The following is a 72,089-nucleotide window of genomic DNA, read 5'->3' on the forward strand; positions in this document are numbered from 1 at the left end:
CTATTGAATGGCAGAGCAGGCCCGAGGGGCCATATGGCCTACTCTTGCTCCTATTTCTTATGTTCTTATGAGGAGACCGGTTGAGCGATACATATATGACATTGCTTTGAGCATCATCTCCATCATCCGTGCCAGCTCCTGCTATTGCCTTACTGCCGGGCACTCCCTCAGCATATCCAGAAGTGTATGTGGCAGCATGCCATTAGGCAGCAATGAGTTTGCTGAAGCCCTGTGTTATAGCTGTCTCAGTCTGCTTCCCCGGCATGGTAAATTTAGACAAGACTATTGAAAATTGAAGTCCAAGGTCTCCAGAGGTCCAGTCAGAGTACTTATTATGGAATCTATGAGCTAAGGACCTCAGCTAAGGTGGAGGGCGGTATCATCTGCAGAGTGCCCTGGAGTGGCCATGGCCTTCATGGTGGCTTACAGCTCAATCAAGAGCTTATGCAGGACTTTTTCGATATGAGGGTCTGTACCCCTTTTCTGGATGCACCAAACTTTTCAGACTGCCTGGCACACACTCGAATGATTGCAAGAATTGCTGATCCTCAGCTGGCAGACTGCAGACCCTATGAGGTCCAAAGCTGAAAGAGCCCTCAAACTGGTTCATTAGCCAGCAGGTGAGATTCCTCCATTGCCAGCTCAAACTCGCTCCCAGTCACTTGTGATCAGTAATTCAGCAAGTGCTCCCTATCGCAACTCGCTAACTAACTGACCCCCACAAAGTGGATGTATTTGTGTTGCTGCTTGCCACTGTTGGAGTGACAGAGTGTTGCGAGGTGTTCAGTTCAAGCCAGCTATTGGGCTCTGCTACCTCCTCTTCCTGGCCATAAATAGGATCAGAAGAACTTATTTTAGAATCCTGGTAGTCAAGACACTCTTTGAAACACAGCTTACATGGCAAGATATTCTAGTATGTTATGTTGCACTGTATGCCTATGTGTGAGGGAGAATAAAAAGAACAGGATGGTACTAAGTGCAAGTTTGAGGAAGATCTGCCCTCCCCCACTACTATTGGCGGTGTGGCTCTCATCACCAAATCACACCTGGGTCTGTCCCCCTACTCCTCTGACACTTTCTCCTCCTTTGACTCTCGCCTTGTTCCACCCCTCACCTCGTTCCACCCCTCTCACCTCTCATTTAAAATTGTCATTCTCTACCGCCCACCCAAGTACGATAAAAATGTTATCACCGAGATATTCTCACTGCTTTCCTCCCTCAGCCTCTGCACCGAGCAACTTCTCATAATCAGTGATTTCAACCTCCATCTCAATTCATCATGCACTCTCTCCTCTGAGTTCACTACCCTCCTATCCCCTCTTAATCTCTCCCTCCATGTGAACTCCCCAACCCATATTCACAGCCACCCCCTTGACCTTGCCATCTCTCGTGGCCTCGCTACTCCCACCATGTCAATCGAAGATAAGGCCATCTCTGATCACTTCCTTGTATCACTTTCCACCCACATCCCCCTCCCAATCCTACTTCCTTCTGTGTCCACCCCTGGAAAAAACTCTCTCCCATAAATAGGATCAGAAGAACTTACAACTGCACTTATGAAATCCCAACTGTCCAGCCTTTGGCCCTCCATTTACTACGACATTTCTGCAGCTACCGATCTGCTCAACCACACCCTCACCAGCACCTTTGATACCCTAGTCCCTATTAAAACCATTACTCTCTCTCACCCTGGCCGTTCCCCCTGGTATGGCCCACATCTTCGCTTCCTCAAGTCCAAGGGATGCAGACTTGAACGGATATGGCAGACTACTGGTTTAGCCATTCACTGCCAGATCTGGCTGGACCACATAAAGCATTATTGGGTCCTGCACTTGTCTGCCTAAACTACTCACTATTCCAGGATCATTATGGAATGCAAAGATAACCCCCGGCTTCTATTCTCTACTGCTAACCGTCTTCTTAAACCCCTCTCCCCGTCTCTTCCACACTCACATCCAACATCAAGTGCGAGGAGCTCATGGACTTGTCTCTAAGATTGAGACCATCTGATCAGCTGCCTCTGCCACTTCCCTTCCTTCCCCTAGCCCACCGGGTCAAATTTCCTCTAAAGTTCATCCCTGTGCTAGCCCTAAACTCGCATCTTTCTCTCCAGTCTCCCCTCTTGACCTCTCCACGCGACTCAGTTCCTGCTCCCTCAACCCTATTCCCACTAAACTGCTGACCACCCAACTTCCTTTTCTGGCTCCCATGTTAGCTGACATTGGTAACGGTTTGGTCTCCTCGGGTACTGTCCCCCATTCCTTCAAATCTGCTGTCATCACCCCTCTCCTCAAAAAAACTCTTGACCCCTCCGTCCTTGCAAACTACCGCCCCATCTCCAACTCCCTTTCCTCTCCAAAGTCCTTGAATGTGTTGTCGCCTCCCAAATCCGTGCCCATCTTTCCCGGAACTCCATGTTTGAATCCCTCCAATTCGGTTTCCGCCCCTGCCACAGTACCGAAACGGCTCTCATGACATCCTTTGTGACTGTGACTGTGGTAAACTATCCCTCCTCCTCCTTCTCGATCTGTCTGCAGCCTCTGACACGGTTGACCTCCTTTTCCAATGCCTCTCCACCCTCATCCATGCCCTTGTTACCTCTAGACTTGACTATTCCAATGCACTCCTGGCTGGCCTCCCACATTCTACCCTACGTAAACTTGAGGTGATCCAAAACTTGGCTACCCGTGTCCTAGCTCGCACCAAGTCCTGTTCACCCATTTCCCCTGTGCTCCCGGTTAAACAACGCCTTGATTTAAAAATTCTCATCCTTGTTTTCAACTCCCTCCATGGCCTCGCCCCTTCAGACCCACAACCCCCCAAGATATCTGCACTCCTCAAATTCTGCCCTCTTGAGCATCCCTGATTATAATTGCTCAACCTTCAGTGATTGTGCCTTCAGCTGCCTAGGCCCTAAGCTCTGGAATTCCCTCCCTAAACCTCTCCACCTCTCTTTCCTCCTTTAAGACGCTCCTTAAAACCTACCTCTTTGACCATCTGCCCATATTTCTTATGTGGCTCGGTGTCAATTTTTTCATCTTATAACACTCCTGTGAAACACCTTGGGACGTTTTACTACGTTAAAGGCGCTATATAAATACAAGTTGTTGTTGAATCAGGAATGCCGCCTTCTTGTAAACAGTCAAAGGTCATAAATGTACTGAATGACTTCTGTTCTGCACACACAGCTACTGTTATGTGTGTCCTGTAAATACATAAAAATAAGAGACATTCTGAAATGAGAAAGAGAATGTGCGTCACCCAGGTGCCCAGCCTACCAGTCCATGAACATACTCCATGCAGGTAGCCTGTTGGACTGCATGTTCCATGTTCATAACTTGCAAGATTTATGGGCAAGAAATTTGCATGGTAGTAATAGAGTGCCCTATATTTGGAAAGTAGATGAACATTTGCCGAAAGCTGTGCACAATTTCTTGGTGTTGCTGCACCAAGTTTACATTGACGTGCTGTTGGCATGCATTGTAAGGCAATATTGTAAAATTAATCAATGTGAACACACTAACTTGGCAACTTTTCAGATTTCTTCCTCATCTGATTGGGACACACACAACTCCACATCATATTCAAATTCATTTTAATGAAAATTTTACTCCAAAATTCCCAAAACAAAGATGTATATGCAATTATACAAATAAATCAAGAATTACATACATGAACAGTGTGCATTTGTTCATGCTCCAATACAAATTATGTATTTTACATGGAAATAGGCAAAAATACTATAATTTGATCACATTCCATGAACACAATTATGGTTACAAAGCATTTAGGAAAACAGGGGTCATGTTTTATTCAAACTCTGTCCAGGAGGTTAGTTACAACTCCTCAGTCATAAAAATGTAACCGCAAAAAATCATTTATCCATGGTGATCTTTTTGTCATGAATAAAACTCAAGGGCACAATAACACATATTTACTCTTCATTTGTTGATACTTTTGTCATTACTACAGCAATATTCTAACATTGCTGCCGTCAACAATGTTTACATGCACTCCTCACATACAGTTTATTTGTATTTAAACATTAAAAGAACATGTTTGGCCCACAGCAGGAATACAAAAATAATAAGTGCTTGATTCCACATTAATGTAACCATGACGCTGGCTAAGTACAAGATCTGTAGAAAAAGCTGATCTGGACACACCTTCGGAGGCATCTGTCTGCTTTTCTGAGAATCAGAAAGGAAAGCATCCTGTCCATCCTCAGGTTATGGTCTCCTCTGCAGCAAAACACAACACAACAATAGAAAATGTCGTTTTGCAGTTCCTCCGCAAAATGATAAACTGCAAGTTGTAAATTCCTCAAAAAAAAGAAACCCAACATTATTCATTTGTTCCTGACCACTCTTACATTAACTAGCAGCCACTTTGTAGTGAGTTGAGACAGATTCAGTTTTTGGCTGGTGAAATTTGATATTGTAATATGAGCTAAAACCAAAAATTACAGTCCAGATGTGGAAGACTTCATAACATAAGACTTTGTGCTATGAGAAGAGTTCTGAAGTTGATTAAGTGGAATAGGAAAATATAACACATGAAGAGAAATGGCAATTTTTAACCCCTGGATTAGCAACAGACCCAGGTTGGTTATTTTAGCAGAAAAGGAAATCCACAAGAATGGGTCTCACTGGTTCTGACAATTATTTATTAGAGTGAATGTATGTATACACCACTTCCTCCATCCTCATGCTTCTTTAAGTAGCTGTTTACCTACTTCAGATAACTCACATCAAGCTAGAAAAATATCTGACAGTTCTCCTAAAAACTGCAAATGGAAAAAAAGCAATCCAGATTCGCAGGAGTGACATTGCGAGAAACCTGTTATCCTTGTAACGGTGAAGGAATAATTATCCAGAACGTGTTTTTTTTGCTAAGGGGGCAGGGAAAAGAAAGAGACACAACTTAAAACATTAAACAGAAAAAGAACTGAAGTATTTTTTAAAAACTTGAACAGAAACAATACATCTAGAGAGTAGTGTTCACAATATAATGAGGTTTAAGATAATGATTGATAGATATACATAGTACATAGACCAAAGCAATAGTTTGGGGAAAAAGCCAACTATGAGAGAATGAGGATGGAGTTAAGGACGGTAAACTGGAGAAAAATATTAACAGACAATGAAGTAGAACAACAGTGGGCATTTTTTAAAGGGGACATCAATAGAGTTCAGGAGAAATATATACCTCTAAAAATAAGAACACACTAGCCAAGAATGACTTGCCATGGATAAATAAAGAGATGAGGTTAAAACTGAATCTGAAGGAAAAGGCATACACAAACTAGATAAACAATAAAATAGAGGATGGCTAAATGGATGATGACAAGGAGAGGGGTTAAAAAGACAATTAGGAAATATGAAATGAAAATAGCAAAGAATATAAAAAGAAATATAAAGTATTATATAGGTGCATTAGTAACTCAAGGAGAATTAAGATAGGATTGTGCCACTAAGGTATACGAACATACAAAATGACAGACAGGAAGAGACCAGTTGGCCCATCAAGCCTACCCCACTCGTGATGCCTGGAGCATCATGACTAGACCCCTCATAGGTATGTAATCTCCTGAGAGGCAAACCCCCCCCCAGAAAAACTCAGGGCCAATAAGGGAAAAAATCTGGACAATTTCTCTCCGACCCCCTCAGGCGATTGAAAGCAGTCCAGGAGATCACATTGACCATGCATACACACTAACTGTTAATCCACTTATATTTTATGAGGAAGGTAAATTCACAGGACATGATACTGAAATGGCAGGAATACTGAATAGATACTTTGTCTCAGTTTTCACTGAAGAGGTTACCAAGGAAGACATTACAACAGTAGAAGAACTCAAGGAGAAATATTACAACAGTTAAGATAGAAAGAAAGAAGATACTAGACAAACCAGCCAAACTTGAGGACAAAACCCCAGGTCCAAATAGATTGCATCAGAGGATACTCAGAGAAACTGGGGAGGAGATAGCAAAGGCATTTGTATTCATACATAAACATTCAAGAGAAACAGGAATAGTGCCAGGGGATTGGCAAACAGCAAATGCAATTCTTATCTTCAAAAACAGAGATAGAACTAACCTAGAGAACTATTGACCAATTAGCTTAATGCAAGTGGTAGGAAAGATACTGGAATCTTTACTGAAAGATCAAATAAAACATTTAGAGATGGAGAATATAATAAAAATAGCATGGATTTCTAAAAGAAAGGTCATGTTTATCAAACCTTATTGAATTCTTTGAAGAAATAGCAGAAAGTGCAGACAATGGCAATGCAGTGGATGTGATATACATGGACTTTCATAAGGCCTTCGATAAGGTGCCACATAAGAGACTCGGGACAAAGGCTAGGGGCTTGTGAAGTCAGGGTCCAGGTAGGAGAATGGATTGAAAGATGGCATCAAAACAGAAAACAGAGGTAGGGGTTAAGGGAAGTTTCTCAGATTGGCAGCAAGTGAGAAGTGGTATCCCACAAGAATCCATGCTGGGACCACTGTTGTTCACCATATACATAAATGATTTGGACTCAGAAATTGGTAGTATGGTGTGGCAATTTGCAGATGATACCAAATTGGGGATATAGCTAATAATGTGGAGGACTGCACCAAAATACAGGAAGACAAACAAGCTTGCAGAATGGGCAGATAAATAGCAAATGAATAGCAAAGGTGCTTCATTTGGGTAGGAGGAATAAGGAGGCCACTTATTCCTTGGAAGGTAAGAAACTAAATGGGGTTCCACATGGGGTGGTTGAAGTGGATAACATAGTTGTATATAAGAGCAGGCTTAATACATACTTGAGGGAGAAGGAAATAGAGGGATATGGGGACAGGCTGGGAAGAGGCAATTAGAGTGGGAGGAGGCTCTTGTGGAGTATAAACACCAGCATAGACCACTTGAGCCGAATGGCCTTTGCTGTAGTCTCTATGCAAAAATGTCAAACCACTCAGCCATACACATTCACTTAGATTTTATACATACAGTTGTGCAATCTAATGCAGTTTAAAACAAAACAACATTTAACATAAGAACATAAGAAATAGGAGCAGGAGTAGGCCAATCGACCCCTCGAGCCTGCTCCGCCATTCAATAAGATCATGGCTGATCTGATCCTAACCGCCAATCCACTATCACAGAACCATCTCCTGAATCTAACAGAATTAGACACACGAAATAGGAGCAGGATCAGGCTACACGGCCCCTGGGCCCGCTCCGCTACCCACAGGGCCATGACCGATCCGAACCTAGACTCATGTCCAAATTCCTGCCCGCTCCCCGTAACCTTTAATTCCCTTTACTTCTAGGAAACTGTCTATTTCTCTTTTAAATTTATGTAATGATGTAGCTTCTACAGCTTTTTGGGGCAGCATATTCCATGGACCTACCACCCTCTGAGTGAAGTAGTTCCTCCTCATCTCAGTTTTGAAAGAGCAGCCCCTTATTCTAAGACTATGCCCCCTAGTTCTAGTTTCACCCATCATCGGGAACATCTTCCCCGCATCCACCCGATCCAACCCCTTCACAATCTTATATGTTTCAATAAGATCGCCTCTCATTCTTCTGAACTCCAATGAGTAGAGTCCCAATCTACTCAACCTCTCCTCATATGTCCATCCCCTCATCCCCTGGATTAACCAAGTGAACCTTCTTTGTACTGACTCGAGAGCAAGTATGTCCTTTCTTAAGTATGGACACCAAAACTGTACGCAGTATTCCAGGTGCGGTCTCACCAATACCTTGTACAACTGAAGCAATACCTCCCTATTTTTATATTCTATCCCCCTAGCAATTTAAGGTATCAGCCCCCACCTTCCCTGCGCAAAAATGTCTGAAATCAATTCCATCTCTTCATAAAATTTGAGTAACAAAATAAACAGCTTTGTGCTTTTTTTAGAAACACATCCTGTAGTCAGGCCAAAATAATTCCACTGGGCTGAGGCAGGTGCGGAGATGGGTGATGTTATGGAGGTGGAAGTAGGCGGTCTTTGTGATAGAGGATATGGGGTCGGAAGCTCAGCTCAGGGACAAATAGGACGCCAAGGTTGCGAACACATGCATAATCAAGGGAAACATTTAGGTTTTTCATTTCTACAATACTTAATTATCCCTCAAACAGCACTTAACATTTGAGACATATACAAATTGTGCTTTATAACAAACTAATCACAATTAAGATTCTAAGTGACAAGTTCCAAACATAGTTTCATCAATTGACTTACTTTTTTTTTAACTAATTATAAAGAACATAATTTAAGTTTCCTACTCCAAAATAACTTTTGTGTATGTATGTTTGAGGCACAGGCCTGCATCTTCTAGGAGAAGAATAAGTAAATATTTGAAGCAGTGGAAGATACAGATCTATGGGATGGCGCAGGGCATTGGGATTAGTTCTGGATTTCTCCAGCAAAAAGCCGGCACAGACAGGCAGAGTCAAATGATCTCCTGGGCTGTAAACTTCCATAGTGTGAATAAAGACCCTCGCTATACAGCTGGAATGCTCGCCAATTTCTGAAATGAACCAGAAATTTAAAAATGTTGTTAATGTAGAGAAATGTTCTAAGGTGCTTGACAGAGAAAATGGATGTCAAGTCAAAGGAGGAGATATTATGGAGGGTGGCCAAAAGCTTGGTCAAAGAGATGGGTTTTATAGGTGGTCTTAAATGAGATGGGGGGGGGGGATGGAAAGGCAGAAAGGTTTAGGGAAGGAAATCTGGAGTATGGGGCCTAAATAAATAAAGGCACAGCTGCCAGTGGTGGGGTGAAGGGAGGGGAGATGCACAAGAGCCCAAAGTCAGAAGAACAGTGAGTTTGAGGGTTGTAGATTACAGAAATAGGGAGGGGCGAGCCCATGAAGGGTTTTAAACATGAGGATGAGAAACATGAACCATGCTACAAAGAAAGACAAGCCTCCATTGTGTGTTATTCCTGTTTAATCCTAGTTTCAGGCTTAGTCTCAGTCACACTGGGTCTGTGGATCAAACTTGACCAGAAACTTTTTAACACAGCAGAATGTCCTGGCAGAAGTAGGTAACTCACCATGTCAGGTATCATGGTATAAACCAATGAGCCACAACTTTGTGACAATTCGTCATATCCCCAATTTTGCAAGTTACTTCCTTATTCTTCAGTTCCCCACGCTATATTCCATTCTTGGATCAAGAGGGTGTGCAGTTGACCTCTTTCTCCAGGACTTCACTGCTTTCAGAATGATAGAGGTAAAAAAGTGAAAGTGGTGCTGGATGACATAGCTCTGATGCTCCTCCCTCCTTGAAGGTAAGAATTTTTCTAAATGGCTCCTGCGGTATTTCTGAGATTGTGAACTCAACTTCCCTCAACATCTGTCCTACTTAGATGCATGTTTTCACCAGCCCCTTCTATCTTCCCCTTTCTGACTCTGACGATCAGTCCTCAGGAAGGGCCATAGCTTCATGTCCCCCATGAATGAGGCTCCACACCGTGAATCTGATTTCTTGTCCTGTCTGAGCTTTTTAATCTTCTTGGACCCTTCCCTCTGACCTTTGCCTTCTCCTGATCGTTTCATTGAGAACTGCCACCGCAATATCAGACATCTGATCTTTGCTATATCCCTTACTCATTTTAACCTAGCTCTCTCTGAACTTGTAGCTCTTCATTCCAGCGCGACATCATCAAATCTGATGAGGGGCCTATGCTGCATGGTGGAAAAAGCTCTACTGGCTGAGGACAGATGTCAAAAATATGGCCCCTCCTCTTCCTATCCCCCCCTGGGCCATGACCCCTCTACTGAACATCAAACTATAATTTCCCAGACTATCACTGATCTCATCTATTCTGAAGAACTCACCCCCACCCCCACCAATGCCTTCAATCTAAATTTTTAACTCCATATAGCCAGCTTGTACCCCTTCCCTGAAGATCCCCAAGCAGAATTGTGCCATCAGATCCATTGATTCAGCTTGCTCCTGTCCCAATAAGCTATTCTCCATTTATCATAATCCTTATCCAGTCTCTACCCACCTACATCCATGCATTTTAATGTTCTCCATCTTTGATGATTTAGGTTCTTTAGCCATAACCATTATTTTATTTTACTGTGGTCGTTCACTCCCTGTAGAGCTTCATTCCACAGTGTCATCTGCAGTCCCTCTGCTTCTGCCTCAACCATTTGCACATCTGCCACCCCTTCCTTCACTTAGCTGAACTTATTCACACCCTGAATATTATCCCTTTACTCCACTCACTTCCTTCAGATAACCAGTATCATTGTGAGAACATGCACTCTCAGCTGTGCCTATCTTTTTGTCGGAGAGCTTTTTGTTTCAATCCTAATCAGGCTTCCTCCCAGGCTTCCTCCAGCACACTGATGAGCGTGTTGACGTTGTTTTCTGCTTTTATTTTAATCTGAAGAATTTCATTAAGTTTAAAATTTCCATCGCTTACCTTTTTGTGGAACATCTCTGACTCTTCCTTTCCTGGACTTCTCTTTCTCAATCTAAAATGATAGAAATTAGAGTTCAGAACAACAACTGATACTTATTACAACGTAAAGAAATGTCCCAAGGCTGAGCCCGAAAGAGAGGTGATTGAAAGCTTGGTCAAAGATGGTCTGTGGAAGTTTTTAAAGGAAAGGAGGCAGAGAAATTTAGGGCGGGAGTTCCAGAAAGAGGCTGAAGGCCCTGCCAGTAATGGTAGGCAAAAGGATCTACAGAAGGTCAGAGTTAGAGTGATGGAACCTTTTAGAGGGGAGGTAGTGTGGGGCAAAGGCCTGAACAAATTGTCGATGAGGTTAAGGATTTCTGGGTGTTGGAGATCCAATGTAGGTCAGTCAAGATGGGGGTGATGGGTGAGTGAGACAGATACATGCTGCAGGGTTTTGAACAAATTGAGATGATGAATGGAAGGTCAGCAAGAGCACTAGAGTAGTTGAGGCTGTAGGTGACAAAATCAGATAAGGGTTTCAACAGTGAGGGGCTGTGATATGGACAGAAGTGGGAAATGTTGCACATGTAGATGTTAGTAGTCTTGGTGATAGGTAGGATGTGGGGTTTAAAACTCAGATTAGGATTGAATAGGATGCTGAGATTGTGAATATGTGTCCGTTTGAGTCAAAAAAAAGTGACTCAACCGTGGCTAACGAGGGAAATTAGGGATAGCATAAGATCCAAGGAGAGGACATATAAATTGGCCAGAAAAAGCAGTAATCCAGAGGATTGGGAGCAGTTTAGGATTCAACAAAGGAGGACAAAGGGATTAATTAAGAAAGGGAAAATAGAATATGAGAGTAAGCGTGCCGGGAACATAAAAACTGACTGTAAAAGCTTTTATAGATATATGAAGAGAAAAAGATTGGTGAAGTCAAGCGTAGGTCCCTTGCAGTCAGAATCAGGGGAATTTATAATCGGAAACAAAGAAATGGCAGACCAATTAAATACATATTTTGGTTCTGTCTTCACAAAGGAGGACACAAATAACCTCCCAGAAATGTCGGGGAACATAGGGTCTGATGAAAGGGAGGAACTGAAAGAAATCAGTATTTTTAGGGAAATGGTGTTAGGGAAATTGATGGGATTGAAGGCCGATAAATCCCCAGGGCCTGATAATCTACATCCTAGGGTACTTAAGGAAGTGGCCCTAGAAATAGTAGATGCATTGCTGATCATCTTCCAACATTCGATGGAATCTGGAACAGTACCCATGGATTGAAGGGTAGCAAATGTTACCCCACTATTCAAAAAAGGTGGTAGAGAGGAAATGGGGAATTACAGACCGGTAAGCCTGACATCGGCAGTGGGGAAAATGCTAGAGTCCATTATAAAAGATGTAATAGCAGAGCACTTGGAAAACAGTGACAGGATCGGACAAAGTCAACATGGATTTACAAAAGGTAAATCGTGCTTGACTGATCTACTGGAATTTTTTGAGGATGTAACTAGTAAAATAGATAAGGGAGAACCAGTGGATGTGGTGTATTTGGACTTTCAGAAGGCTCATGGGATTGGGGGCAAGGTATTGACTTGGATAGAGAACTGGTTGGCAGATAGAAAGCAAAGAGTTGGAATAAACGGGTCTTTTTCCGAGTGGCAGGCAGTGACTCGTGGGGTACCGCAGGGACCAGTCCTTGGACCCCAGCTATTCACAATATATATTAATGATCTAGACAAGGGAACTAGATGTAATATCTCCAAATTTGCAGACGACACAAAGCTGGGTGGGCGTGTGTGCTGTGAGGAGGATGCCGAGAAACTACAGGATGATTTGGACAGGTTGGGTGATTGGGCAGAAGCATGGCAGATGCAATATAACGTGGATAAATGTGAGGTTATCCACTTTGGTGTCAAAAACAGGAAGGCAGATTATTATCTGAATGGCAATAGATTGGGAGAAGGGGAAGTGCAACGAGACCTGGGTGTCCTTGTGCACCAGTCGCTGAAGGTAAGCATGCAGGTGCAGCAGGCGCTTAAGAAGGCAAATGGTATGTTGGCCTTCATAGCGAGAGGGTTTGAGTACAGGAGCAAGGATGTCTTGCTGCAGTTGTAAAGGGCCTTGGTGAGACCACATCTTGAGTATTGTGTGCAGTTTTGGTTGCCTTATCTGAGGAAGGATATTCTTGCCATGGAAGGAGTTCAGCGAAGATTCACCAGGCTGATACCTGGGATGGCAGGAATGACGTATGAGGAGAGATTGGGTCGATTGGGCTTGTACTCACTGGAGTTTAGAAGAATGAGAGGGGATCTCATTGAAACTTATAAAATTCTGGCAGGACTGGACAGACTAGATGCAGGGAGGATGTTCTCGATGGTTGGGGAATCCAGAACCAGGGGTCACAGTCTAAGGATAAGGGGTAGGCCTTTTAGGACAGAAATGAGGAGGAATTTCTTCACCCAGAGGGTGGTGAACCTGTGGAATTCTCTACCACAGAAGGCAGCAGAGGCTAATTCATTAAATATATTCAAGAAGGAGTTAGATATATTTCTTAAGGCTAAAGGGATCAAGGGGTATGGGGAGAAAGCAGGGACCGGGTACTGAACTTGGATGATCAGCCATGATCGCATTGAATGGCGGAGCAGGCTCGAGTGGCCGAATGGCCTACTCCTGCTCCTATCTTCCATGTTTCTATGGCCAGGAAGGGGGATGAAATCAGTGGCAAGTGAGTACAGTTTGTAGTAGGGTTCAAAGACAGAGGCTTTGGTCTCTTCCTTGTTGAGTAAGTTTTGACTCATCAAAGACTTAATTTCAGACAAGGTGTTTTACAGCCTGGGGCCAGTCAAAGGGTTGACAGAAGTGGTGGAAAGATGGTGCTGGGCATCATCAATATACACGTGCAAGTTGACCCCGTGCCTGCAGATTATGCTGCTAAGGGGAAGCATATTAATAAGAGGAAGGGCCAAAAATAGATACCATGGAGACCCCAGAGTTGACAGTGCAAAGGAAGGAAGGGAAGGCATTGCTCAAGATGCATTGGCTGCATTTGGAAAAGTAGGAATGGAGCCATGCAAAGAGTAGTCCCATGGAGCTGAACGAGGGAGGAGAAAGAAAAGAAAGACTTGAATTTATATGGCGCTTTTCACAACCTGAGGACGTCCTGAAGTGCTTTACAGCTAATTGAGTACTTTTTGAAGTGCAGTCACTGTTGTAATGTAGGTAAATAATGTAGAGAAGTACTGGGAGGCGATAGTGTGGTCAACTGTCAAATAGTCTGGAATGCTCCAGAAAAGTTGAGGCGGATGAAGAAGGATAATCCACCACAGTTACAAATGATTTGATTTGTCACTTTGGCCAGGCTGTTTTGGTGCTGTGAGAAAATGGAAGCTGGACGAGAGGGGTTGTGAAAAGGGAGTTTTGGGAGAGGTGGGCACAGAATTGGAAGTCAACACTTCCAAGAAACGTAGAGAAGAAAAGGCGATGTGGCTGCGGTCAGAGATGGGCAGTAGCTGGAGAGACAGATGGGTTCAGGGTGAGATTTTTGATGGTGGGGGTATGATGGGCACCATACGGCTATGCATGTCTATTACTGTTCTAACCTTTCAACTGGAACTATCTGTTCTAATCGCATTTCCCTGCTATTTTCCCACATGGTTAGAAAATTCTTCTTTTTCAAATACTTATTCAATTCCATTCTAATTGATATATCATCTTTGCCTCAAAAGCTATTTGTGATAAAAAGCATTCCAGGTATTACTTGTGAAAGAAATTCTTCTAGTGATAATTCCGTGTTTATGCCCCATTACTGATTTGTCAACTGGTGGAAATTATTTTTTTTACTGGTGTCAGTTTGGCTCAGTTGGCAGCATACTTGCCCATGAGCCAAAAGTCATGGGTTTCACCCTACTCCAAGACTTGAGCACATAATCTCGGCTGATACACCCATACAGTACTGAGGGAGTGCTGCATTGTGTGCTTGTTCAGATGAACATAAAATATCTTATGACACTACTCAAAGGAGGACAGGGGATCCCTGCTGGTATCCTGGCCAACATTAATCCCTTAAACATCACCATCAAATCAGGTTTAAGTGATCATATATTTTGCTATCTGTGGGACCTTGCTACGTGCAAAGTGGCTGAGATGGTTACCTATAAAACAGTGGCTACACTTCAAAAGAAAGAAAGTCTTGCATTTATATAGTGCCTGTCAGCACCTTAGGATGTCCCAAAGCGCTTTACCGCCAATGAAGTACTTTTGAAGTGTCGTCAATGTTGTAATTAGGAAACGCGGCAGTCAATTTGCGCACAGCAAGCTCCCACAAACAGCAATGTGATAATGACCAGATAATCTGTTTAAAATTAAGTGATCTATTGATTAGAAAGCACATTGAGGTGTCCTGAGAATGTGAAATGACTATATAAATGCAAGCTATTCTTCTACAATGACCACCCTCAAAACTTTTCATCATTTTGAAAACCTCTGTTGGAAGGATTGGATCATCTGAGAACCTTCTCTATTCCAGTGAAAAACACCTTTATTTTTTTGATATTGCTTCATAATCATAAACTCTCAACCCAGTATCATTCTAGTTTATCCTCACTGTACCATTTCATGGCTCTAATATTCTTCCTATAAGGGGTGCCCAGAATTGCACCCAATACTCCAACTGTGCCCTAACCAATGTCTTGTACAAATTCAAGATCAGTTTCTTGCTTTTATATTCAATACTCGTGTCTAAAACCCAAAATGCCATTTTGTTTTTAAGGCCCTTTCTACCTGCTTTAAAGTCTATGCGCCCGTTTGGGGCGATAACTTTTGAAATCTCGGAAAAGTATCGGCAGGCGATAATCACCTTCTGGTCCCGGGAAACTGAGCGTAAGCGCTCCAAGAGGGAAGTGGAGCACTAAATCAAGCGCTAACCACTTCTCTTAGGGTGCTGAAGTGCGAGAGTGGGCCGGTAGTGGCAGAGCGCTGAACAATGTGGAGTGCAAAGATACCGGCATCAGAGGCTGCTCCCCTCGCTTAAAGGGAAGGGCCATTGATGGTGCACAACATACTTCTGCTCAGTTCTGTGTTTCCAGGCGACCTGCACGACTGCCATTACAGCCCCAAACACTCTGAGAGTGGAGGGCTTGGATACCTCGCAGCAACAAAGCATCAAAAGCTTCCAGCAGGCACCAGACTGGTGTAAAGAATAAAGTTTGGCCTACCTGAAAACCACTGCCTTTAATTAGCGCTCCCCAAGCGGCCAGCCGAGGTGACATCGCCTCCTCTTCCTGCCGTTGCCCGGCAATACAGCAGGGGGCGGGAGGCAATTTCACATCTGAGGCGGTAACGGGGCGCTGCGCACTTTATGACGTCACGAGGCGCTAGAGGGTGAGGCGGTAAGTGTTAGCGCCAGCGCTAAACCGGCAGGGAAGTTTGCAGGCATCGCTGAATTCGCCGCGCCTGGTCGCTAACCCCTTTACCGCTCCCCCCCGGCACTAACGGGAGGCGCAAAGCAGCCGAATTTCTCCTCCTGTGTATCTGCACCCTTTTACCATGCTGTTACGATCTTATCATTTAATGGGCACTTCCTTTCCACTGTTCGTTTTGCCCAAAATGTGCTACTTCACATTTCTCTGCATTGCACTGTATCTATCTGCTCATTCCACTAATTTATTGTTCTTGCTCGCAGTTTGCCTCCTCTGCTCTCCATACACAGCTATTACAAGTCAAATGACTCTCACAGCTACCCTGATTACTGTTCATCCCACCCTACTTCCTGTAAAGACCCTATCCTTTCTTCTAGCTTCACCATCTCCGTCATATCTGCTCTGATGAGAACTTTCTACACCAGAGTTTCTAAAATGTGATACCATATGTGCAACATGTGTCTCATAAAACCACATGAAACTGAGTAACAGCACGTAACTAATCAGATTAATGGGCTGGATATGGTTCACCTTGGCTCTATAGAAGTGTTCACCCATATTAAAAAGAAATTCTAATTTATACCATAACAGTGTTGTTTTTAAAGACTGACCTTGAAGATGTAGAGTTTCTAGTAGGTGCTTTTTTGGAGTGGGGGGAGGGGCGGGGGGAACGATAAGAAACAGAAATCAAGTCACACCTGGTTAGATTTGCATTCTAACAGCAAGTCCTGAACTTCCAAAGTGCTTTAGAGCCAATGAAATATTTTTGAAGCATAGTCAATGTTGTCACGCAGGAAGCGTGGCAGCAAGCTCCCACAAACAGCAATGAAATAAATGACCAGATCATCTGTTTTAGGTGTTGGTTGAGAGATAACTGTTGGCCAAGACACAACAACTTGTAATTATATAGTACAAACTTCGATCTCTACATCACCACATAAAGCCAGTTTTTATTTTTATTCTGATATGAGGTAAAGCTGAATACAATCATAGACATGGTAACCCCTTCTATTCACTAATGCTCAGTTAAACATATAGGGATAGATATTCAGAAATAAATCACTTCAAACAGAGCTCTGGCAGCAAACACATTGACTTCTGAGTTGTTAACTCTAAATATTTTAGTGCATCTTAACCTACACGGGTGGTAAAACAGTCAACAGGTGAGAGTGATGAGCAGTTAAGTACTCAAACAAGCCAGAAATGAGGCCCATGGCCCTTTATAATTCACAGCTCAGTAATAAAAGCTGCCGATCAGGCAGAAATAGAAGCAGTGTATAAAAATAGGAAGAAACCCAGATTTTCATAGAAAGAGATGAATATGGTTGTGGAAGAGCTATGGTGAAGAAGTCTGCAAAGTGGTATTAATAGACCAAATTGATGCACCAGAAGAGAGGCCCAAGAGGTTTCTGAGCAGTTGACTAAAATCTCAAGAACAGAAGACCTGGCTCAAGGACAAAAAAAAGACATAAGAAATCTGCATTCAATTCCCAAGCTAGAACAGCAACTAGTAAAGGGCCTCCAAAGTTAAGAGGAGAGACGCAAAGCTCTTAGAACATAAGAACATAAGACATAGGAGCAGGAGTAGGTCATTTGGCCCCGCGAGCCTGCTCCGCCATTCAGTAAGATTATGGCTGATCTGATCGTGGCCTCTTCAGTTTAGAATGGTTGGAGGAGTGTCAATAAGTAGTTTAGAGGCCTACAAATACTGACTCTGGTAAGCACCTTTGCAATGTATGCGTCTGTTTGCAGAATATTTATTGCACAAACGTATTGCTGAGATCGGATACTGAAAAGTAACAGTTTAAATGCAGATATCATCAGTGGCTGAAACTGGCAATAAAAAACCAATCAAATTTATTGCTGCTGCAGTTATGGGAGTGATGATACATTACTAAAGTTATAGTTTTCTACTCTCCAGAAGCTTAAAGAGAAATAGCATAGCAGTACCTCAGCAAGCACTGGTACGTCGCTGTGTCACCATTACGTGAGAACTGGCAGAGAGAATTTACGAACATACAAAAAAGGACAGGAAGAGACAGCTGGTCGATCACGCCTGTGCTATCCTAACATGGTGCAACCTACACACACCGATAAACCCCGCAACAGTCATGCAATGTCCTGGAGAGGAAAAGAAACCTGGTGCTAATTTAGAAATTAAAACAATTATTCTCCAATCCACAAAGGCAATCGAGCAAACTCCATGAGACCTTGTTGACTGGTATCATTTTTCTCAGCTAACCCATCTACCTTCTATTGTAAAGGAATAGCCATATTTCAGAAAGATACACCATCCTATCAACGGAATTTTTGACTTTATTAAAACATGAAAACTGGGTTTAAAAATCTAAAAGCCTCAAAGACACAGGCTGTAAACAGAATACAGGCTTCTGAGATAAGATGAAGGGTTGTTGACACAAAGCTGTAAACACCATACAAGCTTTTGAAATGGGAATTGATTGTTAATACTAAGACAGTAGCCCTGTTGAAACAGCAGGTTGGAGGTTCCTCTATGTCTGAACATTGGAAGAAACACAATAGCAATGCCCAAGTTAAGTGTTATAAACCAACACTTCAGAAAGCATCACATAAATTAAAAAAAGAACCATATACCTTCATAAATATCACTTCAAATGAAACAAGCAGACACAATGTCTGTGATATAACCATCGAAGTAGCTAAGGAATGCATAGAACACCCCAGTTGAAGTGTTTTTGATTTACGTATTGTAAAAGGTACAAACAGAAGACTTTGTAAATATGACATCAATAGATGCACCAAGAATCACATTGTGTTTGTGTTGAACTTGGAACACCACGGAGACAGGAGTCTGTAATATAAACAGTTAAGGTGATTTAAAAATTGAATGGAAGAACTTCGTAAGAATGGCATCAAATAGATACATCAGTCATAACCATATTTATTATAAAATGTGAACACCTAAAGGTAGAGACAGGATTCTGCAAGTTAACAGCTGAACTGACAGTAAGATTAGAAAGAAGTCAACAGAAAGAATGACTAGAGATAATTAGCTTACATCAGCAGAAAACTTCAAAGGATATACCACTGCAAAGAGGGTATAAAATATGGAACTTTCAGATAGAACATCAGAAGTCGCTGGAAGGGGCAAGCGATTCTCAACTTCAGAGGCAGGCTCTGTAAGTTTTTAACTCTTTGAGTCTCGGGGATCAAAAAGATGCTTTTATTTGATTTTGGTGGATATCCTGGATTAGAAATAATAAGAAATGTAAAAATGTAATGAAGTTAAGATTTGAGATTAAGGATCTCTGAGAATAAGAAATGTAAGCTATTTGTATTTTGAACTGTTAAAGTTGCAATTGAATCACCAGCTGTTAACTACATGTCGGTTCTTTAATAAATCTATATATTTTTAGAATTGTCTCAGAGTATTTCTGTATCAAACTCGCAAACTCAATCTCTGTACACTCTTTGGTGAGGAGTTGCAGAGTTCTGGGGGAGTATTCCGGACCCTCATAATATCCGGAAGGTTACAGTCTAGTTAAACTTATTAAAAGTGCTATCTTCAAGTCGTTCCTTTCCTTTAGGGAGAGATAGCCTGGACCTTTAGACCCAATTAAGCGTCTTACAGAATTCAGCTATCTCTAACTTTAGTTGAAGGTGAACGTCTGGGGAATACGCCTGATCCGGGGTACTGAAAAGGGCTAGGACTAATAATTATCCCTTCACTATAACACAACTAGCACTGAAAGGTGAATTTGGGAGAAGCATCTAAAGTTGCAGATATCATTACAGTTTAGTTAAAGCTCAGAAAAACAAAATTAGCCCCTGACGGGATTTTGGATAAGTGGAATACATTCTTAGAAGATGGTTGATTCAGGGTCAATTTTAAGGGGAGGTCATGATAGAAAAAATATTTCCTAAAGTAGGGGAAAAACAGGTGACATAGGAGGGAAGTTCAGATAGAATGATAGAATGAACCTTTGATTGAGCGAGTTTGAATGGCTTTTCCTCACTCTGGCTTTTCTGATGTTCTTATATCAAACCTCAGATACATGTGGATCAGAGAGCTCATAAACCAGGAGAGACGTCTTCAAAAGGAGTAATGAAGCACTAGCAGGATATGCACATTAATATTCACTTTTATAATGTCATGAATCACTCACGCTCTGAGCTACAACAACTTACATCCATATAGTGCTCCTCAGGGACAGAAGTGGTTGTAAAGTTGAGCCTAGCAATGTTGGTATTTGGCTAGTTATAAAAGGAATCAGTTGCTCAAAGTCAAAGACCACTGGCATTTTCTTCTTTTTAAGCACTGGCACATTGAAGGAATAGAAACATAGTTCATGTACATCACTGCATTGAGTAACGGCATCTGTATCTTCAGGCGGTTACAGTCTACCACACTCAACCTAGTGGGAACATCAGCAGAACATATTTTTATTGCCTGTCCAGCGGTTCCCCTGCAATCTTGGGAGGAATGAACCCACTAGACCTCCAAAACAGTCGCCTCCTTGACACAGGCAAACATAACCAACACCACTGCAATCTGCACTGCTGCCTGGGAGATCCCAGTAGCCAAAGGGAAAGACCTCTATCAGTTTAATAGCCACATGAAGAGCAGTTGGAGTTACTGAGGATTGTTCCAAATCTGTAGGCAGCATTTCATGAACCTGCCATTACCACACTGGTCAGTTTAAACCTAATATACCGCTGCTCTTTATAGGATGTGTTCATGACTGCCTCCTTTCTGTCCTTCTCTTCTGTCAGCATCCTCTGTTCTTCCCACTCCTCCTCGGATAGCATGAAACATTTTTCCATAGTTAAGTTTGGCAGGAACATTAAAACATTATGTAATTGACTTCCGGCCCTGATGTCACCTGTCTGGTTCTAGGTTGCAGTGTCTGGAAATTTCTAAGATTGTATATAGAACAGAAACCTAAAGTCTGGTTTCCAAAATGTTAATATTCTCCCTTTACTTCTGTGACTCATGAAAGCTTGACATTATGGTTTTAAGAATATTTAAGCAAAGTTCAGAACACAAGCCACGATGGCACCAAAACACAGACTGTAACCTGCACAGTTCTATTAACTTGTTGCTCCCTAATAACTGGCTAGTTTTTTTTTTAAAGTTCACTGCCGTGCTAAACCTATACTGGAGTGGAGTGGCTTGCACACCACTAAAAGTAGCTTTGTAACCAAGACAACGCTTTAAGAAGACTGTAGCGTAAATGCATCTTTAAATATTAGGCGCTAATCCCACCAATTAATAAAAAAAATCAAATGTTAGTACAAATCGGTGGCAGCAACAATGCTGAATTTTAAATGTAAAGACAGCAGTGTAACTTCAGTTATTTTAGTCTTTATGGAGTAAACCAGTGTTTCTGCTCCAATACAGAAATTGCTTTCTCTGTATCAACAAAGTCTAGTAAGCTCAGCAAATGCTGCTCTCACAGGCAAACATCTTTGTCACTTTGCCGCTCAAAATCTCAGCATCAATTAATAAGCTCAGTTAATATTTTACCCTGAGCTGCTGCTCCCCAGACCTTGCACTATTCAGCTTTGATTTGTGACCTCTCAGTCACAGTATCAATGGCGCCACCTGGTGACGTTCTACTAGAACAGCTTATTTAGGGCTCAAAGCAAAATACTGCAGATGCTGGAAATTTGAAACAAAAACAGAAGGTCAGGCAGCATCTGTGGAGAGAATAAATCTGTTAATGTTTTGGGTGTGCATCTTCATCAAAAAAAAACCATCAACATCTTAGGGGCCACCAGTGACCAGACACTTAATTGGACCAGCCAACCCGGCTACAAGAGCAGGGCAGAAGCTGCATACTCTGTGATAAATGGATCACCTCTTGACCCTTCAAGGCCTTTCCACTATCTGCAAGACGCTAGTCAGGAGTATGATGGAAAACTCATCATTCACCTGGATGGATGTAGCCGCAACGACACTCAAGGAGCTCAACACCCTCTAAGACAAAGCAGTTTGCTTTATCAGCACTCCTGCCACTGGACTAAATATTAACCACTGTTTCACTGTAGCTACCCATATCTTTGGCCACCCTCTTGACTTGTCATCTCTCACAATATATTGGCCCTCCATCGCAAAATGTCTCAAATGTAAATTCCTCATCCTAAAGGAAGAATTATAAAGATAAATATGCAGGAATAACAGGGCCATAATGGTTTTAATTATCCAAAGTTAGACTGGGGTAAAAGTCATTTTAGTGCAAAGAAGGGAAGGAGTTTTTACGTGTTCCAGATCAGTATGTTTTAAATTCAACAAGGAAGGAAGCAATGCTGGAGCTCATAATAGGAAGTGAAGTGGTGCATGGGTAGAAAAGCATCTAGGTAATAGCAACCAGAACCTAATTAGGTTTGATTTAAAACTGCAAAGGAGCGACAATGATCAAAGACAAAGGCACTTGATTAGAAAAAAAGTTTCAAAAACATAAAAGAGGAACTAATCCACATAAATTTGAAACAAATATTTGGCAAACAGACAGTGGGCAAACAATGGGAAACTTTCAAGCAGGCGAGAATTAGGGTACAAACTAGGTATCTGCCCACAAAAAGTAAAGTTGTGCAGCAAAAGGTGGAGGTCATTGGCTGAGTAGTGAAATTAAAATGAGATTTAGAGGTACAGTATATGATAAATGAGATTTAGAGGTATATGATAAATCTAGGGCTAATAATATAAAAGAAAATCACATGGAATATAGAAAATCTAAAAAAGATTCGAACAGCTGACAGAGGGTATTAAGAAAGACTGGAATAACAAAACAAAATAGCAAAAGATTTTATAAAAGCATGAAAAGTAAGAATAGTTAAAGAACGGGTAAGGTGAACGAAAAACTAAATGTCAGAGGATGAAGGAAGGGGGGAAGATACTAAATGAGCACTTTGCCTTGGTTTTCACAGAAGACTGACAGTAGGAATGAAAGGGAACAAGAGAAAGAGGTAGAGAATTAGGTGGGATATTCATAGGTGTGCAAATAGTGTTGAAAAAATTAGTGGAACTCAAAGTGGAAAAGGCACCAGGTCCGGATAGCATGCGTCCTGGTACAGTAGAGTAGTGATATGGTACTGAACTAGAAAATGGCATGCTGTAAAACTGAATTCAATAATTTGTGACCAGCACCAGAAAGATTGTCGGAAAAAACAAAAGACCTTCAGGGAATCTGCCACTCCTATCTGTTCTGGCCCACACATCACTAGTTCATACTGTGTGGTTGCCTCTTAATGCCTCCGAAGGGACTAAGGATAGCCATTAAATGCAGCCATACCAATATCACCCTCATCCCGAGAACAAATTAAAAAAACATTCTGGAACACTAAGGGATGTAGAAAGGAAATAGCAGAGGCTCTGACAATACACTTTCAAACATCTTTGTATATGTAAGCTGTGCCAGGGGACTGGAAGATTGCCAAAGTACCTCTGTTCAAGACGGGAGATAACTATTGACCAGTCAACCTAATGCTTATAGTAAATACGCTTCTGGAGGCCATATTGGATAAATTAATACTTACAAGGACATGTTAATTTTAGGACAACCAGCACAGATTTTTAAAATGAACTCAAGAAAATTCTTCGAGGAAATATTAGTGAATCTACACTGCACCTTTTCCATTTCTTTTAGATCCTTCTTGTACTTGGATGCCTAGAATTACACATGATGCTTGAACTGGGGCCTAAGGTCTTGTATAAGTTCATCATCAATGCCTTGCTTTGTTATTCCATGCCTCTCGATACAACACCAAGTTCCCTTCACCCATCACCCCAGTGCTTGCTGACCTACAGTGGCTCCCGGTCCGGCAACGCCTCAAACTTAAAATTCTCATCCTTGTGTTCAATTCCCTCCATGGCCTCACCCCTCTCTATCTCTGTAACCTCCTCCAGCCCTACAACCTCCAAAATCTCTGCACTCCTCAAATTCTGGCCTCTTGTGCATCCCCAATTTCCATCGCCCCACCATTGGCGACCATGCCTTCAGCTGCCTAGGCCTTAGGCTCTGGAATTCCCTCTGTAAACCTCTGCCGCTCTACCTGGTTTAAGACATTCCTTAAAATCTACCTCTTTGACAAAGCTTTTGGTCATTTGCCCTAATTTCCCTTATGTGTCTCGGTGTCAAATTTTGTTCGATATCCACCTCTCCTATGAAAATTAAGGAATAGTATTTTCTGCCAATCCGTCGCTACCCCATGTTGACTATCCTCTTGTGATGCCTTTTTATTGCCCTTTACGGGGTTGTTTTCTCACCAGCATCACCCCGCACCCCCACCGCATACTCCCTCTCAGCCTTTCTCATCTCCCATCATGTAGTTTTCCTATATTCTTCAAAATTGTCCTGGCTTTGGTTTTTATTGCCTGCTCCTTAAGCGTTAATTTCTTATTATAATTTCAAAGTTGATCTAGTCTTCCCCAATTCATCCATGGAACCTCAGCCTTCAATATTCTGCCTTATTTTCTCATTGGAATTTAATTGATTTGTACCCTTTCTACTTCCTGTTTAAATATGTTGAATTGAGGTCTATGGTTCTATTTGTCAATTTTTCCTTCTATTTAATCTGGGCAAGGCGCATTTGTAATTTTGCTATGATTTGCTTTTTTCCCCCCATTAAGTACCTTTGTTCTCAACTTTTATTTCTGCTCTTACAATGAATTTAATTATATTGCAGTCAGTACTTTCCAATTGTTCCCCTGACTTTAGGTTGCTTACTTGCTCCTCTTCATTAACACTCTTCGGTATCTATTCGGCTGTCTCAACGAAATCCTGTCAATATTACTCTTCTTAAAACAAATGTACAAGAATGCTGATGTTTTACAGACATTCGAACTGAGGCTAAACTAAAGCATGCAAACTGAACACTACTTTCTGATCAATTGCTTTCCCAGATGCTATGCTACAGGCTCCTGTTTGGCCAAATTGTAACTTTTAAACATAGCCTCACACAAGCAGTAACAAATTTAAACAACCCAACAAAACATTGCTGTAACCCCAGTTGACATAATGGAGCCTAGTACTGTACCTGTGGCTGATGTTTAAGAAATTCAGGTAGCTGAAAGTCACCTTTGATTACCTGGGAAAAGAAATGAGTTTCTTTTAGCATACACCAGGTTTCCTAGAATAAAGCCATCCTAAACAATGCATGCCCACCCAGCTTTGTCTAATAAATGCTGCCAACTCCTTTTCCCTTGGGGGGGGGGGAGAAAGGGAGATAATGAGAATGGTGGGCCCATGACAGAAAGCCAAGTGACAAATAAGACCAGAAAGATGACTAAATACAATGGAGCTGAAAGAATGAAGTGGAAAGGAGAATATTTTTCCAATACAGAAAATAAATAAGACTTCAGAAAAAAAAATACATCCCTTTCAACAAAACAAGACCGTGCATTTTTTTAAACATCTAATTCAATACTAAATTCATACTTAGATTTTAGTACAACAGATTTGGATTAAAGCAGTCTAAAAGAAGTTGCTGCACACTATAATGTAACATATAATTTGATTAATATTTAAATAGATCAAAGCGCTTTCATCAATGCTTTCAGAACTACAATGAGTTACAGGAGAAAACAACCACACAATAATAGTCTAGGAACACAAGAACAGGAGTCGGCCAATCAGACCTCGGAGCCTGTCCCACCATTCTATTATTCTGTACTTTGACCCACCTTTGATCTACATCCCTTGGTATTCTATATTTAGAAAATATTGCAAGTAGAGCAACTGTGCCAAATGTTCTCCTGCCTGACTGCAGAAGTATACAAAACCGTGGATGACACATTTCCATATAATTTTTCCAGTTACGTGATCACAAAATTAAATATTCACGTGGTTAAAAGGGACAAATATGTTTTATGTATTAAAATATTATCAATTTTTTTTTCTTGAGGTTTTCTCTCCCTAATCGACAAAAGGTTTTACCATGCCATTTAACTTGTACATTGGTTCAATGGCTCCAGGACAGTGACACAAAGAAAGATTTGTGGCTTCAGAACACTACTCACCAATGTTCCCTTAAATTGTGTGTGTGTGTGTGTGTGTGTGTGTGTGTGTGCGGCCCCTTTAAGGGGCTGCTCGGCCCATTCAAAATACCGCACATGCACGGTTTTTCCTATTTAAAAGCCGGTGAGCCGGCTGCGTGAGAACTTCAGAGCGCCGTGTGGATAAAATGAAAAGTCACTCATGACAATTGGTTTGTATTCCACTCAGCCAAGCTGCCATTGCTAGAAACTGCAGGCAGCTCATCTAGATGAGCCTTTGCTAACGTTCTAGAGTGTCTTATGTACAGTGACAAAATTAAAGTAATCGTCCCCACCACTTATACCACCCGCAGTTATTGCAGGTACCGGGAAATTAATGCTAGCCATTTGCCATCCTCATAGATTATCAATAACAAAGGCCGTATATTGTATTAAGCGTTCTGGCTATTTCATGCAACTCAGCTGTCAGTCAACAGTTTGCATCTTGTTAAGGTGCGATTACTTGTTTGGTAAGAGCTACTCGTTTTACCGTCCACCTCAGAACAGGAAAACTGCTTTAACACAAACGCACCTGATATAAGCAGTGGGGCTGTACCATGCTAAACCTTAGACAAAACGCTTAATTTTGTTAAACTTGTTTTCTGATTTTATGCTCATACACCATGTTGAATAGCCTACTTACATATACTATATTTCTGAACTTTTTAAACGATTGGATCATTGTCCCCATTCAATCCAATGAAAATAAGCTTAGTTCTGCAAGTCTTTCCGCATAACTTGGATCTCCGACTTGAATCTTTGGATTTATTCATTTTACTCTCATCTGAATCTCTACAATACATCAACGTTTTTTGGAAGGAAAAGTGCCCAAAACTGTACACAAATATAATTGATAGGTTAGGAGAACTGGCTATAAAATGCCTTGAAGTGCAGCCCAGTACTTAGTTAGCCTTGTTGATAACAACTCCATGATCGGTGGCTACTTTGTTCAAGTGGCCTTTCTTCATATGCAAGCTTAGTCACAGCAAGTACTGACAAGTTACTTAAGTGTATGTGATATACCTTAAATAGCTACTGAGACTGGTAGTTATAACTCAAACAGTTGGCTTTTAATAGCTTAGAACTGGACAGAACAGAACACACGTTAGCCTTCTGACCAGCTTCTCAGAAGTGAACTAGGAGGCGGAGCCAGGGGCGAAGTAACAGATCAGGACAATCAATGGCACAGCAGAGTGGTATACAGTACATCAGCATTCCTGGCCAACCAAGAAAACAGCAGGGTTACAATAGGAAACTATACACAGGTAGAATAAGGTATATACTTATAAGACTTATTTCACCACAGTATGGAAGATCATTGCTGACCGCAGTCCCCTCACCTGACATTCACACATGACTGGATAGCAATCAAGAGTGGGCAGCCTCCCTGGACCGGCAGAAGGCCAATAATGCCCCGACTCCGAGTTCTGATAGGAGTTCTCAGCTGAAACTACGGCATCAAATCTGGGACTTTTCTGTAAAACTCAGCCATACACTATGCTTAACAGCTGAGCCAGCAGGGGAGCTCCAATCCAAGTTTCAATCCAGTTGGACAGTTTCTCATAAATTCCAGAAGCCTTAGTCTTCTTATTCAAGCATAACATTTAAACACTGAGCATTTTATGGTGGGGCTTCGATAACTACCAGCTGCTCTCAATTTAATTATATTATATACTGGAAGCTGCTCTCCAACAAATTAATTTCGATTTTGAAAATGCTGCAATGAATAGCTGGAGTCTTGTCTTCAGACACCAGTCTAGCCATATTGAATAAAGCCAACCTGGGCAGTTGGCATTCTGAAAAAGAACACACTTCTTAGCCATATTTTATCACTGGACTGCCCTGCCCATCTCAAAGTGGATGTTATGACATTGGTACACTTTTAGCATCCGTTAAAATACCTGAATGATGCTAAAGGAAAGAAAAAGTAATCACTTTCCCACCATGGAAAATAATTGCCAGGAGACTCTGGCTTACTTCTGAGAGCAGGAAGACTTTATGCCCACCCATCTGAATGTGGCCCCAAAATCCTGACCAAGCATAAAATTACCTAATTTCTAAATGGTCAATGCGCAAAATATAGTCAATCCATCGTCAAAATTGTCAAACCTGTAGCATCCTATTATGGAATTTCCTTTTTTAAAAAAAAAGGTTTTTGTCAGATCATCAGTGGAGGAGAACAGAACTTAACCCTTTTGTTCACAGAAAAAATTTACATTTCAAGGCTCTACTTGGAGCTCTGACACGGCAAAAGAGCCCCAGGCGGGTAGAGGAAACGCTTCAAGGACACCCTCAAAGCCTCCTTGAAAAAGTGCAACATCCCCACCGACACCTGGGAATTACTGGCCCAAGACCGCACAAAGTGGAGGAGAAGCATCCGGGAAGGCACCTCGAGTCGCTTCACCGGGAGCAAGCGCAAACAGCGGAAGGAGCGCAGGTCAACCCAAGCACCCCACCCACCCGCCCCTTCAACCACCGTCTGCCCCACCTGTGACAGAGACTGTAGGTCCTGCATTGGACTCAGTCACCTGAGAACTCATTTTTACTGTGGAAGCAAGTCATCCTCGGTTCCAAGGGACTGCCTAAGAAGACAACATTTCAAGGAAGTGGCAGGCACTCAGCTATCATGGAGGGAATCCTCATATATACAGCCATAATTAGCCTCTATGCTTATGCATTCCATCAATTTTAAGGTGGTAAACTGCGCTTAAACCAATACACTATAATGTTGTTCCAATATTACATAGAATTGGCTGCCACGTTTCCTACATTACAACAGTGACTACACGTCAGAAAGTACTTAATTGGCTGTAAAGCACTTTGGGACATCCAGTGGTCGTGAAAGGCACTGTATAAATGCAAGTCTTTCTTTTTCGCATGGAATGTACAGCACAAACAGGCCATTCGGCCCAACTGGTACACACGAGGCTCCTCCCACCCCTCTTCATCGAACGCTATCAGCATAACCTTCCCAAAGGTTGCCGTGAAATATTCAAATAATAGGCTGGTAATGAACATTTGTGATAGATACAGACACATGCACACAGGCTGGTGCCCTTTTTGAGATAAGGCAGATCTGGAAATTCTCACCAATTCCCCCTCCCCCAACCCGGAGAGTAAATTTATTAGAATTTATTAGATGTCAGGCATCAGGATTTACATTCATGGTAGCCATTAATTAAGATAGACCGTGACTGATTCGGTATTTGCTGCACTGCCATTAAAGTGAAAAATAGAATATTGAGTCCTATTGAAATACCCTTCTAGTTTTCAGCTCCTGTTGATGCACAGATTGAATGGAAGGAAATAATCCTTTTGAAGAGAGAATAATCACAAAATGTTATGGGCCTGGGGAGCTCAGCATTAGAAACACTGGCCTCAAAACTGTTCTGTGCTGTTTAAATATTAAAATCATGTAAATGAACCACCAATAGAACACTGCATACAACCTCTATAGAACAAAATACACGGAAGTATGCTGTGTTTGTTCTGTTCCAACAAAAATCACTTCATGGATGAGCAAGGCAGACTAACAGTCTGTGAAACGTCCCAAGATAGTTAGTGTATCAAGTGGTTCCGATTACAATTGTAAACCACAAGAGCAAAGCTTGAGATTGATCCTAGTCTGAACTCCGGGCCAGTCAAACCTTTGTTTGGAGCACATTAAGGACAATGGGGCTGAAATTCCGTTCCCTACGGGTGAGTATGCGCGGTGTACTCACCCGTAGGGCCAACGGAAGTGCCGGTTTCACGCATGCACTACGCATGCACTGGAAACCGGAACTTCCGTTCTCTTAAAGGGGTTCAAAGGTCAACCGCGTGCGCCAGAGAGGCAGCGCGTACGCATTGAACTTCTGCTTTTTTCCTCCATTTTTTTCAGTGCGGGTAAGTCCCTAGCAGTTGCGCGTAGCAAAGCAGGCGCAGGGCCTGCTTTTAACAAGGTAAGAGGTGAAGTAAGCAAAATTAAAACATTTTTTCCACAGGTTTATAATTTTAAAATATTTTAAAGGTAAATTTATTTTTAGTCCCGTTAAAAACTTATTTTTTTCAAAATTTAAGTTTTTGTTTAAAAGTTAATTTATGTAATTTATAGTTATATTAAAAGTGATTAAAAAAATTTTTTTTGAAGTTTTACGGGGCTGATCTCGATTCATAGATTTGACAGGTCTTCCTGTCAAATCTATGAATGGAGATTCCCTGCTCCGATTGGCTCCCTATGATCCCAGGGATGCTGCAAACTAACTGCGCCCTTGGGATACGCGTGCCCTGCACACCGGCAGCTGGAGCAGGCACAGCAACGGAATTCAGCGCGGGCCCAGAGCATAACGGTAGGCGCGCTTCTTAAGTGCAGGTCGGGGGCTTGCGCCCGCAGGAAGCCTCCAACCAGAATTTCTGGGCCAATATTATTTCATTCCTATTCACCCTCACCCCACCCACTCCTGAAGCAGGTGTCACTCCAAACAAGCAATAGCCAACAAGCTGAAATAAAATCAGCCTTCCTCCCTCCAATTTGTCTATCTTTTAAGTCCAAAGAAATATCAAAGGGCAAAAGCTCAAAAGGGCAAACAGTAAGTCACTCCTGTTGAGAACGACTCAGCAATCATTAGTAGCTCTAGGGTCCACGACTGCATTTTCAGATTGAAATAGGATTCCGTGGCAGCATACAGGAACATAGGATCAGTAGGTGAAAAGCCGAGGCACCAGTACAGATCCCTGCGGAACACCACTCGTCATATCCTGCCAATCAATCAGAGAATGATCCCTTTATCCCTACTGTCTCCTGCCTCGCAATCAATTACTAACCCAGGTCACAAGGTTACCTTCAATTCTGCATGCTCTCACTTGATAAGGTGCAGGAGACATAGCAGTACTCTGTGCAGATAGGCTGCAGTTTCAGATAGCTGAACTCTAGCAGTACCCCAGCAAACGTTGGGCATCCCTAAAATTGGACAAGCACTAACCTGTGTCTAAATGCTCTAGACTTGGGTAAGTGGGGTGCATCCCTATGGAAAAGCATATAAAATCCACGTCAAGCAAAAACACAGCACTTCTACAGTTAGGATCACAGGAGCACTTATGTTGCTGGTTCACTTTGCTAAAATGAACTCCCTTACCCAGACACTATAGTAAAACTCCCAAAAGCAGTATACACCCACATTGACTAGGTCTATGATTCTACTATGTGAATGTTGGGGAGTGGGATGAAGCAGGTTTATGGACATCTCTCTCCCATCAACTTTTAGCAACAGCTTTATAAATGTTGCTTGTAATTACAGCTATTTGCTAGACTGTCTCATCATGGGTTGAACCTCCAGGCAACGCCCAACAACTTCTGTTGTACTTCCTTACCCTCCACTGGTACAGGACCACCCATTAGACATGTTTGTTATGGTACAGCTCTCCTCAGTAAGGGAAACTGTGCAGAGAAGGAACATTAAAGGGTGTTCTTTATGGATACATTTGCTGGAACTACTCACTTCGTAGCTCTTTCCCAACACTTATTTTCCTCTACTGAAGGTGCAGACTTTTGTTGGGGAGGAGCTGTATGGCCAACAGCCCTCAAGTGCTTCACCGATGTGGACATTCTTTGTGGACATCTTTGCGGGTAAGCAATGGCAATGGTCGTCAACCTATTCTCACAAAGGGCACTACAACCCTGCCTGGTCCTTTCTTCACTAGCAAGTGGGAAACTGGGCAATGGTGGCAACGGCAGTTGCTTACAATGCTTGTTGGGATCTTGTTATAATTGCTGGTGTAATGGATATACAGCTTTATGCAATATATACAAAAGGTCCTCAAGGGTAATAAAATCTACTATCTCTGCAATAGCAGGAAGGCATGCAAAGCAAAATCCATTGCAAGTGTATACAAAAGGGTTTCCCCGATCTGAAGCACCTCCACCACCGATACCAGCCCAGCTATTTTCTATCAAAACATAACATCTATAGATTTTGTGCCAGTGTACACCTTTTTTGGTCAATACACTCAGCTAATTTCAATTTGTTTTATTAAGTTGGTCCTTTTCATCTGAAATTTAATAATGATGAGAGATTCACTGTAATTGAATTATTACATAACTAACCCAGACAGATTTCTCTTTACCATCTGCATTTCAATTATTTATGAAATGAGTAACTTAATGATTTGGTTGAAGCAAATGAAAATAGCTCTTCAAAAATGAAACAGTTGAGCATTTTTCTATGACTTTATTTTTTTGAAAAATTGCACAATACAAACAAAAAAAATTACAGTGTGACTTCATACAATGAACAAAACTTATGGATTATGCTTTGTGAATTAACAAGCAATCTTTTCCCAGACTCCCACCAATATATTTACCACATAGAATAGTACTGTTTACATATTTAAATGGCCAGTACAAAATATGTTTGAACATTTATCAGACAATTATAAAAATGAACTTAGAATGATTTTCTTACTGCCGCACTAAGGCAAATAAGCTAGCACTGTGCATCACTATTTGATTTAGTAAAAAGCTCCATCAATGCTGGATGGTCTTCAATTGGCCCTCGGAAGCCTTTTTCTTAAAATGTTCAATGGTGGAGAAGTAATTTAAAAATGAATGCATAATGATAATCATTGTGCAGAATATATATATATTGTTTTCTGATGTATTTGCCATCCTTGTTAGTTTAAAAAAATTCGTTTGCTCATTTCCGATGACTTCTAGTCACTACACTAAAGATAAACAGGTAAAATTCATGTTTTTCTGGTTATTAGAAAGGATTTATGACAACTTTGAAATTCAGCACCCAGGTTTGACATTAATAATTAGTTATATGGAATTATTTTTAGGGGTAGTAGAGGCAATAAAACAAACCAGTGGTTAAGGTTGCCACATAAGTAGCAAACAATCTTTTAAATGATTGCACGTACTCCAAGGGCTCTAGTGCAATGCTGCATTTCCTGTGAAGTCCATAAGTCACCATTAAATGGTTACAATTTCAATAAAATTTAAGTCTTAAGTCACTGCTTTATGGCTAGGGGACATTAAAACATATGAAGGCATGGCTTATACACCAGATTATTCAGAGGGAAAGTTCTGATTCACCTACCTGGTAAATAGTTGAAAAATGTATGAAACCTAACACGAACACGTGATAACAATATAAGCTACATGTTGCACAAGTGATTCAACTTTACTGTCAATGTTCATCACTGTTGGAGGCAATGTCAGGGTTGCTTAAAATGTTATGTGGGACATAACTATTTTGAATAGAATTCTCATTTCATACTCAGATTTAGAAAACTGCAGCTTTAAAAAAAAACTGAAGGAGAAAAAGTTGATCCATTGCAGACCAGGTATAGGACTAAGTGCAGAAAATGCCAGCTTTCCAATAAGCAAAACAACCCTCATTTTGTTTTAAGTAAATAAACCATACTTTTATAACTTGTACACAAGAACCAAGCTCCGTATAATAAGCTTTTCTTAATTTCAACACTATCATTTTATAAGTTTTATTAATCATAAGTAGCTATGTTTTAGTCCTCAATTTGGATACAGTTAATAAACAGTTTCACAAAAAGAAAAAAAATCATATATATACACAACAGTTTAGGGACACAGTTGTCCTTCCTATCATTTGTAGAGTATAGTGTTTTTCAGTATCAAACACTTTGGGAAGAGGCGTGCAACCTTCATGAGAGGTTTTCTGATAAAGTATAAACTCCAGATTTGTCATTTTAGAACTAATTAAAAATTTTCCTACATTATCAGAGAATAAAAAAAAATCATTGTAATCAAGTATAAAAGCAGTTTATAAAATAACAGCTGTTGCAATCCTGAATTTCTACATATTTCATAGATTTTTACGGTTCAATTTTGTGTGTGAATCTCATTAACACATTTAAAATTATACTGACCGACACAAAAATGGGAATATGAAAAAAAAATGTGAGCATTGTGGTTGCATTCCAGGAAAACAAGCCTCATGTCCACAGTGGAATGAAGCTTGCCATCTATGGCTGTACAGTACATGGTTTTCCCAACATTGCACTCAACTAATGGAAGTCACATTCTAGAAGGTGGACAGTTTCGCACCTCTTCATGCTTTAGAACTAGAATATGTCAACAATATATTGTAATTGCATGATAACCATTGGTTTTAGAATGCAGAGAACAGGAAACACTCATGTCAGTATATTAATTTGCACAGCTCAATTGTAATAATTTTCTGCACATGAAACATTTATGTGCTATTTAGAATCCATGAAGCTTTCTTAGTTACTTCTGTCTTGATTCAAGGTCATTTTTTTTAATTAAACAGAATTTGCTATAAAAACCAAACCAAATTTTCATTCAATACAAAATTCAGTTTCAGTTTCTCTGTACAGGACTATTAGGACAAATTATTTGCTTGCAATTCTTTGGTTTTATATACACGCACAAATTAAAATCATTGCATCTACTCCCATAAGCCAACTTCTCATTTTAAATAATAATTCGGAAAATAGCAAATTACTGTAAACACTGGTTGCTAGGGATGCAACAGAAGCAAAAACAAACAAATGACTGAACTCATCTGTCTCCAGTAGGCCAGGCAATAACTGAATATTTTCGTTAACTACCTTCTGCGGGAACAATCGCAACCTCAGGCGTTGGAGAAGGATGTTCCAGATACTTAAACTCTTACACCTACCCTTTTAGTGTTTTCAATAACTGCTGGATCTGGTTTTCCATAATTTGGCGGATTTGCATATGGATCATATCCAAGCTTTGCTAACATAGGAGCAATCACTGGCATTTCACGAACTACCTCGAGTGGAATTTTTCCCACCCATTTTGACAAAGCTTCAACATTGACTGGTTTGATGACTTGATCAGTAGACCGTTCAACCCTGTAAAATTAAAAACAGCGTGAAGGTTACTTATCAAGAGGATTTTAAGTGCAGTACATGAAAATTCTAACTTTCTCTCTTCTCGTGATAATCTGGAGTAGATTCTCTTGTTATAAATCACGTTCCCCCTCAGAACTTTATATACTTTTGAAAACCCTAGAACCTCTTTTAACCTCTAAAATATCCCAATTTTTCAAGCTTTATTAATTTCATGTGCTCATTCCTACACTGTAATCCTGCTAAATTTTCAATGTACTTTTTTTGGGCTCCATTGTATTTTATAATGGGATGCCCAGAACTGTACACAATACCCCAACTGTAGTATAACCAATGTTTTGTACAAATTAATCATCACTTCCTTATACCACATAAAGGAGATATTAGGGCAGATGACCAAAAGCTTGGTCAAAGAGGCAGGTTTTAAGGAGCGTTTTAAAGGAGGAAAGAGAGGCGGAGAGGTTTAGGGAGAGAATTCCAGAGGGTGATGACAGAAACTATGGTAGGGTTTAAAAAAGGTCTAGGAATACATTGTGATCTTGTGAGAAGTTGAATGGGTAGGTTGGAGTGATCAATGATCCATCCCTGCCTGAAAACTCTCATTTTGGCTTGTTTAAAAACATACTAACCGAGACTCTACTGAGACTGTTAAGTCACCAATACTGCCAGGGTTGTAGCTCTACAAGCATAAATACTTCAAGAAAAAGTCTGCCTAATAACCAGAGACATTAGAAGCCGTCTTTCATTAACTGCCTAAAGTAATAGGGAGAACTCAATTATTAATAACAGGATGAACCAATATACCAGGTCTTCACCTTGTGCTTAAACTGCTAATGCGCTGAGGAAACTCCAATAAAGGATATCACCAAATTACATCATGAAGTGGGTGCAAATGAACAGGAGTATAAGTGAGTGAGTTCAGATGCTGAAATTAAAATGAGAAATGTTACAATGGTGAGAGATGGGATTATCAACATTTTCCCACATGCTGGTCAGGATTTCCCCCACCCAATCTATGCATTAGCATAAGTTTTCCTAAAAAAAACTTCCTGAACTGCTATTTTCTTTCCGCACCAAAGGCCTCTCTCTTGCTGCCTCACAGCCAGTAACAATTGCTCTAGTGGCATTTTTATTGCCGATTCAGGTTGCAACGACAAGCTGGTTTCTCAGCTATGCTCAGTATTTCCAACCTGGCAGCTCATCTCATCAACATATTGGATGTTTATGGATGAGGAGCGAGATGCCAATTCCCAGTCAATCAAACTCAGATGTCCATCAGCAACTGGATTGTGGGAGGGACAACTGAAGGTTTTAGATATATATGCCAGCCATCTACATCACAGGTATCCTGAGATAGTGCATGAGTAATGAACAAGGTTGCCACCCTCCCCCATTTCAGGGCCAATTCACGCCAACATGTACTGAGCCCATCTGCGGCACTCCTGATGGATTCTCAGTTTTATTAACCTTGCTGCTGCTTTCCAGTTGTGATATCGTGTAGTCTTTGCCATCTACCGGTGGCAGGCAGCTGTGAAGTATAGCGCAGTCAGAAGATTAATGGTGGAATCTGCTTTTTAAAAAAGAAAAATCGAACATAATCTACAGTAAAAGATTTGCATTTATATAGTGCCTTTCAAGATCTCAGGACTTCCCAAAGCGCTTTACAGCCAATGAAGTACTTGTGAAGTCACTGTTATAATGTAGTGATTGCGCAGAGTCCAAGAGAATCAGAGTTCCAAAAAATCTAACAGCAGTCCTTTTCTAACCTTTGTGCTCTTCAGTTTGCACTGAGCTGCCAGCTTTCTGTAAAAATTCACAGGTCTTATTCATCGCATTACTTGACCAGTCATTAACCACAGCAGGCACTATAAAATTACTTCTGTTGTTCAGTCATGGCTCAGCTGCTAAAACCAAGAGAAAGGACGCGCCATGAAAAAGATCCTGATGTTTTATTGATATGCTCTACTGGTAGCACATGTCTCCGGTCTTCCAAATCACATCCTCCATTTGACCATGCCTTGAAAAAAGTGCATTTAAATATGTCCAAAAGTGCTTCACACACATTAGCTTGAAGTACATTAGGCAAATGTGGAGGTGATTTTGTGCACAAGATCCTACAAACAGCAATCAGATGAATGAGATGGTGGTGATGAGCAAGAGAAAGACTGGTTAGGATACCGGAAGAATTCTCAGCTCAGCTGTAAAACAGAATGGTCACGTTTTGGAATTTGACCACTTTGCCATGGGAGGATCTTGGTATGCTTTACGTAAAAATATTACTTTTAAGTTAAAATTTTGCTCCCAAGGGGTTAAATGCTCTGAACAGGAGGACCGGAAGATATATATGCAAAGCTAATTGAAGTTGCGGAGTTATGCTCCAGCCTGAGACAATAAGATTCTTTAACCAAAGGATTGGGTGATTATGCCGATATAGCTCCTTTCCAGAGCATCATCCAGGCTCATTATGCTTGGATAGTCTTATTTGTTTGAGAAACAGGAGATAGTTTGTAGGGGCCATCACCCAGGAGGGCAGTAGGCAGTTAATTGGCAGCCCTTTGGACAAGGAGTCAGAGGTTAAGAGACAACTTAAGACCTTGAGAAATAAAGCAACATTATCTCAGCACAAGTAATATACAGAATTCAGTGCTGGACTTCTGGACATAATTCTACTTTGAGCAATTATTTTGTCAACTATTAACAGAAAATGACAGGTGAAAAATAAGGCAGGCTGGCATGAGGCTCTAATTAAGGGTGGTACCAAGGTGGCAGTGTACAGCCAGAGTCACAATGTGACCGAAACAATGTGCTCTTAAAAAAGTAATAGCAAAATTCTCTTGGTAACTGCGTACTGGTTTCATTCAACACCCATAGAACAGCATTACACAAGTGAAACACATTGAAGTATTTAGGGTACAAGTGTGGAAGCTGAAATGTACACTCGAAAAAGATTAACCTGCTCGTAATTTTAAAACATGTTAGCTTGCTAAAGTATTATTCTACATAATTTTTGAGTAATGTATATGACAAGGGAGTGCTGGGCCTGGACTACTCCAACTGAGCACTAACATTTTATAGCAACAGCACACTCCATTCAGTCAGATAGTCCTTTTACACTTTACATCTCCTGTCAGTTGAAGTCAGTGCTTGGCTCAGTATTAAAGATGAAGTAGAGAGAGATTGAGATTCACATCCAAAACTATTTAATCAAATTCAAGGCTCTAGTACCTCAAATATTTGAGTGCAGGAAGAGTATAATTACCAGAATCATCATGTGGAACAGCATTTTGTGCCTTAAAAACCGAACACCTACAGACATATTGGAAAATTGAAATAATAGGGCAAGGCTTACAACAGGATTTCTGAGATTCCCCCCCCTCTCGTACCCCAGTAACCACGAGCACCACAGTCTGGGGGCCTATCCAAGGTCTTGTACAGGACAAAAATGGTATGTTTTGCTTTTTGTTTCACTGGTTGTAAAACAAAATTAAAACATTATAACGTTTTGTGTATTGCTTTTTGCACAACGTATAATTAAAGAAAAAGTAAACTCATACATACTTAGATAGAGAAACACCTCCAGCTTTGCCTATCATTTCTTCATGATGCAATACTGCCGTATTCCAAGGAACACTTAGGAACTTCAGAACATTCTTCATCCAAGTTTCAGGATGCAAAACAAGTTGTTCATAATGTACTGGTAAACACTTATTAAATCCAGTTTCCAAGCACTGGTTATACATGGTCTCAATGGCACGGTTCCATTTGGTCAGGCAGTCTCTGTAACTGCTGAGGTCAAATCCTGCTATGGTAACTTTCCGAGTAATCATGGAATGTACTGAAGCACGCCCATCCCGTATCATTAGAATGAATTTGGCATTGGGAAAAATTTTACTTAAGTAAGTCAATGATTTAAGGGCAAATGGATCTTTATTGCACAAGTATGTAGCAGGTTCCCCATGTTTAACAATAACTTCTAGTAAAAAGGCTTGCATAGCCGAGTCCAGCACCTCATCTGTAACACCAGCTTCATCCAATCGCTGTTTCTCTCGGTCAGATCGGCTCCACATTTGCTTCATTGCAAGGATTCTAGGAATAACCCGGGTTTCTTCCCCACAGCGAACATCAGGATGGGCATCGAGCATGGCTCTCATTAGTGTGGTGCCACTTCTCGGTACTCCTCCAATAAATATTAACGGCATGTCTTTGTTGTAAACAAATCTATTTGAGCTATTTTTGAATCCAGTTCTTGAAATGTGACTTAATGGCCTGCCACTGTCTAGCATGTTTGGATACTGCTGGCTGTGCTCTTCCACCCTATGGTGGCATTCTATTGCATAACGGCCAAGATAAAATACAGTTATTGAACTGATCACTAAACACGCTAATAGTAAGTTGTGTTTTAATTTGCCTATCATTTTGAAATATCACTATGATAGATATTGATCCAGATTTTCAGAACTGTCCCTTATAATTTTGCTTTTAAATCAATTCCAAGGCACCAAAACAGGAACACACACATCTGAAAAACAAAGAAAAAAAATCAATGAAAACTTTGTACAAGATTACACCTCTTAAACAGACAGTACAAAGTGCTGAAGCAAAAACACTTCTGTAATGCTTTCAGTCCTACATCACACAACTGAAAGCTTTCCACCTCAGTTAGACAAACAAGCTACATACATCTTCAAATTATTTTCCACTGCAAACCACAAAATATTGGCCAAGAATGAAGCTGAAAGTTTTTAAACCCAGTTTTTAAAAAAAAAACTGCATGCTATCAGACAAACATAAATCCAAAGGATCAAAGATAGACTCAAGCTAACTAGCCAGATCAAAAGTATATTATAAATTAGTATTTACAAAGAAGCTTCAGGAAATAACCAAAGCCGGAGATGCAAAATACTCATAACTGTGTGAGACAAAAGGCTTTTCTATATTGGGGAAAAAATGCCCAGCTCAGGGAGACTGTAATTTCTCGGGTAGGCTAAAGATAAAGGGGAATACCAATAATTTCTCTGCGCTCAGTTTGTCTGTTTATTTTCTCCCCCGCCTTTGGTGTAGCTACAGGTGTATCCGTTGTAAGGGTGAATGTCAGTGTTGCTGAAATTAATCTTTCCTGAAGATTATGGAAGGTGGCAGTTAGAAGCCAGCAAGTAGGGTGTGGGAGAGGTTGAGTTAGGAGAGACAGGTGTGGATTTACAAGGATGATACCAGAAATGCAAGGTTATACCTATCAGGAAAGGATGAACAGGCCAAGTCTCTTTTCACTTGGAGAGAAGGCTGAGGGGTGAACTAATAGAGGTCTTTAAAATTATGAAAGGTTTTGATACAGTAGATAGAGTTTTTCCACTTGTGGGGAAGAGCAAAACTGGAGGCCATCAATACAAGATAGTCACCAAGAAATCAAATAGGGAATTCAGAAGAAACTTCTTTACCCAGAGAGTGGTGAGAATGTGGAACTTGCTACCACAGGAAGTGGTTGAAGCGAATAGTAGAGATACATTTAAGGGGAGGCTGGACAAGCATATGAGGGAGAAGGGAATAGAGGGTTATGCTGATGAGAGTTAGATGAGGAAAGACGGGAGGAGACCAGAGTGGAGCATAAACGCTGCCATGGACTGGTTGGGGCAAATGGCCTGTTTCTGTGCTGTTTATCCTATGTAATCCTATCCTATGTAATAACTCACTCAAGTTCTGTTCTTACAGTTTAGGTCATCATGCAAAGGGTTAACTGCATCTCCAAGAACAATGAAATCACATTCCCTATACAAGGAGCCCCGCTATGAAACTCCAAGCACTAACACTTTAATATACAGGGAAAAGTTACATCCATATTATGAACTAAAATAATATTTGTTTTACCTTCCTCCTAAATATTTAGTAGCAATTTGGAGCTTGGTTACAGATACTCACTTGTATACAAACCATTTCCCCAAGTACATCAATTCTTTTTCTCACCCCCCAATCAAATTAGCTGTTAAAAGTACTCTAGTTACGCAATAATGTTAACTTCATCCTCTTTCAGATGAGGATTAATCTGCAGAACATTTTCAGCATTCGTAATAGCTGCTATTTTAGGATTTTATTAAAATGGCAAGTTTTCACAAGGAGGAAAATAGAGTACAAAATGACAATATCTCCTAATACACAAGTCATATAATCAAAAAGGAAATGGGAGAAATGAAGGCTGTTCCCAAGAAAGAACATTCAAGAATTGTGGGCATGAACCAGTATCTGCATATTAGGCCACAAAATGGTAGACTCCTCCAGGTATTGGGTTCCCAACCTTCATAATGCAAATGCAGGACATGCTTCCTCACTCGGCAGGAGGGGAATCCCAGAGAGAAAAAAAAGTTCACCATTCAGTTGTTGCACAGCATTTAGTAGCCAATTTTAGACAGAGCAGTAACCTGGCAAAAGGGTGCACTTCCACTCAGCCAGAGATCGTGCAGGGACACCCAAAACATGGAATGAAATAAGAAAATCCCCTAAAAATATAGTCTCATGCAGTTTTTAATATTCTGTCAGCTCTATCATCACTGCTCACCTCCAACTACTAGATTCTGGAGAACTTTCTACACAAATGAAGAGACATAGTCAAATATCAGTATTGACCAAAAAGGGCCAGGCTAGTAGAGTTAATGATCTCTTCCTGCTCTTAGAAATTAGATGTTCTTAACCAATGCATGTTCTCAAGTGCACAGCTTCCCCAGTTTAAAATACAAGGTTTCCAAATCATGATCAGGCCTTTCCTGGAAACTAGTCATTTTGCTTGTTTTGCCTACAAGTCTAAAAGTATAATGTGGATCTGAGCCATACAAATCAGGAACGTTCCGGTTCAATGGGCTACAGTAGTGGCCATCAGCAGTTAGGGCTACTACATTTGGTCTCTGCACCCTGAGCTAGGAAGTGGGAAAAGTTGGGGGGGAGGAAGAAATAAAGTATTCCATTCCTAACCACTATGCAGTGAATCAGTGATTTAAAAAAAATATATAAAATGCCCATCTGGATATTGGACATGGGCAGATTTGGCTTTGGCTGTGAGCCCCCTCCCTTTTCATCAAAACAATCAGCTTGCACTTATGTCGGAGCCCACAGAAAGATTGGTCAATTGAGTAAGGTACCAAAGTCATCACCTACAGGAGACTTGGGTTTCTTTCTTCCCCAATGTTTTTGCCCATCAGCTTTAGGTTGGGACACATGAAGCCACAAGTGTCACTTCTGTAATGGGTTTCATGCAGATCACCAAATTGGCAATGCCTGATTAACACCCATGGAGGGTGCATACATTGGCCTAAAATTGCAGTCGGCAGCGTTGCTAAGGAGTACGTCGCTGACCCTCAAAAGAAATCCACATTTACCTGGTGCGAGGCCCCCTTTGAAAATTTGTGTTGTTTCGCTGCGGAGTTGTGCGCAGTGTAGTGGCCCGCGGATCCTGGGGCACACCACGTGCATAAGCTTACCTGGGATCACGTGGGGCGGTGCACCAATCTGGAAACAGAAATCTCCAATGTCCAGTCATGATTTTTAATGCTTAATTTTAAGCAGAGGCAATGTAAATATCCTGCTCGTGTGTCTAGGTTTCTTGTGTGCAAAAGTTTCACTGCAGGGAAATTGTTAAATTGGTTCAAATCATGAAAGCCTCAGGAATAGTCAGCTATGTCATCGGCATTTTGAACAGTTAACCGAAAACATTAGACCCTAGTTCTTTTCCTTTTTCCCCCCCACTGTGGCTGAACCAGTTGTGTGAAATATATTGCAGCTACTGCACAAGGGGCATCTTTTTCTGATGAAAACATCTTTGTAATCTTGCTCTGAAGTGAAAAGTACGTCTGTGCTTTGGTAGTTTGTTTTCACCCTTTGCCCATTTGTCTCCGCAAGTTGCGTTGGGATCAATTGTAATAATTAGAAAGATATTAGTTAGGTGGATATAGGTATTTATTTTGAAGATAAAAAAAAAATGAAAATAACGTGCATATTTCAAGCAGCTGCATATCCCCCTCTCCCCTTATGCGGTGCAAACAGGCTCCTGCACCTGTTTGCACCAGCTGTAAAATTTGCTTGTGTAATTGCTGGGCAATTAGCCCAACGCTGCGCCAGCAATGAGGATTTGACAGTCGCAGCGGATGATCCGTCAAGTCGGAATTTCATAGATTGCAAGTTTGGGATTTAGCGCACGCACAAATCCAGAACTAGCGGTCAATTTCAAAGGCGGTACGACGGCGTACTCAAAGTACGCCGTCATACCGACCGCAAATTCTGCCCCATTGTGTTTAACACAACACAAGTAAACCAATAGACTAATAAACTATTAAATCCGATGCCTTAACATCTACATATTCCTTCAAACTACCAGCTGTGCTCATTCTTTCCTTTTCCTGTGTAACGTGTAATTTCATTCCTTTAAAATACCTTTAAGCACAACTCTGAAAACCACATTTTCTGAAATACCATAAAAATCAAGAATTAATTCACATTTTAATACCAGCTGTAATAACTTGGACATCTAGGGTACAACTTATGCACCAGACTGGACATTAAAAACTGTGGGTCTGATTTCTCATTATATCAAAATTTATAATACTAAAATTTTTCTACATCAAAAACCTTGCACTTTTACTTCCATTCCAGCGCTGAGCAATTATTTATACCAAGTATAATATATTTGCTTTTTTTTAAATATAAAGTGCCCCGCCTTGGTAACTACATCAAAACAAGAGAACAAAAAGAACTAAATCCTGCAGAGTGGTGGAAATCCTTGGACAAGCTTAACCTCAATTGTGAAAACAAACTTCAGATATTCTACAAAGCAAATATCCAGTGATGAAATAGGATAGCCCTGTTTTAACAGAATTCAGAAAAAAATCTCAGTGCTAGCCAAAAGTATGTAGATAAAATGAAATGGATTAAGCGCATACTCAGCCAATCTTCTTCAACAAAGATGTAGCCAGTCATATCTGTACAGCATCAATAGGCACAACAGAACTGAAACAGATGCCTGTGCTTAAATCAGATACCCATACTTGCCCAGCAGCACACGCTGCTGTCTTATTATTAGTCAGCACAGAAGACGAGCATCTAAGCTTTACTTTTTCTGCCTATGGGACTCTGGAATTAAGCTGTAATCTGGTCGTCTATCCCTGGGATGTTGTTTAATAATTTGCAGAAAGATTGGATTCTCAAATTCACAGGCAAGAATTCAATCTTCCCACATTTAACAAAACTTTGATCAGTATCTCTGGTTAGAGGTGTCACTATGGGAACCAGCATACGTTCAGCTATGCCTGTTCTTTTGTAGGGCATGTTGAACACTGTGCAAATCACACTCAAGCTCCTTCCTGACCAGCACTTCCATTACGAGAACTGTGCCGGTACCCTGACGGAGAATTTCATCAACTACATGCTTCCAATTTTCACATCCTTCACCTTTACATGGCCCATCTGACTCTTCCTTCCTGGACTTCTCTATATTTGATGATGGGCTGGTCACAGGTATTAATTATAACCAGATGCCTTCCACAAGTACCTCAGAATATACTTCTGCACTTCCCGGGAGGCGCTAGCAATTGGAAAAATTCAAAGTCATCGCACTGGTATTCAACAGTATCAAACGCCAGCTGCAATTACAGCATTGCCATGGAGCTTTATGTGCCATCATGACCACACACAAAGCATACTCATGCTGCATAATAGACAATGTAACAATCAAGCACCCTTATGTTAGCTCTCAGCATCTGAACAGTCTACCCATCACCATAGCAACATGGGACTACTTCACAGAGCTCTACTAAAGGGGGAAAAACCCATATACGAGATCAAAACTTCACTAAAAAAAGCAAGTAATTGGTGACAGGCTAAAGGTATCCCTTTCACTGCTTTCTTGCAGGAGTTTAGGAAACGGTAGAATATTCATTTCAGACCAGGCTATTCGTATTACTGCATATGTACAAAGTTATGCTTCAAAAATCACAAGGCAGAATAATCTTTTAGTACAATCAAGATATAATTGCATTTGACAAGTACATATATTCTGGTTCAACTGATTGTTAGTGTCTTAAAATGAAAGGCCTGAATGAGTATAATGCTGTGCCAACTACAGGTATCAGTACTGTTCTGGGTGAAACACTGCAGGTCTGACCTAAATGGTTATCTAGAAAAACAAAATATAGCTTAGTGCAGAATATGCAATTACGAACAAGTTTCAATGTTTACCTCAGACCTGCAACAAAATTTCAATGTACTATCTAAATTAAAAGATGAAAAAAAAATCAAAGATATATGGAAGAAATACATTTCAGTAACAAAATATCAACATTGTTTGAATAATATTTACAATATCAACATTGTTTGAATTATATTTACATTAGTCAATCACCATAAGGCTAGTATGCAACAGGATGCCAAGTCAAATGAACTCCTAACTGAATTTTATTGAATAGCAAACTGTAAATAGCAAAACAAATTTTAAAAAGGGAATTAATGTCCAACAAAAATCAACGTGGTGTTTTGAATTCTAGTCAAAACTCCGCTCATTAAACATGTATATTTGTCAGCCTGAAGTATTCCATTATACTAGAAAAGGTTTAAACGGTCATATCTAAGTGTACAACTAAAGTGTTAATGAGGTCAGATCACACTGCCCCCGATCTATCAATGTTACCACAACAGTGTAGCTCCTTGAAGTATAACTATAGCAGTACCAAATGAAAATGCAGAACGATTTGACTTTGATCTTCATTATCAGTAGAGATAATCATATTTACAGAACTCCCCCAATATCTTTATGATTCAGTATTTGGGTGAAGGCGGAAACGACCTAAATTCAACTTTCAAAAAATAAACAATTACATTTTTTTTTCTTAAAGAATACAAGTCAAAAACACGAAGGCCACGATTTTATTATTGGTGGCGGGTCAGCGTCTTCCCGACCCGGTTGCCGTTGCCTCGCAGATGAGCTTTTACGTTGATTGGCCTCGTTAAGGCCGACGTGCAGGTCCGTCCAGGCAATTGCTTGCAGTGTCAGATGTTCGCGTCTGATGACGTGTTGTTTCAGTGAAGATTTAAAGGGGCCATGTCCCCTTTGCAAAAGCATTAGCTTTTTTCTGTCAGAAGTGCTGGCTGCTACAGGAATGGCAGCACCAAAAACTAAGGCAGCACCCAAGTTCAATGAGGGCTCCCGCCATGCTCTTGTGGAGGGAGTTAGCGGTCAGGAGGTCCTCTTCCCTGGAAACGGAAGGAGACAGCCTCCTCAGCAAACCAAGGCAGCTTGGCTGCAAATTGCTGAGGAGGCGAGTTTGAGGTCTGTCTGCAGATGCACATGGGTTCAGTGTCGATGCTTTGTTGAGATCAGCTAAAATGAGTATAACATCACACTTACTTTCAATCTGCCTTCCATCTCTCATCATCCCCATCAATCTGCATTGGGAACCTTCCCCTACACATCCCAACTCACCAACATCCCTTGCACCCTTACCCACCCCTCTCTTTTCTCTGTACAGAATCACGTCCCCATCTTAATATGCAACACTCACACCCTTAGGCAATGCCTACAACTTAAAATGCACAGGGAGGGAAAATGGTTAGTGCACCTCACTCCTTCACAGTCTGCCTCTAAACATCCATGTCATGCATTCTTAACACTCACTCCATCAGTCTCTCTCAAACTCCACTTGTGTCCCTCACTACAGAAGAGAGCCCACAATAAAAGGGAGAGGGGGAGGACTGGAGGAGGACCACCACCCCGGGCTCACCTTACGACCGCTGAGGAGGCAGCCCTGGAGATGCAGAGGAGTTGGCAGTGGGGGACAGAGACGGGCATAGAACAGCAAGCTGGAGAGAGAATTGATTTCCAATCCTCTGATTTAGCAATCATGAATGACTAAAATGGGATATGATGTTCATAGAGAATGAGTACTGAACATCTGCACAATGGCATGTATGTGCAACCTACATTTCACTGGTCCAACTCATGCATTTACTCTCCCACATGACCAGAGAGCCCCGCTCCCCACTGTACAGGAGCACTCCTCAGAGGAGCCACCAGCCTCAAAGAGCAGCAACACCAGCACTCAGCGCACACCAGCACTCAGCGCACCCAGCACCGAGACGCACACCTCGGTGGGTTTTGTGCGAGATAGAGTAGTGTTGGCACCTGGTGTATCACAGCTCACAGGTGAGCAGGAGATGACGTTGGAGGCAGGGACAGCAGTGGAGAGTCCTCATCGGAGGACACTGGGCTCTCCAAGCTATGCTCAGCTGCATGTAGATCTTGAGCCTTTGGGGCCATCCAGAAGGAGAACCGTGCTAGAGCTTCAGGAACAAGTGCAGGAGGCTCGGAGTGGGTTTTTTTCCCCCCACAGTAACTGCAAGTGTGCAGAGAATGGAGGAGTCCAAGCTAAGCATGAGCAATGCCATGGTGAATTCTATGGGCAATATATGTGCTGCAATGGAAAGGATGGCAATCTCCATGGAGCACATAATCGACAGACTCAAGAGTACATGGTAACACTTCTAAATAGATGGTCATCCATGGAGGATAGATGGGCGTCTATTGAGGAGAGAAACCAGAGGTTCATGGACATCCTTGTCACGAGGAATGTCAGTACAGTGACGGGTCCACATGGCCCCACCGATGTGCAGCAAGGTGTTCTCCAGCAACTTTCTAGCAGTGAAGTGTGGGTGACACGAGAGGGACGGTGATGTACGAGCACAAGGAAGTGGGGGCTCCGCTCCAAGTGCTCACACCCCCCTGCCACTGCCGAACCCTCGGTCAGAGCCCCATCTGCCTGAGGCAGCAGGAATGGCCGAGTCTGCCCCTGCACAGCCGCAGGAGGAGCAGACATTGGCGGGGCCCTCGAAGGCTCCCAACACCAGAGGACGGCCGCCAAAGGCGTCTAAGCAGGAGCAGCAGGGAAGTGAACAGGCTGCCTCCACATCTGCTGAAGCCACAGGGGTGTCACAACGTAGAAGCACACGCAAAACAAAGATGTTACATTAGTTATCACAAGGGTTCGCACTTAGGTGGTATGTTAGAATTATTTGAAAAGTTTTTGTTCATAGCGATGTTTGTAATAAATTTATGTTGAACCAAGGTTTGGCATCGTTGTGGTGGCACTGTTCAGGGTAAGTGCGCTTTTAAAATCCAGCAATGCTGGTTACAGTGCATCTATAGTGCCCAACACAGACTTGCAGAATAAAAACAGAATCTGCCCCCCAAATGACTCAATCACCAAGCTTAGAGATTTCTAAATGACTAGATTTAAGACTGCAGCTTTTACACTGCACTTGCAGCTCTGAAGTCTGCAGCTCGCTGGTGCTCAGGCCACATTTACCTGGCGTGTTGTCCGGACGTCGTAAAACCCGACCCAGAAGCTGGAAAATCAAAAAAGACCTTGAAAATTGCTCAAAAGTACCTGTTAATAGGCAGTTAATTGCCTTTAATCCATTTCCCGCCGCTAGGTGGCGGGTCCATTTGCAAATCGGAGACCTGACACTTGGGAAGGTTGTGGGGAGGCGGGATGACGGCGGGGTCGCAACCCGCCGTCAATCATTTAGATCGTCACTCCTGACCCGCCTCCAAACCCGCCCTCTGAGCGCCGGCAAAATCGCGGCCGTCGGAACTAGATTACGCACGATTTTTTGAACAAAACGGTATTTGAAAAGGATTGTAAAAATGCAATGTTCACGAGTAGCAAGATAAACATGTCATGAAGCTGGCCAGATAATGGATGAAAGAAGATATTTATCACTTACATTTCAGAGTTCAAACACCACAGAAGTAGCTGTGTACTGTGGGAAATGATCCCCGTATTCACATGCTCAATGGCATCTCAGAATGCAAGGGAATAAAATCCGACATCAGCTTGGAGTGGAAGATGACTCAAAAATATAAAACAAAACAAAAATTGTCCACTAGCATATGCATTGTTTAAAGCACTCCTACAATGGCAAGCTAAATATGTGACAGGACTGGATTAAAAATATCTATTACAAAAAAAGTGGATAAACACATCGGCAACATAAAAACAAAGCAAACATGCTTAAAACTTCAAAACACATAATACATGAGCAACCTGTCACAGCCCTGCATTTAAACAAAACACTTTAAACATTGTAAAATGAAAGCCTCAACTGCATTATACTAATAAAAAATGTTTTAAGTGATATTCAAGAAGATGGCATGAATGTTTGTTTAGGTTACTAGAAACACTGATTGATTGATTGATTGATTGCAGCACAAAATGTTTATAACATGAAAAAATATTTCATGTTATTATCTGGACTTCCATTTAGTGATTGTCATAGGAATGCACCCCCCACAACCCCACCCCAAGTGAGCACGGGTCACTTCAAAATACAGTAAATGACCTACATTAAAAGTGATTTATGTACAACTGGCTACCTCCTGGTCGAGGCACTCAAAATTCTAGCTGCAAAGACTGTGCATCTTTTAAGCAGATGTTTCTCTTCATTCAAAAACAAGCAATTCATCTATTCTCAGACAATATTAACCCAATCCAATGACAATCATTAACTATGAATTGTGTTCAAATGTAGGACCATCACCAAAATGATTCGTCCTTCTGCAATGGAAACCCTTTTCAGGATTCCCAGATTAGATTATTTTGCAGAACTGGGCAGCTTCTTAAACTATATTTTCATCCAGAGATCATGCAGCTGCAAGACTCAGCTTTATGTCATGCCTAAATAATCCCCAATATAGTAAAACGCCCAATTTACTGACACTGGGTAATTTTAGGGAGTACATCCTCCACATAATTATGGTGTTACGAGTTCAACTGGGATTGGTAGCAAGATATTGTAATCAAATTTCACTTTGTAAAGATAATGGAAGTTGCAAGTTTAAATCTTCAAAAAAAAATTGGATCTGTAATATGATGGTCAATGTTTAACACTGTAGGAAACTTGTTTATGTTGTCGATTGGTCTGTACAGTCACATGGTTAGCATGCAATAAACAGATCCCTACATTAATTATCAGCTTGGCTTAGTTGTTAACACTTTTGGCGGAGTTAGACAGTTATGGTTCAAGCCCCACTCCAGGATCTAAGCACTTGAATTAAATTGACATCCCAATGCAGTATTGCATTGTTTAACATGCCACCTTTCAGAGGAGACATCAGCCTCATCGCCCTAATTCCATGGCACTATTCAAAGGAGGAGGAAGCTTTTCCATGTTCTGACGAACATTTCTGCCTCAACCACACTATAAATATATCAATAGGTTATTTAGCCCATTTGAGACCCCTTACTGGGCACAAAATTGTTGCTAGAACTTTGATACAAATGGCAAGTGTGTATACATGCATACAGATGTCTAGTTTTAAAAAAAACTTTCCCACTTTTACACTAATTTTATTTCTAGTTTCAAAATGCTCAGACTAAAGTCATTCATCTGCACAAATTGGAACGAGAGGCACACTAGATTGACAATTTTAATATCTGCATCACATTCTGGAAATTAAATGCCTCTAATATTAGCAATTAAATGTCAAAAGCATTATTTAAAATTACAACACAAATTCTATAACTTTCAGAACTTATTCCTCAAGCTTTAGTGGTATACTTTGCTTCAGGTCTTATCAGGACTCTAGAATGTTACTTAAGGCAGGAACATCCAAGCTTTTTAGCTCTGGGCCACGTGAGTACATATTCTTGGAGGCTCATGGGTCACAAAATTTAAAATTAATATTCATTAATTTCCATATATCTCAAGCTATTGCAAGTATCTCAAAGTATTTACAGCACAGAAACAGGCCATTCGGCCCAACATGACCAGGCTCGTGTTTCTGCGCCACATGAGCCTCCTACCATCCTTCATCTAACCCCATTAACATATCCTTCTATTCCTTTCTCCCTCGTGCTTATCGAGCTTCCTCTTAATGTATCTGCTATTTACCCCAACAACTACTTGTGGTAGTGAGTGCCACATTCTAGGTAAAGAAGTTCCTCCTGAATTCCCTACTGGATTTGTTAGTGATTAGCTTATATTTATGGCCCCTAGTTCTCGTCTCGCGCGCAAGTAGAAACATCTTCTCTACGTTTACCCCATCAAAGCCTTTCATAATCTTAAAGACCTCTATCAGGTCACCCCTCAGTCTTCTCTTTTCTAGAGAAAAACAAAGAGTCTCAGCCTGTTCAATCTTTCCTGATACATATAACCTCTCAGTTTTGGTGTAATTCTAGTAAATATTTTTTGCACCTTCTCCAGTGCCTCTATGTCCTTTTTATAATATGGAGACCAGAACTGTTTATAGTGTGATCTAACCAAGATTCTATACAAGTTTAACATAACTGCTCTGCTTTTCAATTCTATCCCATCCCGAGAAATTAACCCAAGTGCTGTTTGCTTTTTTTTAAATGGCCTTATTAACCTGTGTCACTACTTTTAGTGATGTGTGTATCTGTACCCCCAGATCCCTCTGTTCCTCTACCCCATTTAGACACTTACTTCCCACAGAATATGTGGCCTCAGTCTTCCTACCAAAATGTACTACCTCACTTATCTGTATTGTTGAAGTTCATTTGCCAATTATACATCCATTTGGCAAGTTTATTAATGTCTTTGTGTATTTTGTCACTACAGCCCCAATTTAGTATCATTTTCAAATTCTGAAATTGTACATCAGATTCCAGAGTCTGAATCGTAAAATCGCAGTGGTCCCAGCAACCTATCCTTGTGGAACACCACTTCCCACCATTTGCCAAACTGAGTAGCTAAATTTAACTCCTACCAGCTGTTTTGTAGCCAGCTTGCTATCCATTCTGCTACTTGTCCCCTGACTCCACAGGTTCTGACCTTAGTCATGAGTCTACTATCCAGTACCTTATTGAAGGCTTTTTTGGAAATCCAACTACATTACATCTACCACATTACCCTTATCTACCCTTTCTGTTACTTCTTCAAAAGAATTCAATAAGGCTGGTCAAGCACGACCTTTCCTTTTGGAATCTGTGCTGACTACTCTTATATTTTCAGTTGCTACATGTTTTTCTATTGCATTTTTGAGTAAGGATTCCATTATCTTTCCTACCATCAACATTAAGCTAATTAGTCTATAGTTCCCTGGACCTGTTCTAGCTCCCTATTAACGTTGAGATCTTGGTGCTCTGATTTGAGATTTATCCACCAATGAGGCAGAAGTCCGAAGAATGGACTTTTCCAAACCGCCAGGCCCAAGAAATTCAACCAGGATAAACCAGCAAATTAAAAAAATAAAAGCTTAAATAGAACAGAGTTGCCAGAGCTTCATGGGTCTCATTTCCAGGGCTTGGGGTTAAACATGGTCCACGGGTATAGTTTGGCCACCCCAGATACAAAATGCAACAAACACCGTGAAACTTGGAGAACAAAATATTGTTGGAAGAGGCATCAAAAGCAAAAATATATTACAAATGCAGTTTACACTAATGAACAGTTGCTTGTGAAGTTGCCGGGTGGGGATCAAAACACAGTGATTTCAGTGTATGGTTGGAGCCGCTCGGCACCACAGCACGCCTTCATGTTTAAGCTAGTGGGCGAAGTGCCAATCAAGCAGACTGGTTTATCCTGGATGGTGCCAAGCTTCTTGAGTGTTGTTGGAGCTGCACCCATCCAAGCAAATGGAGAGAATTCAGTCACACTCCTGACTTGTGCCTTATAGGTGGTGGAAAGGCTTTGGGGAGTCAAGAAGCAAAACACCAGCCACAGAATACATAGTCTTTGATCTGCTTTAGTAGCCACGGCATTTAGGTGGCTGATCCAGTCGAGTACTAGTCAATGGTGACCCCACCCCCCCCCGTAGGAAGTCGGTTATGGGGACTCGGCAATGGTAATGCTTTTGAATGTCATGGGGAGGTGGTTAGGCTCTCTCGTCATAAATGGTTATTGTCTGGCATTTTTGTGGTTCGAATATTACTTACAATGCATCAGGCCAAACCTGGGTGCTCTCAGGGTCTTGGTGCATGCAGGCTTAGACTGATTCATCATGAGAAATTGTGAAATGGAGCTGAACACTGCAATCATCAGCACCACTTCTGCCTTATGATGGGGGAAGTCACTGATAAAGTAGCTGAAGACAGTTGGGCTTAGGACACTACTCCGAGGAACTCCTGCTGCAATGTACTGGGACTGAGATGATTGGCTTCCAACAGGTGAAGGTAAAGTTCCCCATCTATATTTTCTGCCTGACCTAGTGGTCTATAACTCCTATAACTAATTTTCCCTTCTTGTCAGTGCAACCCATAAAGTTTCCACGTCTTCCATGACTTGAGCTGTCCACCTCAGTTAACATCACATCATCTTTTAATATAAACAACTACTGCATCTCCTATGTTTCCCTTCAGCACAATCAAAACCCTTGTAAATGTCACACCTAATGCACATCATTAAACCAGCTCCCCGTGATTACTATTTGATTAGTCTCATTCCTTAGTATAGACCAGACGCCCAACTTCATTTGTCAGGCTTCTGGAATTTGTGTACAAAACACTGAAGCAACTACTTTGCTCATTCTTTATACTAACTGGTTCATCACTTCTCCCTTCAGCAATTACTACCACACGAGTTCCCTGCAAGATTCCCTCTTCTGTTAAAATCCCATCTTGCTAAATACCCCACCTTCACCACTTCAGCATTATTGTTTTCCCTCCCTCCAAGATATCTAGGTTAAAACTTTGATCCCTTTGTCCTTTCAAATTACCACCCCATCACCAACCTCCCTTTCCTGTCCAAAGTCCTTGTCGCCTCGCAAATCTGTGCCCATCTTTCCTGCAACTCCATGTTTGAACCTCTCCAATCAATCAGTTTCCACCCCTACTCCAGGGACTTGAGCACATAAAGCTAGGCAGACACTCCAGTACAATGCTGAGGGAGTGCTGTACTGTCAGAGGTGCAGTCATTCGGATGAGACGTTAAACCGAGGCCCCCTCTGCTCTCTCAGGTGCATGGCACTATTTCAAAGAAGAGCAGGGGAGTTAGCCCCGGTGTCCTGGCCAATATTTATCCCGCAAACCACATGACAAAAACAGATTATCTGGTCATTATCACATTGCTGTTTGCTGTGTGCAAATTGGCTGCCGCGTTTCCCACATTACAACAGTGACTACACTCCAAAAGTACTTAATTGGCTGTAAAGCGCTTTGAGATGTCCGGTGGTCGTGAAAGGCGCCATATAAATGCAAGTCTTTCTTTCGACCACAGAACTGAAACAGCCCTGATGAAAGTCACAAATGACATCCTCTGTGACCGTGCTGCACTGTCACTCATCCTCTTCGCCTTTGACATGGTTACCTCCAGACTTAACTATTCCAATGCTCTGCCGGAAAGCCTCCCATTTTCCACCCTCCATAAACTTGTGCTCACCCAAACCTCTGCTGCCCGTATGCTAACCCACACCAAGTCCTTCTCACCAGCACCCTGTGCTCACTTTGGCTCTAGATCCACCAATGTCTTGATATGTTCAAATCCCTCCATGGCCTCAACCTTCCCCATCTCCAACATCCTCCAGCCCCACAACCCTCCGAGAAGTCACACACACGTAGAGAGGCTAAGCGGTTTAGGGAGGGAATTCCATAGCTTGGGGCCTAGGCAACAGAAGGCACGACCACCAAAGGTTGAGAAATTATAATCAGGGATGCTCAAGAGGGCAGAATTAGAGGAGCACAGATATCTCGGGAGGGTTGTGGGGCTGAAGGAGATTACAGAGATAGGGAGGGGCAAGGCCATGGAGGGATTTGAAAACAAAGGATGAGAATTCTGAAATCAAGGCGCCGCTTAACCAGGAGCCAATGTAGGTCAGTGAGCACAGGGGGGTGACATGGGAACATTTCATACTTTGATGAGGAATTTTATATTATGGAAGTGATTAGGAAATTGCTTGGTCAAGGATAGTTGGAAGTGAATTAAAAGGCTGCAACCTGAGGGGTTCAGACATTATAAACCACAGGAATAAAGTTCAATCCATTTATAATTTACGAGAATCAATGTATTAATTCTTGGCAATTAATTGTTCAGTTTCACTTAATAAAAAGCTAATCACCAAGTCATAATTATTAATCCTTCAGTATGGAAGCTACCACACAGATGCAGTGCAGATGCCAAACACAAAAGCTGCCAACATCAAGAGATAAAACAAAAAGTTCATATACTGTACACGCCCACCCTAAACTCTTCCGAATCATCTGAAACCATACGGGACTACTTTCTTGTTTTCACTTCCAAGAAACTATTATTCTCTATTGCTTATTTCCCAGGATTTACTCTTCACAGTAATTATACTCAAAGATCCTCAATCTATATGAAACATACTAGAACATTCATTACGACTGGTAAATTAAACTTTGGCAGCCAAGCTAAACTAGGTTGCTGTTTTAGAATAAATACAACAAACATTCTTACACGTTCACAAATCAGAATTTATATTTCAAACCTGTCTACTGACATCTCAAACTGTCTTAGTATTCCAATAAAAATACAAAAACAGTATTGTAAAAGATTATGAAAGTTCTAGTGAACACAGCGTACATTTGTAAAAAGAAATTTCCACCGACCTGCAAGTAGTCAATTTAAGATCATAGATATACTTTCCCTGGATAGATACAAACTGCACTTCCATATTAAATTGAAAATTGAGCCAAATGCAAGAAAAATTCATATTAAAAAGGAAGAGTCCAGCTGAGTCAGATCAGTTTGAAGTGCTCCCTCACAATAATCGACAGGGTTCAAGATCTAGCAGGAGCAGGCTTTATGGAGATAATAAAGGTCACAGATCAGCCATGATCTCACTGAATGGTATTCTCTGAATTATACACTCAGGGATATACCTGTTTATACACTGTATGAATAGAACTGCGTTTATGTGCTAAACCATAAATGTATTTTGATGCTTTGGCAACATAAGATGTAACTTATCATGCCAATAAAGCGATTTGAATTGTGAATTGTGAAATTGTGAATGGTGTAACAGGCCTGAGGTGCTAAATGGCCTACTCCTGTTTCGATATTCAACAAAAAACCTACAGTGACTGCAGATATCACAAATGAGTGGGGTTTAATGCAAATCTTGTGATCTAGCTGGTTAAGTCAATGAATAGATTAATCTCACAGGCCAGAAGGGCATTAGATACAACCCCCTGTTGGTAGAGTCGATTCATTTCAGCCAAGGCAATAATTAAGCTGTGAAAACTGGCCTTAACAAACAACCCTGGGTTGACAAAGACAACAATCAACTAGGTTTCTCAACTCCTGTCAATCCAGGCATACACACAAGAACATAATAAAAGCAGGAGTAGGCCATTCGGCCCTTCGAGTCTGCTCCTCCATTCAATAAGATCATGGCACATCTTCGACCTCAACTCCATCTTCCTGCACTATCCCCATATTCCTTGATTCCCTTAATATCCAAAAATCTATCTCTGTCTGTCTGTCTTGAACATACTCAACAACTGAGCATCTACAGCCCTCTGGACTAGAGAATTCCAAAGATTCACAACCCTCTGGGTGAAGAAATTTCTCCTCATCGCAGTCCTAAATGGCTGACACCTTATTCTGAGGCGGTGACTCCTAGTTCTAGACTCCCCAGCCAGGGGAAACATCCGCCCAGCATCTACTCTGGCAAGCCACTTAAGATTTTTATATGCTTCAATGAGATCACCTCTCATTCTTCTAAACTCGAAGGAATATTGGCCGACTCTACTCAATCTCTCTTCATAGAACTTATCCCTTATCCCAGCAATCAGTCTAGTGAATGATAGCAAAATACTGCAGATGTTGGAAATCCGAAATAACAACAGAAAATGCTGGAAAAACTCAGCAAGTCAGGCAACATCCGTGGAGAGAAATTTGAGTTGACGTTTCGGGTTTGACCCTTCTTCAAAACTGGAGAGAAAAGGAACTAGATCGAAGGCAGGGCTGCGATCGGACAAAAGAATTAAAGAACCAAAAGAAGTAAAAGAGATTAGAAGCTAGACGAGATGGTAATAGGCTGTGATTAGGTGTAAAGTGTACAGTCTAGTGAACCTTTGTTACACTTCCTCTAACGCAAGTATATCCTTCCTTCGGTAAGGAGATCAAAGTTGTACACAGTACTCCAGATGTTAACTCACCAAGGCCCTATATAATTGCAGTAAGACTTATTTACTCTTATACTCCAATATCTTTGTAATAAAGGCTAACACACCATTTGCTTTCCCAATTGCTTACTGTATCTGAATGTTAACTATCTGTGATTCATGTACAAGGACACCCAGGTCCCTCTGAATACCAACATTTCCCAGTCTCACCTTTTAAAAAGTATCCTGCTTTCTACCAAAGTGGATAAGTTCATATTCCATCGGCCACACCCTTGCCCACTCACTTAACCGGTCTATATCCCTTTACAGCCTAGTTGTGTCCTCCTCACAGCTTACTTTCCCACCTAGCTTTGTGTTGCCAGCAAACTTGGATACGTTCCACTCAGTCTCGTCATCTAAGTCATTGATACAGATTGTAAACAGCCGAGGACCAAGCACTGATTCTTGCGTATTCCACTAGTTACAGCCTGCCAACCCGAAAATGGCCCGTTTATCCCTACTCTCTGGTTTCTGGGTGCATGGGTACAGACATGAGCCGATTCAGCCGCGATGCCCCACAGTCGAAAGGCGTGCTAAAATCGTAGTCTAGGTTGTAGACATACAGAACCGCATCCCAGCACGAAACACACACGTTCAAGTGAGGCAAATAGATAAGAAAAAGTGACATTTTTTTGTCGTTTTAAAGAGGCGAATGCGGCAGAGGGAGAAAAGGAAAAACAAGACGAATCAGCGTCCCTTCAGACAGGCGATGTCCGGCAGAATCGCTGCGAGTCCGCACTCGGCAGGGACTCTGGCCAAAATAAACACACGCTGAAGTGACCAGCACCGAGGCTGCTGCACATAGCGATAAATAGTGTGGCTCCCGGCCAAGCCGGTCCCCGGTGATCGGCCCGGCTCCCCCGGCCAAGCCGGTCCCCGGTGATCGGCCCGGCTCCCCCGGCCAAGCCGGTCCCCGGTGATCGGCCCGGCTCCCCCGGCCAAGCCGGTCCCCGGTGAACGGCTCGGCTCCCCCGGCCAAGCCGGTCCCCGGTGAACGGCTCGGCTCCCCCGGCCAAGCCGGTCCCCGGTGAACGGCTCGGCTCCCCCGGCCAAGCCGGTCCCCGGTGAACGGCCCGGCTCCCCCGGCCAAGCCGGTCCTCGGTGAACGGCCCGGCCCCCGGCCAAGCCGGTCCTCGGTGAACGGCCCGGCCCCCGGTGAACGGCCCGGCCCCCGGCCAAGCCGGTCCTCGGTGAACGGCTCGGCTCCCCCGGCCAAGCCGGTCCTCGGTGAACGGCCCGGCCCCCGGCCAAGCCGGTCCTCGGTGAACGGCCCGGCCCCCGGTGAACGGCCCGGCCCCCGGCCAAGCCGGTCCTCGGTGAACGGCTCGGCTCCCCCGGCCAAGCCGGTCCCCGGTGAACGGCTCGGCTCCCCCGGCCAAGCCGGTCCTCGGTGAACGGCCCGGCCCCCGGCAGGGGAGGAGCGGGCGAGTTAACCGCCTCGAGCTCGCTCCCGTATTATCGTTTAAACCGAGAGACCAACCGCCGACACACTCCGGTTTAATTTACTCGGTTCGCCGTCCATACCGTTAGCGACCAATTCGCGTTTGCGTTACTCACCGGGAGCCGTTGAATTTATTGGAGTTATCGCTCCCCGCCCCCGCCGCCATTTCCCCCTCTTTCCCCCTCCGACTATTTCCCCCCTCGATTCAGCGCTGATTGATGGAGCGAGACGAAACACGGCCGCCTATTGGCCGGCCGCCAGACTGCTGTCTAGCGGCTGCTGATTGGGCGAGATGCACGGTGGGGTACAGGGTGCAGAAAATCTTATGCTGTCGTTTTTTTAACTCTTTGAAAGTTAGAGCATTGCTGCCCTTTGCCAAGTCCACAAGCAGACGTTTGGGTGGGTGGTGCCTTCAATTTCTGAGGTTTGCTTAAAAGAAGCTGTTCAGCCCAAAACACAATGGGTGGTAATCCAAAACAAAATTTAAACATGTAAAAATGATTGGCCATTATGCAGTTGTTTAAGCAGTCACAGTGTCTGTTTGAAACAAAAGAATGTGAACTTGTCAAAAAATGATTAACTATTACTCATAGGTCTAAGTTAATGCAGGAACGGCTCAACAAAAAAATTATAGTTTTCCATATTTTTCTCGGCAAGAATACTGTTATATATGATCACTCTGTTGTAACACTTTATCAATTTATAGAAATATTATAGAGCTGTGCATAGTTGAAAGTTCCTCAGAACATTAATTACTGAAAAAATTATTAAAAACGTGCCACACGTTTTCTGTTGTAAAACATCTGCAAGAAGGATATTCAATACCACACTAATAGGATTTTCTGAATACTGTACTGGTGATGTCATACTGCCAACTCACTGGAACTTAAAAAGAGTTTTTTCCTGGACATTTGACTTTGCTCGCTTTCCCTGTGTTGGATCAGAAATTCTGTTCAAAGCAACTTCAGCAATTTCTTATTTTCTTACAGCTCTACAAAGGTGGTTGAACCTTCTTTCCAGTTAGATGCTAGCTGCATCGCAATACACTCAGGCTTGATATGGTAGATATTAAAGCTTTTTATTTGGCAAACAAAGTACAGAACAGTTCCAAAAAAATTGTGGCAACAACAATAACTATCATTTTACAGCTCTGTATGTCCCACTAAAGGAAATAGTAATTTCAATTTTTGAAAATCTGTAATAATGTAAGAATATTCCCCATATGCTTATTAGTGTCCCTCTTCACAATTTATATATATACACAAAAGCAAAATACTGTGGATGCTGGAAATCTGAAATAAAAACAGAAAATGCTGGAAATACTCAGCAGGTCAGGCAGCATCTGTGGAGAGAGAGAAACAGAGATAACGTTTCAGGTCGATGACCTTTTGTCAGAAACATTAACTCTGTTTCTCTCTCCACAGATGCTGCCTGACCTGCTGAGTATTTCCAGCATGTTCTGTTTTTATTATATATATATATATGCTTTAAAAATCCAGTAACATATAAATTATGCTCATTACTTTTTGCGCTCCTCTGTCCAAATGGCCAACCTTCATGTATGAGCCTTGACAGTAAATGTCAGTGGGTTATTTGACTTACAAAGTCTCCCTGTGCCAATTCTGCTCTCCTCATTGGCCTGCCATTAACTCTGCCCATTTTCCAGAGTCAGTGTTATTAAAATAATTCCTGCCTGTGTCATGGGACCCACCACTGGGGGTTTGAAAAATCACTGCTGCATACCTCGGGTGCTTGCAGTAGTGGACTTGGGCCAACTGTTTCTGTGGCAGCTGAAAACAAAGGTTTTTTTTTAATTTTAGGATTAACATTAGGAGGAGTGTAATTGATCACTCTCTGCTCTTCATAGCAACATTACACACCAGTGTTCCTAGTGTAGAGCATTGCTTTAATGCATTAATGATGGGAAATACATCAACACATTATTTGAATACACTAGCCCATATTTGAATGGATATATTCAAATGCCTATCTTACCTTTCAATGGAAAATCCCAGAAGTGGTGGTGGGCATTGGGAGCCAGCAAAACAACTTCCCGGCCATATTTCAATCCCTGCCCATAGGAGTTATATTGGGAAATGGCCAAACCCCTTGGAAAATTGTCTCTTGTTTGTTTAGATTACACTTACTTTTCTTTTATAAGTATGTAAATTATTGCAAAGTTTTGAAATTTTCCTTGAATTGGGCCATCTCTCAGCAATGCATCTCATTTAATTTCTTTTAGTTCACTCCTCTTTCCTTTGAAGTTTGCTTTCTTGAAATCATATATTGGAGCCTGCTAACCAGATGATTTCAAATGTGATCATACTATAGTTATTTGTCCCAGAGATATTACTTTTAATTTGTTGAAGCTACCTTGATTGCTGAAAAGAACCAGATCGGGATGTGTGTTCCTTTGAGTGAGATCCACGACAAAACATATCAAGATGAAAATAGTTCAGATTTTTCCACCACACCTCCAGTTCAGCATTCCCAATTTATACTGTGGGATGCAGATCAGATACCATTACTCTTCAGCATGCATCATAGTCACAGTAAGGAGACCAGCAAAAGGGGCATGAGAAGCTGGAAGAGGCTGAGCATGAAATCCTGTTGGCATCTATGCAAGCCCTCGTAGATTAGATCTTCTCCAAATGTGAAAATCTGCTCCCTGCATCTACACTACATTTATATCCTCTTCATGAATATACGTTCACCTACAGTGTCTGAACTGTGCCATTCAACTGCCAAAACAGTCATTCCTGGCAGCTGTTGAAAAACAGCATAAAACCCGAGGAGGAACAATGGTTTAATAATGCTACATACAAGTGTGTGCCTACTTTTGTTTTTCCACTGCCTCCCCTTGCATAACATATATATTATATCTAAATATTATAATTATTAAAATCTCTCTGTATAATAGAAGCAAGAAGGTAATGTTGAACTTGTACAAAATGTTGGTTAGGCCATAGCTGGAGCATTAGGTTTGATTCAGTCATCCTAGTAAAAATGGAACCAGGATCACAATGCTCCCATCGTGCAACTTAAGAGGTTAGCTAACCTTACCTAATTCAGCGCCATAATTTAAGTGGGCTCACTGTACCTTTTCCATGAGCAGAGGGAGCACAATGAATGGAAGGAGATGGGAATCACAAAAACAACAGATTTAAAGGGCCATTTCCACCCAACTGTTTGTTTTGGTATGGAACACTAGCAAAGATAGATAGGCAGAAGATGGTGTGGAAGACTGACAAAGATAGATAGGCAGAAGTAGCCCTGCAATGACAACAGTTCGGATGCTTTGCTGCAAGAGGTACAATAGAGGAGCTTAGCCAAGTGGAACTCTCTCCTGGATCACAATGTGCAGCATGCATAGCAGGAGGTGGATGATTATGTGAATGCTGTTTCCCAGATATACAGGCCATGACAGCAGGTGTGGGAGAAAATCTCAAGCTTGAGGTAGACTGTCAGCAGTTTGAATTCTCAAATTAAGTTTAAGACTATAATATGCTTGCCACAAGCATCATTACCTAACCATCATGCTGCCTCAGCAACAGAACATATGAAGCACTGGCACAATCTCTTGCATCTATCACACCTACACGTTCAATTCCACAATGCTTCAGCTTCAACTTTGTGGCTGGCACTTAAAAATGCATAACTGTTGCATATTGTAGCAAGTCAAATCACCATCAGAAACTACTTGCATTTTGTTGTCATTTTTTCATACAATGTAGGTTGGGCACTGGCCAACACTTATGTTCTTCCAAATGCTGAAAACATATGCTTTGTCTGTTTTTAAAGGAAAAGGCTGCATACAACAGGAGAGACACACAACTGGGCTGATGACACTGAGCTAATAGAAGGTGTGCGTGAGAGATAGCTTGTTGCTTGTTGGCAGGCAAATGCTCTCTTTAACTAAAATAACAACAGAAAATGCTGGAAAAACCTTTGTTTTCAGCTGCCACCGAAACAGTTGGCCCAATATAATAAAAACAGAAAATGCTGGAAATACTCAGCAGGCCAGGCAGCATCCGTGGAGAGAGAAACAGAGTTAACGTTTCAGGTCTGGGACCCTTCATCAGAACTGGAAAAAGCTGGAGATGTAACAGATATTAAGCAGCTGCAGAGACGGGGGGGGGGGGGGGGGCATTTAGGAGGGGAGGAAGGAATTGAATGAACATACTGTGCATATGTAAGAGGCAGGAAAGATAAAATGTTGCAAATGGGAATGGCAAAATAATACAGCATGAAAAATGGGGGCAGGGGTTATTGTCTGAAATTGTTGAACTCAATGTTGAGTCCGGAAGGCTGTAAAGTGCCTAATTGAAAGATACATAGATACATAGAAGATAGGAGTAGGCCATTCGGCCCCTCGAGCCTGCTCCACCATTCAATGAGATCATGGCTGATCATCCAAATTCAGTACCCTGTCCTTGCTTTCTCCCCATATCCCTTGATCCCTTTAGCCTTATGAAATATATCTAACTCCGTCTTGAATATATTTAATGCATTGGCCTCGACTGCCTTCTGTGGTAGAGAATTCCACAGGTTCACCACTCTCTGGGTGAAGAAATTCCTCCTCATCTCTGTCCTAAATGGCTTACCCCTTATCCTTAGACTGTGACCCCTGGTTCTGGACTCCCCGGCCATCGGGAACATCCTTCTTGCATCTAGTCTGTCTAGTCCTGTTAGAATTTTATAAGTTTCAATGAGATCCCCTCTCATTCTTCTAAACTCCAGCGAGTATAAGCCCAATCGACCCAATCTCTCCTCATTCGTCATTACTGCCATCCCAGGTATCAGCCTGGTGAATCTTGGCTGCACTCCCTCCTGTTATATCAGTGTATCTTAATGTTGTGTCCTTCAATAATCAGACAACAGACTGCAGGGAACGATTCAACAGGTGTTTACTGAATGAGGGTTACTCTAGAACTAAATGTACAGATCACTACTCAGGGTTTATATACAGGTGTGGTCACTGCCGGTACTACAGTATACAGGAGCTGTAAAAAGTAGTTCTCTCCCTTAAGGTATATATACACATTATATACATTACAATTCCTCCCCTTTTAGATTAACAGTACCATAATACTCATTTAACAATTAACATTTTTAATATACAATGTTATATGAAAATAGTCCATTCATATATTCAGTCTCTGGGGAGGCTTCCTGATTCTTTCTGGATAACGCCTTTCCCGAGTGTCTCGCTCTTGGTGCGGAGGCGATTCTAGCACCCTGTCGTAAGTTGATTCATCAGCTTCCAATGCTATTGTTTCTGAGGTAGATGCGACCTGTATGTCGGGTTCCTCACCAGGTACGTATGGCCGAGACATGGGGTTGACTCGTTCCTGTGACTCTAGGATCTGGTCAGCATGGTGTCTCACAATGTTCTCCCCAACATCCACTGTGTACATTAGTGGCCCCTGCCGTGTGCATATCGTTCCTGGTTGCCATTTCTCTGTTCGGAAGTCGCGGGCCAAGACTGGTTGCCTTACATTGAAGCTCCTTGTCGGCATCTCATTGATGTGCTGGAATTGCTTACTCTCAACATCTCTTCGTACATTTGGTCTGAGCAAATCCAGACGAGATCTCAACCTTCGGTTAAAGAACATCATGGCCGGGGCCTGGTTGGTGACTGCATGTGTCGCATTTCTGTAGGCCAACAGGAAATTGTCCACCTTATGCTGTAGTGGAATGTCATCATCGCACATGGCCTTTACTGCTTTTTTAAAGGTTTGTACGAACCTCTCAGCCAATCCATTTGTGGCTGGATGATACGGGGCGGATGTGTAATGCCTTACCCCATTCATTTTCATAAATCTTCGAAACTCTTCGGACACAAACTGTGGTCCGTTATCAGAGCAAATCTGCTCTGGCAAGCCGTTCCTGGCAAAAATGGTCCGTAGGACTGCAATAGTTTTCTCCGTGGCGGTGGAGGACATTTTGATCACCTCAGGCCATTTCGAGTGCGCATCCACGGCTATTAAAAACATTGAGTCCATGAATGGACCAGCAAAATCAATATGCACCCGTTGCCGTGGAGATGAGGGCCACTCCCATGGGTGTAGAGGGGCATGTGGTGGTGCATTTTGGACCTTCTGGCATCCTGAGCAGCTCTTTGTCAGGTCCTCAATTTGCTGATCGATCCCCGGCCACCACACATAAGCCCTAGCAAGGCTTTTCATTTTCACCCCTCCCAGATGACCTTCGTGAAGCTCATTGAGCACTCTCCCCTTAACTTGGGTGGAATTACCACTCGGGATCCACACATCAAGGTCCCCTGGCATACTGACAGCTGTTCTCTTCTGGATGAGAATGCTGGCAACAGTGAGTCGCCATGTGCTGGCCATCCCTTCACCGTCAAATCATATACCCGAGACAGTGTCGGGTCATTTCGGGTCTCCTTCTCTATACCAGCGTTAGTTACTGGCAAGCATTCAATTATAGTCGAATGAAATATTTCGACAGGATCCACTGCTGGTGCTTTCTCCGCAGTAGGCAGTGGCAGGCGTGATAGCCCATCAGCGTTTCCATGCTGTTTCGTGCCCTTATACTCGATTTCATATTGGTGCGCCCCTAGAAAAAGGGACCATCTTTGTAGCCGTTGTGCAGTCATCACCGGAACGCCCTTCTTTGGATTAAAGATGGAGACAAGTGGTTGGTGGTCAGTCAGCAAGGTGAACTTCTGCCCGTGCAGATAGTGATTGAACTTTTTCACTCCCCACACTAGGCTGAGGGCCTCCCTGTCAATCTGGGCGTAGTTACGCTCAGCTGAGGTTAGTGACCAAGACGCAAAGGCTACTGGCCTCTCCGAGCCGTCCGGGAATTTGTGCGACAGCACCGCTCCAATGCCATAGGGTGATGCATCACACGCCAACCGAATTGGTAGTGCTGGGTTGAAATGAGCCAACACCTCTTTTGATGTGATCAATGCTTTGCTCTTCTGGAAAGCTCGTTTACATTCGTCACCCCACTTCCATGGTACCCCCGTTTGCAGTAGGGTGTTCAGTGGGTGTAGTATGGTAGACAAATTCGGCAAGAACTTATGGTAGTAGTTCACTAGCCCGAGGAACGACCTCAGTTGTGACACATTTTCCGGTGCTGGAGCCTTGACTACTGCCTCAATCTTTTCAGGGGGCTTATGTAACCCCTCTATCAATAACGTGGCCACAATACGAGATCTGCTTCTGGAAAAATTCGCATTTGTGGCGATTAGCTCGGAGCCCATATTCCTTCAATCTAGTGAGCACCTGTTCCAGGTTGGCGAGGTGATCACTGTCATTTTCGCCCGTGACCAGGATGTCGTCCAAATAACACTGGGTCCCTGGAATCCCTTGCAGGACTTGTTCCATTGCCCTTTGCCAAATAGCCGGAGCTGATGCTACCCCGAACACCAGCCGGTTGTATTGGTAGAGACCTTTATGAGTGTTGATCGTGAGGTACTGTTTCGAGGCTTCTTCTACCTCCATTTGCAGGTACGCCTGGGCCAGATCAATCTTAGTGAAGCGTTTCCCTCCAGATAGCGAGGCGAAAATATCTTCAATCCGCAGAAGCGGATATTGTACAGTGTGAAGGACTGGGTTCACTGTCACCTTAAAGTCCCCACAGATGCGAACCTTCTTTGGTTCCTCAGGCGTATTACTCAACGACCTCTTCATTACAGGAACGATGGGTGTAGCCCACTCGCTCCAGTCCACTTTGGACAGTACTCCTGAACGTTCCAAACCTTCCAGCTCTGCTTCGACGGCTGGGCGGATCGCATAAGGTACCGGTCTGGCCTTAAAAAACTTTGGGCTTGCATTTTCCTCTATTTTGATCGTCGCTGTTATGCCTTTTAGTGTTCCGAGTCCCTGCTGGAACACTTCTTGTGCGTCAGTTAGCATTTTTGACAGTCGTCCAGGTGTGACGTCTGTTAAGTCTGTGTGTTATAGTGAGAATTACTACACAGACCACAAGAGTAAATTCAACAGGTCTTTACTGGTTGGAGGTCGGACTAAACTGAATACAATATTATTACACTGTGCTTATATACTGGTGTGGTCACCACCGGTATTACGTATACAGCAGCCAAAGAAAGTAGTACCTTTCTTAAGGTGGACCAGGCTTAAGTTCTCTTAAGGTGGAACAGGTTACATACACCACAATCCTCCCTTTTTAGCTTAACAGTCATATCCCCAAATAAACATAACATATATACATATATAACTTCAGGTATAACAGTTCAAAGGTTCAGTCTCTCAGGAGGCAATGGCAGCGCCTCGCGTTTTCCTGGGCGCCTCTCTCCCCCATTGACGCTGATCGGCCCTTGAACACCGGCTGCGCTCTGCTCTCTCTCGTCTCTCTCCCCGTTGACGCCGCTCGGTCCTGAACACCGGCTGCGCCCTGTGCGCTCTGCCCTCTCTCTCTCCCCCGTCGACGCTGCTCGGCCTTTTTCTGTGCCGCTCGGTCGGGCTCTAGCCGCCGCTGTCCGGGAAGGGTCTGCGCAGTACCTGTTGCCAGCCCGTTTCGCTGGACCACCGTGACTGGAAAGCCAAGCCTGGCTCTCGACAGCCTCCCCTGTGATGCTCAAATCTCCGCTGGATGACTGGGCGGTTGCCCGTGGTCGACGCCCGTGCTTCTGGACTCGACCTCCTTCCACTGTTCTCCAGGAGCGAATCCCTGGGAGGTGATGCAGAGTTGCAGGTAGGTTCGAATCTGCGTCGTCGCCAATGTTATATCCGTGTATCTTAATGTTGTGTCCTTCAATAATCAGACAACAGACTGCAGGGAACGATTCAACAGGTGTTTACTGAATGAGGGTTACTCTAGAACTAACTGTACAGCTCACTACTCAGGGTTTATATACAGGTGTGGTCACTGCCGGTACTACAGTATACAGGAGCTGTAAAAAGTAGTTCTCTCCCTTAAGGTATATATACACATTACATACATTACACCTCCATGGCAAGAACATCCTTCCTCAGATAAAACTGCACACAATACTCAAGGTGTGGTCTCACCAAGGCCCTGTACAACTCCAGCAAGACATCCTTGTTCCTGTACTCGAACCCTCTCGCTACGAAGGCCAACATACCATTTGCCTTCTTTCAATTCAATTCAATTCAATTTAATTTTATTTGTCATATATGCAACAGACGTGTGTACTGCACAATGAAATGTTGATTTTTACGAGTCCTCCCAACATTGGAATAAATATGGCATAACAATGATAAAAATACCAATAGAAATACTGATAGAAAGACAGTAATAATAAAACAGTAATAAATAATAATAAATTAATCGTTCATGAGTCTTATGGCCTGGGGGTAGAAGCTGTTTCGAAACCTGTTGCTACGAGACCGTATGCTTCGGTATCTCTTACCGGACGGGAGCAGGGCGAAGAGGTTGTGGCTGGGGTGACTCCCGTCTTTAATGATTCTCAGGGTCTTCCCCCGGCACCTCTCGGGGTAGATATCCTGCACAGCAGGTAGTTTAATTCCTATAGTGTGTTGTGCAGCTTTCAGTACCATCTGTAGAGCCTTGCGGTCTGTGGCGGTGCAGTTGCCATACCAGGTAGTGATGCAGCCGGACAGGATACTCTCGATGGTGCACCGGTAGAAGTTGGTGAGAATCTGGGGGGCCATTCCAAATTTCTTCAGTCTCCTGAGGAAGAACAGGCGTTGGCATGCCTTCTTCGTTACAACGTCGATGTGATGAGACCACGTTAAGTCCTCCGTAATGAATACACCCAGGAATTTGAAGCTGCTGACCCTCTCCACCTCAGCCCCTTCGATGTAGATTGGAGTGTGTCCCTCCCCCGCCGCTTCCTGTAATCCATGATCATCTCCTTTGTTTTTCTTAACCGCCCGCTGCACCTGCATGCTTACCTTTAGCGACTGGTGCAGAAGATGAGGTGCTGTTCCTCGAGCTTACGTTGAGCTTCATTGGAACAATGTAATAGGCCGAGGACAGAGAGATCTGAGTGGGAGTGAAGCGGAGAATTAAAGTGACAGGTGACCAGAAGCTCAGGGTCACCCTTACGGACTGAACGGAGGTGTTCCGCAAAGCGGTCGCTCAATCTGCATTTGGTCTCCCCAATGTAGAGGAGACCACATCATGAGCAGCTCTCTTTAACTACTTCCTGTTCCCCCTTCAAACTCATTCACTAATACGAAGCACACTGCCAGCAAAAATATAGTATTCAATGGACAATTTCATGCATGCATCATGGTACCACGTTCCTTTTCTCTTCATGTAGGGATCACCCAAGATGATGTAGGGATCGCCCAAGATAGAGTTATAGAGTCATAACGGCACAGAAGGAGGCCATTCGGCCCATCGAGTCCGTGCCGACTCTCTGTAGAGCAATCCAGTCAGTCCCATTCCCCCGCTCTATCCCCATAGCCCTGCAAGTTTATTTCCCTCAAGTGCCTATCCAGTCTCCCCTTGAAAACATTGAGTGTCTCCGCTTCCACCACTTCCGTCGGCAGCGAGTTCCAGGTCCTCACCACTCGCTGCGTAAATTTTTTTTCCTCACATCCCCCCTGTATCTCTTGCCCAAAACCTTAAATCTGTGTCCCCTAGTCCTTGTACCATCAACTAGTGGGAACAGATGATGCAGGAAGCTGAACTATCTCACAAGAATGCATCATATACTCCTGAGCATGCAGGCACTAGCTCAGATACATCCACCTTGGAGAAATCAGACAGGGTCAGGAGGGAGAAACTGGTGAAGGACACAGCATGGGAAGTAGGAACAATCAGAGGTGCCTGCAGAGGAGCAGGAACAGGAACACTCTGAATGAAGGGCAGGGCCCAGCTGTTCCTCTGCTGCAGCGTCCACAAATTCTTACCTATTGCAGTTCATGCAGTCCTTTGACAATCTTCACATCATAACTGCATAGTCTGTCAGAGACTTTCCAGAAGTACTGTTTCAAAATCTCTGCAGTAATGCAAATGGGATTGGGGAACCTGCAGACCACCACAGAGCCAGTGCTAATTTCACAGCATCAGGGATCCCCCGAGGATAGTGGTCCAAAGAACAGATGCAGTATCCCTCGTGACTGCAACTATTGAGACCTGGGGCTCCAATTTACAGAAGGCTCTTATATCTGGCTTCGTTAGGCTGAGGGATTGGCTCGAGAGTGCCTTGATAATGTGTTTCACACTATTAATTGGTGGCCAAAAGTTAGGTCCCCCACAGATCCCTGGTCATCGGCAAGGAACACTCAGGAGAGCGTGTATTGCAGGAGGAGACATACATAACCTTTCAGGGTGATGCCATCAGTGGCCAATCCAGTTGGTCCCTCACAGGATCGAAGCGGCGGCAGGTCGCAGACAGGAGAATCAGATAAAATATAAAACTACAGCCCAGTCTGCCTATCCTGGTGGACAGAAATCCAACGGTAGTATTCAATGAGCAGCTACATTTCCATAGTGTCCTGGCCAACATTTATCCCACAACCACCACCAGCACCAAAAACAGCTCAACTAGTCATTGATCTCATTTGCTGTTTATGGGACCTTGCTGTGTGCAGATTGGTTGCAGCGTTTGCCCATATAATTAAAGTGATTACATTTCAAAAATACTTACTTGGCTGGGAAGTGCTTTAGGATGTCCTGAAGGTGTGAAATTCAAGTCTTTCACTGTTTGTAATAAAGCAGCTACTGTCAGCAACAGTGCTGTGGGCGAAGCTGTCTTACAATGCCAAAATGCAACAGGACCTAATGCAGCAGACAACAGATACAGCAATGCGAAAAACACAAAACAGAGAATTTTCAACACTGTACTAAGCTATTAATCACAAAATCAAACTTCCAAATGTCTTAGGAGGAAATCCCAGGAGGACTTGTTTTAAACGGGTGCACAATGCTGAAAAAAGTGAACAAATGAAAGGGATATCTAATTTAATCATACAATGAGCTAGAGTTAAATGATCTCACACAATATTAAAGATTCTAACTTGCTTAATATCCTGAAAGAAGATTGTGGAAAGTTTCTCTCTGCCCCCACCCCAAAGGTAACGAATGAATTCCAGAATATTTATCTAACCTTAAAATTAGCTATACTGTATTTTTTTTAGCCAGTTTATTTCTATGGCATACCATTTCTAGAGTTCCAGCAGTAAAAAAATCATCTTGTTCAATAGAGATTTAAATTATTTTTATCAGTACTTACCCATGTAGTTGTGCAATTTCCACGTGATTTCCACCTGGATATCAGCGTAAACTGGGCGGAATCGAATGAAATAAGAACATAAGAAATAGGAGCAGGAATAGGCCACTTGGCCCCTTGAGCCTGCTCTGCCATTCAGTAAGATCATGGCTGATCTAGGGTTCAAAGCCACTTCCCAGCCCGCTCCCCATAACCCTTCACTCCCTTATCTTGCAAAAATTTGTCTATCTCCACTTTAAATGTATTTAATGACCAGCCTCCGGGGCTCTCTGGGGCAGAGAATTCCACAGATTTATGACCCTCTGAGAGAAGTTCCTCCTCATCTCAGTTCTAAAAGGGCGACCCTTTACTCCGAGACTGTGCCCCCGAGTTCTGGATTTCCCCACGAGGGGAAACATCCTCTCTGCATCTACCCTGTCGAGCCCCCTCAGTATCTTATAAGTTTCGATAAGATCACCTCTCATTCTTCTAAATTCCAATGAGTATAGGCCCAGCCTGCTCAACCTTTCCTCATAAGTCAAACCCCTCATCTCTGGAATTAACCTAGCGAATTGTCTCTGAACTGCCTCCAATGCAAGTATATCCTTCCTTAAATAAGGAGACCAAAAGCATTAAAGATTGCAGAATTTTAAACATGAGTTGCGGCCAAACCCATTTTGCGCTGGAGTATCCACGATTCGAGGGTGTTCATTACATTGCGCCCAGATTCTTGGACACACAGGCATCCGTGGTCGCATAAATCCAGTGTTAATCACCTGTACCTGCAGTGACCAGCAGTCAATTGAGGTGTGACTCAGGTCTGTTTCTTCTGCTGTTGCCACAATTACTTTAAGTTAGCCTAAATTCAATTACAGCAGAGCAGGACACAACTGTGTGGCTTCAGTTGACTGCTGGTCACAGGTCTTATGTTCCAGGGCAGATCAGTAGAAGTGGAAAAGCGTCATTTGGATTTAGCAAGAAGTGGAAAAGCGTCATTTGGATTTAGCAAGAAGTACTATGAGACACAAGTACCAACTGGGTGGTCAAATTGTAAACCTATATATTAATGAGACTTGGGCTGTAATGTGTCGTGGGGCGCAGGTTGAGCTTAATGAAATAATGCGCAGCATAGTACGTGACTTTGATAGGGGCCAATGGCCTATAGAGCTGGCGGGACAGGCACCTAGAACATTTGGAGCTCACATGGTCAGAATACAATTACTACAATGTTCTTGTTCCCTGTGTAAAGATGCGGTTTTAGCTGCTTGCCAGGGTAACCCACACACAGCCTACCCTCTAGTGAATTTTGGATATCTGCAGGATTCAGTGGTTTACAAATCTCAAGTTAGTGTCCCATACGTTCTATTAGAAGGAGCCCCTCCCCAGTCTATTGCCCTGAATTGATGTTACCAGTTATCGGGGGATACCTATGCGATCAAACTTATACTGTCACTGGGAATATAACCCAAAGCTTTGGCCTTACCCACAATTGTCCTGTCTGTGCCCAACGTGTTGATTGACCTCAGGCGACTGATGTTGGATTTGGAAAGATATGTATAGATAATGTTAATGCATGCAACGCTACTGTACTTACTAATAATAACCTATATATGAATGTTATATTGCCTAAAGAATTTTAATGCTCTAATGTTTCTTTGCTTTTATCCAATGTAATGGGTTCACCTTCTGCCATCAT

The 72,089-nt window shown here is 42.3% G+C and overlaps 1 protein-coding gene across 1 annotated transcript; it reads right to left on the bottom strand.

Moving 5' to 3' along the window:
• Positions 1–3,587: 3,587 nt before the first annotated feature.
• On the bottom strand, positions 3,588–58,454 carry LOC147102218 (protein-tyrosine sulfotransferase 1-like). Its single transcript, XM_085964527.1, has 6 exons — positions 58,374–58,454; positions 38,266–39,226; positions 34,512–34,710; positions 24,855–24,905; positions 10,438–10,489; positions 3,588–4,241 (listed from the first exon to the last, which is right to left on the bottom strand). Exons 2-6 carry the CDS (start codon positions 39,120–39,122, stop codon positions 4,225–4,227), a joined length of 1,176 nt encoding a protein of 391 aa, XP_085820653.1. The 5' UTR covers positions 39,123–39,226; positions 58,374–58,454; the 3' UTR covers positions 3,588–4,224.
• Positions 58,455–72,089: the final 13,635 nt, after the last annotated feature.

Source organism: Somniosus microcephalus, chromosome 22 (genome assembly GCF_052327205.1).
Source record: "Somniosus microcephalus isolate GS21.2 chromosome 22, FLI_Smic_1.0, whole genome shotgun sequence".
NCBI classification, from domain to species: domain Eukaryota; kingdom Metazoa; phylum Chordata; class Chondrichthyes; order Squaliformes; family Somniosidae; genus Somniosus; species Somniosus microcephalus.

Coding starts and splice junctions, on each gene's coding strand:
- LOC147102218 (XM_085964527.1), bottom strand. CDS start 39,122: ATGATAGGCAAATTAAAACACAACTTACTATTAGCGTGTTTAGTGATC. Junction 34,711..38,265: donor GGAGGTGTTTCTCTATCTAA/GTATGTATGAGT, acceptor TTAATTTTACAG/GGTTGAACGGTCTACTGATC. Junction 24,906..34,511: donor TTATTGAAAACACTAAAAGG/GTAGGTGTAAGA, acceptor TTCTTTTCCCAG/GTAATCAAAGGTGACTTTCA.